Below are 72,089 nucleotides of genomic sequence, written 5' to 3'. Positions count from 1 at the left end.
TTTCGAAAATGCCTTGCTTTCTCTTATGCCTTGTTATAACCGTATACTAGTTATGGGGGATATGAACACCGACTTGAACATGACAAATCGTAACTTTGACTACTTTCAACTGACTACAATTTTCCAATGCCTAAACATGACTATTTTACCTCTCGATCCAACTCATCATACTAATGAATCAGACACACTCATTGACCTTCTCATTGTTAGTGATCCCAATGAGGTTGTTCAAGCAGGCCAAATCTCAGTCCCAGCTATTTCTAGACATGATTTGATCTACTGTGTACTTTCCCATAAGATACCCAAGCCAGAACAGAAAATTATCACTTATAGAGACTTCAAAAACTTTGATGAAGCCGCCTTCCTGACTGATGTGGCTCAGACTCCATGGCATCAAATTGAAGCATTACCCTCAGTTGATGACATGGTCAAGACTTTCGAGAATTGGACTTTGACTTTGTATGACAAACATGCACCTTATGTGACAAGGAGGATTAATAGAAAACGACGAGTACCGTGGATGACTGAAGACATACTTAAGATGATGGGACGTAGAGACAAAGCACATAGAAAATTTAAAAAGACATTTGACTTGGACAGTTTGATAGAGTATAGGAGCCTTAGAAATAGGGTTAAACAGGAATTACGGAACTCAAAGATTAGGTACTTGAATTCGTTTATGACAAACAATAGACAAGACTCTAAATCACTTTGGCAGGGAATAAAAGAATTCGGGCTTGGCAAACAGAAATCGAATCCACAAATTGACTTACCATTGAATAATATAAATGACCATTTCGTTTCACACTCTAACCAACGCGACGAAGTTGTCATTGCTAATCATATAGATGATCTTGAAGAGCAGGTTACAAACTTAGATTTACCAATCACTGATCAATTCATTTCCATCCAATCTCAGAAGAAGACACTTTCAGAGCAATTCAACGTATTCATAGTAATGCTACGGGTGTAGACAAAATTCCTATTAAATTTATCAAGAAGATGTTATTTGCTGTTTTACCAACCATTACATACATTTTCAACAAGTCACTTGAAGAAGGCATTTTCCCTGAAAACTGGAAGTTTGCTCTGGTTCGCCCTCTAAATAAAGTTCCATCACCAATAAAGTTGAGGATTTTAGACCAATCAGTATTTTACCTGCATTGTCCAAAGTGCTAGAAAGACTCATTCATGCTCAAGTTGTAAAATTTCTAGACAACAATAGTAAGCTTCATAACTTTCAATCAGGCTTTAGAAAATTCCATTCAACTGAGACAGCTCTGCTTCGTGTCACTGATGATATAAGGTTAGCTATGGACCAAAGAAAATGCACCATCCTCACCCTATTTGATTTTCTAAAGCATTCGATACTGTTGATCATACAGTCCTTCTGAATAAGTTGGCTATTCTTGGTTTCAGTCGCAACTCGTTAGTTTGGTTTAAATCCTATCTATTAGGTAGGAAACAATGTGTATCTGTCGGTGACAAAAAGTCAACTTGGAAAAACGTTATGCATGGAGTACCACAAGGTTCAATTTTAGGCCCTCTCCTCTTCACTTTGTATGCTAATGACCTTTCTTCCATTATCAAATTCTCCAGTTTCCATACTTATGCAGACGACCTTCAAATCTATTTAAGCTGTCCCATAACAAAAATTAATGAAACAGTTGGAATAATGAATCAGGATATCAATTCGATAGTGGAATGGACAAAGAAAAATGGCCTTAAGCTTAATCCCATCAAAACACAACCCATTATAATTGGATATTCTCGTCTTATAAACAATATTGACCTTGAATCGATTCACAAAATTAGTGTAGACGGTAATGACATTCCTTACTGTAGCTCAGTTAAAAATTTAGGCATTATTATGAATAATACTCTTGACTGGTCAGAACAAGTGAACAAAACTTGTAAAAAGGTATTCTCAGCCATGCATGCATTGAAGAAAATGCACGATATCCTCCCTAGAAACATTAAATTATTATTGGTTCAATCTCTCATCTTCCCACATTTAATGTATTGTAATTCTGTTCTTAACGATATGCAAGTCACTCTGAATGATAAACTACAGCGTTGCCAAAATTATTGTCTACGTTTCGTCTACTCTCTCCAACGCCATGATCATATCACCCCAGCCCACATTGCTAGTTCAACATTGAAGCTTCCCGATCAGAGGCTTTTTCGAATAGTCAAGCTTGTTAGAGATATCTTGAAATACGGTAATCCGAACTATTTTAAAGATGATTTCAAATTTGTCTCTGAAGGTAGGAGGATAGATGCTTCACATACTAGAACCGGAGAAAGTACTTTAAGGATACCCAATCATCGAACTACTATTTTCACAAAATCCTTCTTAGTCAGTGCCTGTCGTGCATGGAATACACTTCCTGTTTCTATCAGGTCCATCGAGAGCCGAGCGAGCTTCAACCTGACTTTAAAAAAACATATTTTGGAACAAATGACTGAAACTGTCCGGCCCTAGAACGATCACATGACAACCATCCCTCACCCATTCCACCAATATAAACCTTTAAACCATGTTATAGAACGAATTGTATATATATATATATATTATATAAACTCATGTTATTTCAATTATCCACTGCATACTGCTGTATATTACTGAAAGTTGATAACCCTGATCTACTTTCAGCCTACTTCATTTTATTAATCAATTATTGATCTTATCTACCTATATAATTATTTTACTTTATCAATTTTCTGTTTTTTTTCTCTTCAATATTCATATTGATTAAAACTTTTACAATATTTCCATTAATAAATAAATCCTTAGTTTAAATAACGAAATTAACGTTTTGGTAGAGAGTTAGTGGGGAGGATATTTTTAATATTCTTCCCAAAGAATGGACATTGATATGTCCAAAGCTCCGCCAATTTATGTAGATGCATAACAATATGATTATTATCTATAGTTATTATATTACAAATTGCTTTTTCATATCATATACAGTTCAATAATTATTTTCTTAGTCTATATTATGTAAATTCATCTATAATTTGGCTGTATTGTAAGCTATTGTATATAAGTGTATAAGCCAGTATATATTGTAATACACACACACACACACACACACACACACACACACACACACACACACACACACACACACACACACACACATACAGACCAATACCCAAAAACCAGTTTTTTGAACTCAGGGGACCTTGAAACGTATAGAAATTTAGAAATTGGGGTACCTTAATTTTTTTCGGAAAGCAATACTTTCCTTACCTATGGTAATAGGGCAAGGAAAGTAAAAACATCAAAATCACACACCTACTCAAGATTTTTTTATAGAGTTCTCCACCCAAGATTAAGAGCATCGTTTAATCGGGCTGTGATAATCGATTTTGACGGACATGGAACCTGTAAGCTTGATAAAGTAGTACAAGTATATGGATGCTTTTCCATACGAGGATAACAGTGAACATTTGAACATAGCTTACAATGACATATCCATGTGACATGTATTTGATATCCTTCAAAGCGAATACGATGTGGCACCAGTGATATATATGCATGGGACCATCAATATTGAAATTTGGAGAATTTCAGTGGCGGCAATCCAATCGGAAGTGGTTGTCTATTAAAGTGTGAGAGGAGGGGACGCGACTAATAATCGCGTGTTGGTCAACTGTTTGGAATATGCATGACTTGAGCGAATGCAATAATAAGGCCGGGAATACGGACATGGTCCCACAGGAGGAGCCTAGTCGCGAAGCCATTATCGCTGGTCACTTCTGACTGCTGACTGATGACTGATCGATGCTTGATGCTGATCTGGTCCGGTGTCGCACCCCCGCTGATCCGGTCATCTGCTGATCCGCCGTTAATCTTGCATCGCGCGATGAAACTCCTCCCAACAATCGCTGCTTCACACCTTCAAACGCCTCTACTGTTCGTTGCTCTCCTGGGTCCTGCTTCTGTCGTTATCAATGGTTACATGCATGGTGTTCAATTGTGTTTCGGCTTATTTTTTCATGCATTCAATAATACGAGTGATTTAGAGTACGAATATTTTACAGCATGAAGAAGGGTCATCAGGCTCAGCAAAGTTTTTTTTTCTTATTTTTCCACTGTTTTTGAGTTAATTTGTATTGAAACAGCAAGTTAGAGTAATCTTTTTCACCAAACACTCAAAAAAAAAATCAAATCAATTCAATCAATAGCTTTGTCAAGCTTTACTGTTAGCTCATTAAGTTCCAATGAAACCTCTATAACACTATTGCACTATTCCACGAGTAGGAATTTTGAGTGAGTTCATTCAACTCACAACAGATCATTTGCATGATAAGTAAGATTGATATGGAACAGATTCTTCATCTGTTATCTGTGATTAAAAGTCTAAGGCCCGGTTGCATTAAAGCATGTTACATTATAAACATGGTTAGATTGTCACGAGAACTAATCAGAGATTAGTTTTCTGAGACGAAGGCCTCTCTGTTTGTTTCTCGTGGTATTTAATCGGGATTAAAAGTTAACATACTTTTTTGCAACCTGGTGTAACGCTCATTATAGTTGCACTATACTCAGTAGGGGATTGACTGATTTTCCGGAATGCTGTTTGTACTGTACTCTAAATTCAAATTTCCCAAAAATTATTAAACTGTAGCTCTGTCAGTCATGGTAAAAAAGTGATTGATTTGTGAATTGGGATCTGTTTGTTTATACACTGATTAGTAGAGAGATCGATTGAACTTTATAGAAAGTGATAACTTAGCTCTTTATAGAACTATAGTAACTATGCTACTACTTATCTTCATGACTCTATTTGAAATTCTCAGTGATATGGAATCTGTTCATTTCAATATATCAATACAGAAAACAACAAACAGCTCTTGTATTACCAGAAAAAGAATTTGGGAATTTTGAAGATGAGGTGGATTCAATAAGCATGAAGGCGGAAGAACTCCACTCTTCAAATAGTCTGGAACTTTGGATGGAGTATCAAATTTGACAAGTCAGTTGCAATTCTCCTGATTGAAGTCCTCCATTTCAGTGTGATTGAACTCAACCGAGATTTTTTCAAATTTGGAGCCTAATTGCCTCACGCGATTTCAATAGATAAAAAAGTAATCTCATCTTCTTTCAATGAGATTCCGGACTAATCAAGATGATTAAAAAACTAATAACCAAATACCTTTGAATGAAATGAACATACTATCATTATTTGAATATCCGTGAATATTCAAGTTGATTTTGGACAAGTAAAAAATCAAACACAATAAGTGATTCTAAGATACTGAAGGTACTTTCTGAAAATGAGTCTGAGAGGGATAAGTTTTGTTGTTGATATTGTGAAAGAGTCTCATGAGAGAGAGAGAAAGAGAGAAGAGAGAGAGAGAGAGAGAGAGAGAAAGAGAGAGAGAGAGAGAGAGAGAGAGAGAGAGTGAGTGAGAGGGAGGGAGTGTGAGAGAGTCCTCTCCATTGCAGCTGTTGAGAACAGTTACACCGACACTTGTAATAATTATTCGGCGGTGAGCAAAGTTGCTTAGTTGAGCCAGTCATTAACAAATATGAGACAGCAAGATGTGTTTATCGGGCTGAAACTAAGTTATGGGCGCAATGCAAACGCGTTACCTAACTGAGTATGTACTTGGATGCTTAGTATATTTAAATATGCATGCATACGTGAGCATTCAACGTTGTGAGCGAGTTTATGTCATTCACTTGAACCTGAGTAGAGGGTAGAAGAGAAAGAATGAGAGAGAAAGAAAGAGAGAAAGAGAGATAGAGTGTGTGAGAAAGGGAGATAAATTTGGAATGAGGAGAGGGTGATATCGTGAGAGAAGTTGTGAATGTTTGTTGAAGAATGATTGCAGAGGGGTGTACTCAAAGCTGGAGGAAAATAATTAATACCTAGTGATATAATAATATTGGAGTGAGATATTTCATTTCTTGATAAAGAAAATCAAGTGATAAAGAATACTGAGAAAATACAAAACAGGCGAAAAAATGAACCATGATCACAATTTGAAGAGGAGAATAGTTTCCAATGCCATAGAAATAGAATCTTGACAATTTCATTTCAAATTATAATGAAGTTTGTCCGTTATGATTATATCAAACTATTCAATTATGACGTAAAAAGAGCTATCCTATAGTTGGTCACATTTGAATATATTAATTGATCTAGTCTTATCAGAATTCAAATATAAAAATGTCATAATAAGTTATCAGTTTTAGTATGATCTTATGAAATAAATTGAGAATGGATGATGAATACACACATTGATACTCATGCTGAAAGCTGAATATCATTCTAATGTATTGTATGGAATATAATCAATATTGCTCGTCAATTATTATTTTCATCAGTGTACAATACTGGTATTATGTTGAAATTGAGTTGTTGTTGATAAAGCGAGAAGAATTAAAAGGCAAATGGAAGGAAATTGAAATTAATATAATTGAATGTGCGAGAACAGTTTGACTGAGGTAAAAAATACTAGGAGATAGTAAGATGAATGAGATGAATGGAAACAGATTCAGAGAGAGATAGTGTGATCGAGGAAGAGATAGTGAGTGCGATATGAGTTAGAGCAAAACTTTGGAGAGAGAAGTGATGAGTGAGATAATATTTGAGAGAGAGTCTGCATGAGAGTATTCGCCTGTGTAGTTCATGTGCGTAGCTCCTGCCTACACAGCCCACCCTCTCCAATTAACCAGCTTCTATGTTGTCCTTGTTTAGGTTTCGGTAACAGCTTTCTGACAAAGTTACTGCATAAGGTTTGCTCACAGCTCACTGTTGCCGGTGTATCAAACTCTCAGCCAAGTTGGCTCAACATTTAATCTTACTCTGCAGTCGTCGCGCTTTGATCTCGAATCATCTCACTTCAATTCACCACCTCACCGTGAGAAAATACCTCTGCAACAGCTATTCCGCGTCCTAGAGATTTCATAATGACTCGCAAGTTCTCTTCCACTTGCCTAATAGATACTATCAAATTATTCATAGTCATTTTTTATTGACAAGATCTTTTTCTTTCTCTTTCCAGAGTTAACGTACTGAGTGACGCCATGTAACTAATCTAAGGAAATTTATTTTAATAGGAATTCTTCATGTTTCTATGTGGACTATAAGTTAAAACTATCATAAATCAATGGAATATTGACAGAATATATATATATATATATATATATATAGACTCTATATATATATATATATATATATATATATATATATATATATATATATATATTGTGATGTGGTAAATTGTAAATCCTTTATAGATGATATGGTGTTCTTGATGTTTATAAGGGCGGTTGCTAAAGTCCCTATTTTGCGAATAAATTCACAAAAAATTAAGGCCGTCCGGCTCGCAAAATTGCTGGGTTCAAACCGTAGCTCTAGCTCAGTGGTAGATACATGAATGTTCAATGACTGGTGATTAATAATTCTTACCGCTGCTTCTATGAAGTTCTTGAAGAATACCAATAAGGAAATCGAAAGGACAGTTGATGACTGATTATCAGTAGCCATGTACACAATAGAGAATAATAAAGACCAACTATGGTTTTTTCTAGTTGATCCCTAAAACGCTTGTCATGAATACAGGTATTCACCAATTTATCCTTCTGAAATTCCTTAGAACTTACAACGCCAGTTCTTGAAGCTCTCTGGATCCTTATATGATATAACTGGAACCTTATTAATATAATTATCAATATATTTTTTCTGGCGGACTAGTATGACTATCATCAAAGGATGATAAGTACTGAATGCTCTTAATAAGATCGATATTAATTGATTCAATAATTCTATATGCTGCCGAATATTTTTCTTGGTACTAAGACAGCTCAAACTGTATATCACGAGATGAATTAGGATAAAATAAACTTCTATGATTTTGTATGCTGACATAAAACACAAAATATATTCCCATAAAACAATATATATAAAATATTCTTATATCTATAATTTTCAATATATATACATTCTTCAATAGTTAAACAATTATCACAGGGTTTACTAGCATTCACTGTTGTGAGCTTTGAAATTTATAAATTTGTATTTAATACTAATACATGGACTTCAAGTCAATTCCGAATTCTACAATTTAAAACCTGTTCGGTCTGCAGATTCAATGGGATATGCTTTGACCAATTTTATTAGCAAATAATAATTATTAAATTAATATTCAAAAAATAAAATCTCAGGGTTTTTAATGAGTCCGTGCCGTGCATGGAAGTAAGCTTCCTACATATATCAAATAAATTCATAAAACGTTCTTATAAACTATATGATAATACTCAACACGTTGAGAATTTTTCTTGACTTAAATTAATTTATATAGCGCTTTGACTAATTCCCCAACTCTAATAAAAAGGCCTTTATAAAACGAGCTCGTTTGATCTAATACTCACATTAATGATGTTCTTGACGGTCTCGTAGAATGAATTAATTATTTCCAATAATCATTTATGCAGGTCCTTTTCGTCTCGGCTGGGCTCGCGCGTGGTCCAGATTTCTTATAGTTTTCTTTCTGTATTACAGATATATTTATGGGAATTGATTACAATTACGAACTCTTCAACAACACTGAGTTCACAGATAAATAAACATTAATTACGAATAGTTCACATTTAAAAAAGGGATTGGCTTGATAATTTTTAAAATTTAAAGGAAGAAAGAACCCTAATTTCCATGTGCATCCTTTCAGAACGGGATCACAAGCCAGAAGAAAGTGGTTTCCAGAAAAATTTTATCACTTCCTTGAACGATTTGTAAGCTTCTTTCTGATTGGCTTTTAATTTAACAATACAATTGGTTGCTTCAGATTCAGGGTTTCTTCAACTTTATAATAGAAAAATAAATAAATTTTTTTATATAAATATATGGAGTGATTGTCTTAAACTATTCTGATAAATGAATCGCGATATACAATGCTATCATGTAACATATATTTAATTTTTTATACGAGTTTTGTATACTCTTGATTTTTGTACTTTTTTAGATTGTAATAAATATTTATGCAGCAATAATAGTAGTCCCTATTTATTTACATAAATCTTCCTCGGTATTTATAATACATCTTTTGTGAGTGAACTTTATAATTCAACTTGTACTGGTTGATCGAACAATCAGCTAATTCGTTAGGTATTGATTCAAATAACTATCGATTTATTCTAGATCGATTGATTCATTTAAAAGTGTAAACAAATAATTCTAACCTCAAAATTACATGCAAACTTTTATTTTTTATGATCTGCCAATAATAAATAAGCCGCTTTATAATTTTTAATTCTGCCAATGGATCCTCATTATTGTTGAATAACAATTATGCATGTTTTTTCTTATCATTTTAGATAATACGATTACTCTTTTATCACTAACAACATTCGATTTTACTTGAGTGGTTCTTTGACTAGGTTATCTTTCCTTTCCATTTTATAATTCTATTAAAGTTCAATAGTTCATTTCAAAATATTTTGTGGTGCTAAAATACCACGTGACAAGATATTTTTTTACAATCTTTCAATCTATTATAACTATAATTATGAGAATAATTGAAATATCATGAATATGGAATGTCGAACATTATAAGATTCCATGCTTCCACAAGATTTGAATGTGACCGGCTTCAGACTTGACTATGTGTCGGTAGATTAATGTCTTTGAGACATACGTGCTGCACATGTGACCTTCCTCCTCAAACCCCCTCCCCCCCACCATAACATACAGAGCCCTCCAAATGGTCCCCGAGTAATAACAGTAGCTGGAGTTTTTGGTGGAGCAATAACAGAAACAAATTGCTAATAAAAACGTTTTGGATAAGGCTGTTTGTTAAACGACGAGGCCGGTGTACAAGGCAGGTATTAAATCTGTGAGCTATGTCCGGCTGCATTATGAAATGCAGCCTGTTCGCTAATGTTCACTGTGTTCTGCTCAGGTCTCGCTACAGCCCAACAAAACGGCCATAAACAACTCACTGATTCAATTTCTATTTCTTCTTTGCCGGCTGAAAACTGATCGTGATCGGCATAGACATCAAATTATTATTGAAATATATATGATCAGTTTTCATTAGCTCCCAATCTCATTTGACACCGCATGATTCATGAATATGTTAATTATTCTCCCACATGCCGTTTTGATGAATAGATACTGTTTTCAATTTCACAGTTTTGAGCCAATTGTTTCTGGAAACGTGGTACTGTAATACCATGCAATATCAAAACGAATATTCTTCTATCATCTAGTTCTCACCTGGATACTAGTATCTGGAGACTTCAATTTATGTTTTGAATGTGAACATGCAGTCCAATAAATACTTTTCACATAAATTCAAGCGGAATATTGTTCGTTCTATAAGACACAATCATAATTCACTTATAGCAATCAGTGTACAGTACTCATGTTTCTAAACAGTCAAGTGTCTAGTGGAAACTCTGTAGAAAATAAGGTGAGCGGGAACGAGGCTTAGAGGAATAAACTCGGATTTCATAAAATTATTTGAAATGGGGAAGGCTTTCTCGTCAATTCAAATCTTACCATAAGACATGAGAGATTGAATCTTGTATAATCATAAATTCTTGAAAATTCACATTATGGAAATTTTAAATATATGATATCTGTCTTAAAGAGTGAAGAAGAAAATTGGATCTTTTAAAGATTATGATTCATAGTCTGGAAATATAACTTATAAATTTATTCTTCTACTTATTACGGTACAATCACTTGCGGAAATGATCAAGAAGCTCAAGCCCAAAACTAGACTAATATAGAAAATGACAAGAGGTTTTTCCGGTATAATTGGAAAATAATTGTACATTTTTACCGGAACTTCTTGGCACTCGAATACTTTTAAGTAAATCCATCTAGATGCAAGAAATTTTGATTGAACGGAATAAAAGTATAAACAGTATAAATAGTATCCACTGCATAGATAAAAAATACATCCAGATGCGACTGAAGAGCATGATTGGGATATTTACTGGATTATTTACCAGTCACTCATTTTTGTTTTTCATAGAATTTCTATGCAGTTCAAATCAATTTTGAAAAAGGTTCAGCAATTGAATAATTTTTCCATAGAACTAAGGCGAAATGAGTCTATAAACATCCCCTGAAAATATGTGAGCCAATCAACTCTGCCGTATTTTTAGCTTTAGTTATTCTATTTGGCAAGATTTAGTGATTTTTCTCTCATTTTGGAATTCACACCCAGCTTCATACAATGCTTGCACGAGCGAGTCGTTAAATGTATTTCACCCGCGGGGGAAATTCAGTCTCACAGGTATTTTATCGGCTAATAGAATAGATTTTATCAGCTTTTGCAGATTTTCCTGCAACATAACAATAGAAGAGTGCCTTTTTGATTCTACATCCACTGATTTTTGTTATAATTCTGCAGTAAAGAGACAACACGTTTTTTGGATGGAGCTTTTTCCGTGAATCAAATTTGGAAATAAAAAAAATCAGGTTGCTGTTTGTGGTTTTTGATGTTGTACTCCAACTTTATATTGTTGAACACAGTGGAAAATATATTTCAGAAAAACTCTATTATAGGCTTACTTTTACTATTGAAAAAATATTCGAAATCACTCGGCCTGTCATTAAGTGTATGCAAGACTGCTTCTGTGAAAAGACATTATAATACAGGATTCGTAGAGAATGCAAATTTCAAAGCGCAGGTTAGTTAGAAAAAATTCAGGCATATATAAGTAGAAATTTGGTTACATTGTTGAAAATTCAGAAACACACTTGGGTGTTTCAAGTCATTCTAACAGTGTTTTACATACTGTATTGCAGAAATATAATCTACCTCTTAAGCATAGGTTGTCATGATAATGTATAGTTCCAAGAAGAGATTGATTTGTTATGCTCACGTACTTTTCCAATACCGAAAAAGTATTGATCTTCCTGTTGATTCTGTGCTGTCTACTGTCTGCGTTCTATCTTCCTGTTTATTTGATTAACGTCGAACAAAACGCCAATTTGAAGCGGACGAGTTAGATCGATCGCCATACACTGCCTTCTGGATGTGAACAAACAGAGTCCTCCTAGATGCTCATATTATTGAATCGTCGATGGGTCAGGGCCCAATGAAAATTGAATTTATTATACGGCCTATTCGCCTCATTCTTCTCCTGCCTTCCCTGCTGCAAACTCACATCTCAACCCTTTCCAAGAGTAGAGTCTCCACTTTTCAGTATCGTTCGTTTATCAATTCTGCCCCGACCATCTTTCGATGGACTTAATCTTGCTACCGAATCTATACAGACGCAGCCAGACCGACAAGAGATATCAAACATCCAGATGAAATATTTTCTCCCCCTTTCATGATCTGTTCTATTCATGAAAAGAGTCTCATCTTGTCCAGTTTCAACGTGGAAGCTGCAACTTGTATGTATCTTCAAGTAAGCCTGACTGCGTCGATTAATTACACCTAGCTGAATCAAGTTCGATATTCCATATTTCTTTTAAATTTATTCAAATAACAGATATTTTTGAAATGAATCTAGGGAAAAATTATCTTGGAAGCTTGGTTCACTGGTTCACTTTATAAAAATGAGATAGATAGATTACACAAAATCTATGACTTCTTAGAACATATAACACAGATTTTATAACTATGTAGGCTTATTTTCATGAAATTGTAAATTATTTTTTAGTTGTTACACTGTAATCATTGGGTATGATATAGACTAGTACTATAGAATATCTCATCAATTATATTTTTTGTATATCTTATATTTCAATTATTAAGTACTGTAACATTTGAAAATATTGGAACAAGAGTGGAATTATTCGAAGGATTTTTTTCAAAATTAGATTCTTAGATTCATGGGAATTCTTTTCGAAAATTATATCTTCGATTTGTTACATAAAACTGATACATCCCGTATACAATGTAATTTTGTTTTAAAACACAATATATGAATTAATATCAGAATAATTATAAAATCTAATACCAGATCTTGTAAGCCTACAACAGGGAGTCTTTGAACTCCAGTCGGGCTAATAACAGCACGCTCCATTGGTTTGACATGGTTCTAACTGCATTACACCTACTTTTGAGAAAATCGACTTTGAAGTTTTGATTTTATATAACTCATGAAATTGTTGACTAATTTGACTAGAACTTTTTCTTCCAATTTATATATATATATACACTAACTTTCATATGTTTAATTTGATAAATACCTTTTCATTTTTTTTTATAAATTCACTACATTGCAGTTAGAACCTTGTCATAGTCAACTTGTCAAACTATGAAGATGACAAAGTTCTAACTGCACATACAACCATTTCAAATCAACCCATACTGGAATGAAGGAGATTAAAAAAACTATTAAGGTTCTAATCAAATGAAAAATTTTATTTTGCAAACAGAGTATGTTCAAAATAATGTGAATAATATGCAAATAATGACATATTATTGAGCAGTAGAGTTCATAGTTATTTTCACAGTACAGTAGAGTTCACAGTACATTAGAACTGTAAAAATATTGTCACTTATACACTAATAAATAACACTAATACTAACACTAATACACTGAATACACTAATATAATTGTGACTGTAAAAAATTATTATGGTTCTAATCAAATGAGTTTTTTTACAAACACACTTTGTTCAAAATAATGTGTTCGGTGTAGACAATGTTAACAATAATCTAAAGATATTAAATGAAAATAATATTATGTAAATTATGATGTATTTAGCAGTAAAGTTTATGGTTTATGCTCACAACATTAGAACTGTAAAAATATTGTCACAAATACAGTAAGCGACTTTAATAGATTATTATGGTTCTAATCAAATGAATTTTTTTACAAACACATTTTGTCCAAAATAATGAGTACATTGTAGACTATGTTAACAATAATGTAAAGAATATTAAATGGAAAGAATATATGTAAATAATGATGTATTCAGCAGTGAAGTTTATGGTTATGCTCACAACATTTGAACTGTAAAAATATTGTCACTGGTCAGCCTAAGAAGTTATACGTAAGTTACACATCAATATTCTTACTATCAGGTGAATAGGACCTAGTCCATCTAGTTCAAATGAAGAACTGTCATGTAAAATGCCCTGTCTTGCAGTGGCATAAAAGGAAATGCCGCTTTCAAATCCTTCTTTTTTGCGTCAGAGATTTCTTCTGGACATTTTTGAACTTTTGGTTTAATTTGAACTGCTTGTAAACCGGGTGAACTCTTTGGAACCTTTTTCGATGCCCTTCTAGGCACCTCGTTGAACTTTATGTTGCCACAGTTGATTGGTTCATAAGAGTCATGACTAGTTTTGAAGAAAACTTCATGCAAAACCCGTGAAAATTCAAGATATGCAACTTTACTGTAAGGTATTACCTTATAGTTCAAAAGTTTTGCTGTAGTTGAATAATCCTTGAAATCATCTGGTCTAAGTTGAATGACTCGATAAGGGTTCTGTAGGTTAACTTGCTTTAATATCCGGATTAACCCGATTGGTGAATAAAACTCTGTTTTGGACATGGCTCTTTCAATACAACTGTGAGAATTATCAACCTCCTGTACGCAGGAATGACCCGGTAAGGAATATTTCATTTTAATTGAATTTATATCAGGGTTGTCTCGAAGGAAATGTAATACAGCATTAGATATAATAGAATTCCTATTCTGTGGAACACAAGAATCGGACCACACCGTTAGTTCAGAAACCTCGTTTTCTTCAACAACACAATCTAATATTTTTCGAAATGCACTTGCTATGTCATTCCCAGCGCGACCAGCAAAACTTTCATTCCATAATGCACAATACACCTTTTTGGTAATAGTATAGTATGCAGTTAGGTTATACACATTTAATTTTCTTAGGTAAAATAGAGAGCTTATGTCTGCATGAGGTGTTGAAATAACATTTTGTAGTTCAAATAACAGGACTGGAAGATCTTTCATTTCCTTCTCAATTTTTCGAGCATTTCTCATTGTAGTCTTCAAAACCTGGTCATAATCTGCCTTTAGCTCGTCGGTAAGTGTTCCAGTCTGGCCAGCAACTTTATATTTCTCACATGTATCACACCTATCCGATTTTGGAACATGGAAACCCAAATTAAACTCGGTTGTAAAAATTTTATAATAGTAAGACTTTTTGATTGGAGTAGTACCCTCTTCAGTACACTTTTCCTTATATAAGAAGTACATTTTCGAAACACTGAGATGGCTTCCAAGATGAAGCCTTTTGGTATTGGCCCTACAATAGTGTGACTACTGTATGAAATGATTTGATATGTTCTCTGGCAGAGTTAGCATCACCTTCGGGTTGACGTCTGCTGCCAATACTTTTCCCCCTAAGGTCTGAAGTTGGTGTGTTTGAAACAAGGTTTTTCTTGCCGTGTGCTGTATAAATTGGCTTTTGAGAAATTCCCAATGTGGAAAGATAAAAAGGTTTACAAACTTGGATTTTTTCACCTTTTACAATAAAGAAATATTTAAATGAGTATTTTCTTCTTGATGAGACTTGTTTTGTGCTATTTCCAGAATCAGGAGACTCTGTATCATTTAAATTTTCATTTTGAACTGAGGTTTGAACTCTTCTCATAGGTCTACCTGTCAAACAACGCTCAGTTGTACTGATGAGAAAGTGTCTTTTTTCGGTTGAGGTTGGCAAATCATAATATGCTAGATGGATTGATGTTCGTTCGTCCTCTGATATTTGGTTTTGGCATTTATATTTACAGTTTTTCTGACAATCTTTGATTGTTTTTACAGATTTTTTTTCGACTACCTTACCTCTGCGGCTCACATACTTTTTCCCTGATTGATGTGCATTTTTCCTCATATTTGATTTCCAAGTTGATGGGTTTGGGAGTCGCTTCCGGACGTTTTTCTTGGTTGTGATTGGTTCTGTAGCTACCCTAAAAATAAAAATAAAACAATAGTAACACTGATAGTAAATAGTTTTCTTTTACTCTCCAAACTTATTGGGCATGGTGCTAATGTTTTCATAGCTTGATAATCAATTCCAGTAACCAAGTGTTTGATGAAAATATTTTTATATCTGTGCATTTAAGAAGTAGTAGGGGTCCGCAAAAATATAATAAATTGATGAGGGGGTCCTTGAGAAAATTTTGTTGGGAACCACTGGCTTAAGGTTTTCTGGAAAGAGCCTCATTAGCCTCATCACAAACTAATTTCTATTCCTTTTTTATATAACAAGGCATATTATTCCCCAAGGCCTATACTAAGTGTGAAATACTTACAAGTGATTCTCTTGACGATTCATTCCAATATTCCGAATTTCCTCTCCTCCAGTTGTTGTACCGGGATTTAAGTTATCTTGACTTGCACTAGGTAAATCAATGATCTCTGTTCCTTCCAAATTGACATTGGAAGTATTTCAAAGAGCAGCTGGGCTAGAACACAATCTTCTCCTACAAATTGGTTTTGCAAGATTCTCTCTTTTCTTCCTGAAAACAAATTAAAAGTAATTAGGCTTGCATTTCAAAACTCAATAAATATTCAGAAAACCCCCAATTTTGAGAAAATATTACAGTACCTAAGTTATGTTTATTTGAAATATTCTAGACTTAGGCTATAATAAATTGATAATTTTTATCAGTCAAAAAAAGAAAATTCCATTCCTTACATAGGCTACTAAAAAAAATCGTGATTAACAAAGAGGATTACATCTCAAAAGGGATGATATACATGAAACTATAATGATGAAAAGTATAAATTATTCAAAATTTAAATATAGTTATTATAATTATAAGTTATTACTTCAACAACCTGAGCTTGCTTGAAACCTGAGGTTCCTTCAACCTGTTACAACCTGAGATTGTAAGCCTAGGCTCTTTATACCCTGGGTAATATTAGGAGAAAATAACAAAATATGAACATAAATACTTAAGAATAAGCGAAATTTTCGTAAACTTACCTCTTGTTAGTAAAAATACTAAAGCATTCTTCATCAGAAGATGATGTTGGTGGAATAAATTCATCAGAATCATCGCAAGAGAATAGGTCGGATGAGCTTTTATCACTTCCAATTTCATCTTCATCCATTATGGAAGAAACGACTAAAATATCTAACTTGGATTTAATAAAATGAGCAATAAATCATAAAATACTTTGAAACATACAAGGATAACCTCAAAACTTCACTTCTTAGATAGCTGCTGCATGGTGACAGGAAAAACAGGGCTGCAAGAACAAATTAATATCAAACAGCTGATTTTCAGCAGTTGGAACCTTGTCAACCTGAAACACTATCTTCATTTGTCAGTTACAACCTTGTCACTCTTATTAATTCCATTATTTGTCAACAGATCGTATTCAAAGTGAGTTCTCTGTATAGATATGGTTTGATACATTTCAGAAACAACATAACCTCAATTTGACCACCAGAAATGTCAGTTAGAACCATGTCAAACCAATGGAGCGAGCAGACTATCGATAAGAATTGCTTAGATGAGAAATATATAAGGCTAGAAATGACGAGTGTAAATCACTATTATATCAGAAACCAAAATTAAATTGACAGTAGCTTATTCCGCTATTTCAATATTTTTTTTTATTCGTTTGTGGTTAATTTTTTAAAGTTTTGTTTCCATCAGCCTAGCAGGTTTTGCACAGAATTCTATAAAAGTTCTGATTTATATGTGCTTGATTTTTACATTAATTTGCTACAGCAAATTTAATAATGTGAATTACTTTCAGTAATCAGCTAAAAATAAAATAGTATAACTACTGATAAAGGAGCAGTAGAAAAAGCATCTGAACTGAAACTCTTTTCTAAGAATTTCCAATACATCATTGGATGATGGAATAATAATATTGAAGCCGTTTTGATAACGTGGTTCTTACTGAAAGAGTTTTCAACTGATTGAGAGCATAAGGCCTGCATGATATGATGGATTTTATCAGAAGACAAGTTTCTAATGACGGCGAAGAACATAGCCTGCTTCCAGAAAAGAGCGTCGTGATCAACAAAATGTAGGTACGGACTGAAAAGTTTCTAACTGACAAATTAGGACTAAAACGACGCCGAGTAGCCTGCGTCACGTATACGCATTGTGGAGAGGACCGCAGTTTAAATTATTCAAAGGCAGCCTCTGTGAGAGAAGCAGGGAAGAGCTTGAATGGTTGTAGAGGGGGGAATTGAAGGGGGCATGTACCCTTCGCCATCAATCGAGACAGCTTCCCAGCTTTTTCCAGCAAAGTGAGACGGCTGCATGTCTGGAAGCTGGTAGTCGTGAATTGACAACAACATTTCTAATCGGATGTAGAAAGAGAAGCTCGCAATTGAACAGAGGTGGATGATCAATGTAGAGAGATAATAATTAATTGGGAAAAGAAAGTCCAAAGCACGCATCTCTCGGTACAGCATCACTTCTAACAGATGAACATTTGTCTTCTGTTCGAAAACAAAAACAAGAACAAATCTTGCTCACCATCCTGAATCCTCATTGTGTTTTTAATACCTTCACCCCATCCTTGGAAAACTTCCTCAAGAAAAGAGCCAACTGGACCTTCTGCGTCCCCCTTCTTCAAAGGCCTATCCAACACCCAACACACAACTAAGCAGATAAAGGAGACCCCAAGCGAAAATAATTCATCAAGCAGTGAGAATAACACAGCTCCTATGGAGGAAAAAGGACAAACAATTCGCTTTTCTGCCTCTTCTAAGAATGCGAATCTTTAAAAACTCCAACTATTTACATTTTTATGATTCCCAAGGGCTGTGACACGAAGTATTGCCTTATTTCTCGGCTGTGCTTCCTTTTATCTCTCTATCTTTATTTTCCTCATTTTTCGAACTTATTTATTGAGTCCAACAGGTCATTCGAAACTTTTATTGCTTTGTTCGATGTTCATAGGCTTAATGAACCAAGTTCATTGACACCATCCGGTTTGCAAATAGATATTTAAATGATAATTCAACAGCTATTCGTAATAATTACGAATAATTAGTGAGCATGGTTATTATGCTCTTATGATTATCCTCAAACTATCTGTGATAGAAAAGCAGATTATTTTATATTATCATCATTATCGTCATCATGGATTAGGCTCTTTAACGTTTTTCAGGAGCACGTTTTTTCCTATCACCTATTTTTCACGAAATAGAAAATTTGGATGAGAGTGGTCATGAGACAGTTTCACACATTACATGACTATTTCCTCAAGTTCTCATTCTATTCATACTATTTAAATTCAACATTTCATCTACATTTTTCCATTAATTTCTGATCAATGATTCTATTCACACCAATAAATTTCTAGTCAATAACCTGTATATCATTCCACCCATCTCAACAATCGTAATCCAGAGATTAGAAATTTGATTACTGATCAAAAAATTTTTTAAGAACTATTTTCTACTTTATCATTGGCAAGCTTCATAATAAAGCCGCCTCGAAACAGGACTGAACTAACAGACTCCTAATTAGATTCGAATGCCTACAAATATCAGAGAGCATTACCTGTATATCCGTCGTCATAACTATGTGCTATTGGTCTGAATATTTGAAACTCTTTCTCACTGACGATACAAGGTTTACAAGTTAGATCGCATCATTTCCATGTATCATTGGATACAATAAAATTATTAATGTAAGTGAATACGAGAATCATACCGAAGAAAATAGAATTCAGCCTATTTCTATTTTCCCTGATTATACTTGGAATGCTTTCCTGGAATAATTATTCTTGTTTTACACCTTACACTGTAACCTGTAGCGTACACAACACACATTTAGAATTTCAAGACTCTATAATCATGTCTGATCAAAATAGTCTCTTCAGAATACTTCAACATGCTATAATTTGAAGAGAAGATTTTATTCAGATATATTTTAATATCTTCTTGATTGTAACGATCATTGAAGGAATAGGTTCCAGTTCTATATTTATATTTTGCCGATAGATTATCTAGATGTCACAAATAAATGTCAGAATTATAAGTATAGAGACGGATAGAGAAGAAAGCTGATGTATCATAATATAAAGCTGTACAATGTATCCAGCATCGCAAGATTTATGGCTGTATCGTATGTGTGGAAAGGAATAATGTGTGTGAAGAAGGCGCATTTCGTTACCGCGAAGATAACAAGAAGGCGTTGCTAGAAAAGTGTATCTTGACTGTGACAAACAAAAAAGAACAAAGCCCCCTCCCCTCACACATTGCAGTAGCCTCGTTTGTTTTTTAGCAAGACTTTTTTTCTAAACTGAGTTTCCGTACTCTGAACAACGAGGCACGCTTAACAAAAGCCTATTGTTCGCATTTTTATTTGCCGCGCAAATCACTCTTTCTCTTCTACGTAATACAGTTTCAAGCCTCACCCCCATCAGAAAGACTAAGCTGTGGGTCATCGGTGGCAAGATGAAAAGGGCGAAAAATAATTACGGGTTAATTTAAGCGAGACTCGGGCTTCACACCCCACGACGTCCGTGCACAATCAAGAACAATGCCTTGGCGTCCGGCGTCCATGGTCCGTGTTGGCTGAAGACTGGCGAGTGGACACGGACAGGTCGGCAGCCTGACGCAGATGAATGCGATTATTCGCGCTCGCAGCTCTCAGACTGCATCTATTCGCCTTTCTCCAAGACCTATACAACATGAGTCAAGGAATAACGTTGAGTTTTCAAACTCAAACAGAATGGTTTAGTTTATTTCGAATATATATGGTATAAAAAAACTAGTATAAATTAACGTGGAAAATCCTTAGAAAAACAACAATCTTAATAAACTGTATTATATTCCACTCTCAATGGAGATCAAATTCTGAATAATGCTATCAGTAATCATGATCTTTGAAAGGCTGAATAGAATATATATATATATATATATATATATATATATATATATATATATATATATATATATAATATATATATATATATTATAATAACAATTTGTATTCACATTAGATTAAATAATTCAAGAGCTTCTACTCAATGATGATGAGATTGAGTGTAATATGATGGGACAAAAAAAAATTTAGGCTGTACACCTGTACTGTGTACCTTACTATTCTGTTCATAGTTTTGGATTCACACACGTAGAATGGACAGTCGAATTCAAGTTGCAGAATTGAGGTTTATAAGGAGTGTATTCGGCTGCACTAGAGTTGATAGAATGATAGAATCACAAATACTAATATAAGGCAGGTTTTATTGGTTGCTCCTCTACATGGAATGATTATTCAAAATAAACGCAACTGATGCAGTCATTTGGATACAATGCCACCTGGAAGAATTCCCGTTGTAGTCCAAAAATATAGATCTACAGGAAAAAGAGATGTAGGGAAGCCAATAAAGATATGTGTACCGGAACAGGTTAATTAATAAACCTAATCCCTGAAGTGAAGATGATGATGAGTTCTTGATGCAGGCTAAATACAATAGAATCATTGAGCCATGTAGTATGTGATAGCTTAAACCTGTAACAATATTTTTTTATAATTTCCAAATATTTTACCCTTCTTATTAAAGTTATGAAAAAAATGTCAAAGGACTTTTCTTATACTGCAGTCAAGATACATAATATTCATATATTTTTTAATGATATTTAAAAAAAAAAAATTATTTAGATGGAATTTTTTCAGTCTTATAATGTGGGTCAGTTTTTCTCAATTATCTCGTGAATTATGATAGATATTGAAATATTTTAAATGTATTTCTTATTCTCTCTATCAAAATACATTGATTGCAATAGAAAAATTTTTTTTTTATAATTTTCAAATATTTATCCATTAACACCATTATTATCAGAGTTATCAAAAAATGTCAAAGGACTTTTCTCATTCTGCAGTCAAGATACATAATATCCATATATTTTTACTTTCCTTGCCCTATTTACCATAGGTAAGGAAAGTATTGCTTTCTGAAAAAAAACTAAGGTACCCCAATTTCTAAATTGCTATACGTTTCAAGGTCCCCTGACTCCAAAAAAGTGGTTTTTGGGTATTGGTCTGTATGTGTATGTGTGTGTGTATGTGTGTGTGTGTGTGGTGTGTGTGTGTGTGTGTGTGTGTGTGTGTGTGTGTGTGTGTGTGTGTGTGTGTGTGTGTGTGTGTGTGTGTGTGTGTGTGTGTGTGTGTTGTGTGTGTGTGTGTGTGTGTGTGTGTGTGTGTGTGTGTGTGTGTGTGTGTGTGTGTGTGTGTGTGGTGTGTGTGTGTGTGTGTGTGTGGTGTGTGTGTGTGTGTGTTGTGTGTGTGTGTGTGGTGTGTGTGTGTGTGTGTGTGTGTGTGTGTGTGTGTGTGTATGAGTGTATGTGCGTCTGTGTATATGATATCTTGTCTCATAATCAATGGAATGATTCGAAATTTGGAACCTGAGGTCCTTACACTATAAGTATCCGACACGAACAATTTCAATCAAATGCAATCCAAGATGGTGACTAAAATGGTGAAAATGTTGTAAAATGGCAAAAAACAGGGTTTTCCGTGATTTTCTTCTTTTGGAGAAAACGGCTCTAACTATTTTCATCAAATTCATACCTTAAATATTCAATTCAATTCAATTTCCATCAAAAAAATACATCAATAAAACATTTACATCACAATTCAATAATAAATATTTTCAGGAAATAAAAAATATTCCCCCAGAGAGAATATTGGTCCGTGTGTAGGGGAAGAATTCTATAATAACTGTAAAATAAAATATTCTGCAGCATTCTACCTTAATATTATTCTCACTTAACTATTACAATATTGGAAATATGTTAAAAAAAGGAAAATAAATATAAATTATCAATAGTTTTTTTTAATAAACAGAGCATGATGTTGTGGGTTCCTTTTATTAAAGACTTAGTATTATGTTGAAGTACCTATCTCCTAAAGTTTTTACATCACTTATTATAATGTTCAGAGTGCTGCATCACAGTACCAGAGTTAAGAGAGTTTGAATCAGAATCTACATATAGGGCAAGTTTATGAGGGATTCTGATGCCTCCCGACCAATACCAAGCAACCATGTGACTATCTTCTTTTTGTAGTTAACAACACTGCATCCCTCAGCCTCTCTTATTGTGATTGGAAGATTCCGATGAAGTAGGTGAGCAATACGAAATGGGTTGTTATCGACCGATTTTAAGGTAGCTGGTGTATAGGTGTATTAAATCCAAAATTCAGCATATGTCTAGTGGGGTAGTTATGGTTTAGCTGTGTAAAAATTTCTTTTCTGTACGATTTGATAAAAATAAGAAGAGTTTTGATGTAGATTTGTCTTATGTCAAATGAGTAACAGGAAACACGGTGTAGAGTTGTTCAGTAGGAAATCGGATATTTTGATGAGTGATCTCTGTGTGACAGCTAGTGGATGCAGTGCGGTGGCCGAGACTCCCCCCCCTACCATGACAGGACACCATACTGGAGCAACGACTGCATGTAGGCAAAGTAAACCATCCTACACTGACCCACAGTTAGCACCCCTCCAAGCTGCAAAAAGGCGTAAATGAGTTTTCTAAGCCTGTTTTTAACTCCCTGAATGTGTGGAAACCAGGATAATTTATGATCAATTATAACACCTAAATATTTGTATTGTTCACACGCTCTATGACATTGCAGCCACAGTCCACCAACTGCAGGTCACCACAGGAGTCGAGGGCCAGCCGTCTCTGAGCAGGGTCACTATCACTTCTGAAAAATATTGGCAGATGCTTGGTTTTTTCTACATTTTAATGTTAAGGTATTCTGCTCCAACCAGAGTTTTGTTTTGACCAAGTCTGCCCCCGCCTGTTCGTAAACTTTGACCCATGTGCAGCCAGATGACACCACCGCCGTGTCATCAGCGAAGAGGAACACCCTGCCACCTGTGGAAACCTTCTCTAAATTATTGATATACATCAGGAACAAAAGCAGCCCCAGTGTACTTCCCTGAACCACTCCATAGTCGATTCTAGCTTTGGATGCGGTTCTCCAGGAAGCTTATGAACCACTTCAATGATTTAACACCTATGTAATGCAATTTTGAAATTAACTTATGTCGATCTATGGAGTTGAATGCTTTAGCTAGGTCCAGGAAAGTAACCAGGACATGTCTCCTATCTCCAATCTCCTTAGTTATGTTCTTAGAAAACTCAAAAAATGCATGAGACGTGCTCCTATCCTTTCTAAAATAGTCGTTGATAAGCTCTATCAACTGCCACAATTCCTATATCTGTAAAGATTTCAGGAGCTTTGCCCCATCTATGCAAAGTTTGATTTTAGATTCTCAATTATCAGTCTTCAGATACGATTTGAAGAAAAGAATTTAAGTGGGAAGGATTGAGCATGGAAATCTCTACAATTAATGTACAGTAACATTTTCACCTAAAAATGAAAATAAGCTCGAAATTCGAGAAAATGTGATTATTCAATAGCAAACTGTTGCCAACTGTTGATTCTTTTATAACATTCCTTATGGAGAAATAGCAGACCTCGTGTGTCTCCAGCGTTATTGTTCTGTCACCAGCTGGCTCACATCTTAGAATAGTGAACTTGAGATGGGCATGAATACTAGCATCAGGTGATCAATTTTCATAACAGCAAGGAAAGTTGTGTGAGTGCGCCACACCAGATTTTTTGAAGATATTTAAAAAAAAATTTTTAGATGGAATTTTCTTAGAGGGGGGGGGTGTGGGTGGGGGAATTGGGTAAGGCTAGGCTTGGTCAGTTTACTTCTGTTTTGGTTAGGTTTGGTGACCTTGAATGTCTTAAATGGCTGAAGAGTTGCGCCAAAATTGGCAAAATCTAACTACTATTGATTTCGATGCAGGCTACAAACAATAGCTTCTAACAGTATCATTGAGCCATTTAGTATGTGATAGCTTAAACCTGTAACAATACTTGTTTAACTGTCTGCATTCATCGATAAGGGGGTATCATATGACGTGAATTCAGCATTTTCTTTTAGCAAGCAATTTCCTAGGATCATTATTTCACTTATCGGAAAAGATACTAATGTCTCATCAAAAGTTTCATGTACCTTTCAAACCACTCCAATAAGCAGGATATAGAGTTGTAGAAATCGACTACACAGCCAGTAGCTCAAATATCTTGTTTCTGGTGGGAGAAAATTTATAATATTTGTCTACCCAAAATACATATCTATTACTGGCTGCATTCTAGGAATAGACTCAAACATATTTTGGAAGGAGACCGGTCTAAATGTGTTTCAAGAGAGAGTGCGCTGGAAAATGATATTGTTAGATGTTATAGTGAAAATTTTTGGTATAGAGAACCAGAAAATTGTGTTTGCAGTCTTGAGAGTTGGAGATGAACCCCCAAATCTAATACTAGTCATGCGGCTACCTTACTCACTCGATATCTTACCAGCCTCCTCCTCCTCCTCATTCTTATTCACTTTCTGTATGTCTGTTCATTCTCTCTACATCACACGGAGGAGATTCCCCAAAACAAAGAAGCTATCAGTTCATTAGAGAACTCCAACCAAATAACCGTACATCTCCTTCTCGATGCCTTGTGAGGAAACAAGCTTCTTCAGTGATCATAGATTCTTTCCTAGGAACACACATCGAAGTCTAAATCAAATCCTAGTAGAATTTAGAGTTCCAATATCAAAATTGTGATTGAAGCTTTAGAATAAGAACTAGTTTGTGAGCTACTGTGAAAAATAAAGTATATTTTCAGAGGTTGATGTCCACATAGCGTTGGGGTTGTGCGTGGGATATTTGGTAATGAGACCAATGATAATGATGATGATTATAATAATAATGTATTGCTATGTTACAGGATGACAGTATCTTAATGTCTTGCATTAGCCTTTGAACACAGGATTTAAACATCCTAAAATAAGATTTTGATTTTGAACAAGAAGTGAGTTGGTATACGAAATATACTTCTCTTGTGAAAAATTAGGCTCCAGTAGATTCCAATGAAACAAAGGAAGTGTTTCTAATTTCAATCAACAATCTAAAAATGAATATCATAACAACGATCGGAGTAAAACTAGTATAAATTTGGCTTACTCCCTTACACTGGAATAGAAGATCGATTTGACAAGCACGCCAATGCTCTATTTGCATCATACTCTTTTTTCATCCAATCGTAGTTAGTTGCATGTGCAATCCAGAGAAAAAATTGAATTCATGTTATCAGAATTTTATAGTGACAGTATCAAAATTTGTTCATAATTTCTTCAGTATCAATAAAGTTCAATTCACCTTATTCATTATAACTCGGACTTGTTCGCTCAATTCATTTTTTTCAATAACTGTTAATACTCACAAAATCTGATTTCCATTTTATGATATTTTCCAGTTATTTTTCTCCAATACCTGTGGTCTTCCAATAGTGTGTCATGCCTTCAACCAAATCTGGTGCTTGTTCAACTTTGATGCTTGTGATTCATCCATCTTGGGATCGATGCTGGAGTTTTGAGTACAACACTAGCTGTTGAGCTCTTGGTGATTATGCAGTCAGTAAATATTATGTACTTCAATATAAATTTTCAGGTGTTATTCATATTTTGCAGCACATTAGCAAGAGATTTGTTAAAGTTTGTAGGAATTTTTAAAGTGTAATTGTTGGAATGTTTCTCCAATATAGTATCATGCTTACATGGGGTATCGTCTGACTTGTTGGATGACTAGTATTGTGCAATGTGCAGATGTTGCAAACGAAAGATATTCCACTTGGATTAGAAGACGGTCCCACGAAGTGTCAGAGGATTATTGATTTCGAATTTAGTAAAAGGTAAGAAGACATTTTGGCTCTCCAAACATACACTCATACAAGCACACACACGCACGTGCCATCGGCCACATTAACAGACAGACGCACGCGCAGTTTCTCGCAGGAGCGCATTCCTCCTACCTTTCCACCACTGTACCTTATCAAAGTTTCCACGGGATGGTTTTATGCGACAGAGAACCTCTTCCATCTGATAAGGTTTTTACGATGCAGTTAAGGAAGATATTATACTCACAGACATATACAACAACCGTGTGGAATATCGTAAAAACCTTCTTCGATACATTTTTATGGGGAAATTCTATAATAATCCATTTGCCGACAACTTATGGTGTATTACCGGGTTTAATAACATCCAGTCAAAGTTGCTGCTCATGTAATAATTCATCTGGACACCTCACATAAATTATGTCCCTCTGTGGCCACTACTATCTTCAAGTGGTCATGTCATGTTCCGCTTGGCTCTCCAGAAAAGTGGATGATATGCAAGATGAATTCATCACTTCATGGATGAAGTTCAATCACCATATTCAAAATAACTTCAAAAAAAAACAAGTAGCTGCTTTTTCAAGTGGAAGGAAACACAGTGAAGTCTATTGGAGTCTTATGTCTTCGGGAAATATTTTTGTTCATTTCAATTTCAGAATACTTTTCCATTAACATTGTCAATTCAATAATATTCCAATAGTATCACACAATGGCCACTTTCCATAAATCAGCTCAGCTGCATCAATTTGTAACTAAGTGCACCGAATCTTGAGGTATATGTATTCCACTCCATTCCCAACATGTGAAAGAAATGAATCAAATCAAGAGTAGGACGAGCGCTGGTGATGCAATAAATTTACTTTCCACCCGTCTCGTCAACTTGGTCCAAATACTGTGAGAGGCTTGCTTTCCGTATTGGCTTCCCTCAACCTATTCCGCTGTAGATATGCTCCATACTGGCGGACAATGTTCTCTAGCTCCAATGTAGAAGAAGCATTCCCTTTTCTGTCCCTTTCTGAATTCTACCCATCTCATTCTTCTTGTTCTGCAGTACTTTGTCATACCTGAACAGGAAGAGACGAATCTAATCAAATCCAGTGAGACTTGGGAAGTCTTCTTGTAGTAAACAATATTCTACCTTACGACACACACAGGCACACACAAACGCAATAACGTAAATTTGTTGAGGCAAACAACAAATAAAAGAGGATTGTACTCGTAAACATGCGTTTACACAGTCTGTAGTTCTACGCTTCCATGTGCCGTACAACAAGACGGATTGCTGCGATCAAAGTTGTCTAGACCTCACGTGAAACAGTATTTCCAAGTTTATCCACAATCTCAGTGTATGGATACAGTCAGAAAATTTCAAATCCTAGATTATTTTTAAAATAATTGTTTCATAGAGCAACTATAGTTCGAAACATTACGTGGAGCCACGTCTGACGACAGACATCGACTTTATTAGAATCGAAGCGCAATAATTTTCTATTACGATTCAATCTTCATTGATTTTGATTTCAATGAGAAAAAATATCATGATTTGAGAGCCACAGTCAATTTTTTATCGATTATTTTTGAAAGGATATGATTAATGATTCATTGATTTTCCACGTATCTTCAACCTAATCCTGCAGACTGCAGATACTATGCTGAGTATTTATTTCATAGTGACAGTACTGCAGACTAGAAGTGCCATAGATCATAGTGAACATCTCCTTGTAGTTAGTTATTATTATTTACCAGAATTTTCTCGTTACTGATCACAGAGATACAGTCCCCGTATGAATTCAAATACTACATTTGAATGTCGGTTGTTTTCAGTGATTATTGCAGTCATTCAAGGTGTTCAGTCTCGAGATAAAAATCGAGTGATAAACGAGAGGGAAAGCCTGTGTTGATGAGTGAATCATGTAATAGAGATGAAATAAGCCGACGTGGTTGCTGCTTTTTTGTCTGTAATGGACTACTACTACTTTCCTCAATCTTCCATCCACAAACAATAATTCATTTCTGATTGGTAATTATCACTTTGCTACCAACTTATCATCGAAATGTAATTAAACTGAAGGCAGTAGATAGTCTTTTATTTGGAATATATGGATTGGAAGAATATTTCATTGAAAAGATTTGACGGAAGAATCTGTGATGTTACAGATTGTGCTACTCTTTAATTCTTTTCATAACGACTGGAAATTCTCTTTTGAGGTCATTGCCGAAATGAGTTGATAATTAACTAATAATTACCACACAGATATTTTTAGAAAATTGAGCTTCATCAGCTTGAAGGTCAGCAATGACAAATCTTATAATTTACAATTATGAATGAATAATGAATTAAGACACATCAATTGACAAAGGTTGTCTACTCGTTATTTAGAGTTGTACTATGTTCTGTCTCAAAAAATGTTCTCGCTCTTCATGCTCTCAATGATATTAGATTCCAGGTTATTTCAATTTTAGCATACCCTAACTGGTAGCTATAGAATATTGAATGAAAAAGACTAAGAAATTGTCAAAAAAACACTGTTTTCAAACAAAACAGTGGTTTTTTGACAATTTCTTAGTCTTTTTCATTCTTTTCAGTCTTTTTCAATATGAATAATTACCACACTATCAACTTCTCAACTACACAAAAAGCTATAGAATAGATGAAGCATTCATAATTTTTAATTTATTTTTAGTTGAATTTAAAAATTTGTTTCATGAATTCTCAGAAACGTAGAACTTAAGAATTTAAGAAAAAATAAAGTTGTATGTTGGACTATCATCAGATTTTATTGAATTCAGTCAATCAATTTTAGTATTTCCAACAAAACGCAATTCTAATTTTTCTTCTAATCATTACAATTTCTCAAGAAAGTAAAAAATTATAGACAAAGCTTTTCATTCCTTATTTCAATTTTTAAGTGAGAGGATTACATGGCACTTAAAATATGATAATTACAATAATTCAACTGTTCCAAAAGTAGTATTTATTGCCGAAAAATAATTATTGTTTCACTTCCTACTAGCTACCGCGGCCGGGAAAGAAGAATATTATAGTTATAAGTCATTATTTCCAGCGTATTTCAATAGTAGTTTGTCAAGTTCAGTGAGTTGATGTTCATCTTAATCACGATCTTCACTTGTCTACCTTGTTCATCATTATTATGTCCTCTCATGACCTTTTGTACGCTAGTTGTAGTTGATGAGTACTGCTGTAAACCACCGTTTGGCCATGATGTAGTCTACCTGATGACGTCACTCAGCTCTCAGATAGTGTTGAGAAGATGCTCTGCACGGTATTATGATAATAACAAAAATGATAGTTGGATTATGCAATGATCACAGTAGACGTTTCATTCTGTTTGTAACTATTTCCAGCTTGCAAATTAAAACTCCGTTCACTCATTCTTCAGCTACGGACGTGTAAACATTGACGTCTTCCCATAGAATGTGGTTCTGTATTGTGGTAAGAATGATTGAATGTTATTCAGTGTTTTAGTAAAACATTTTACGATGGTGTTGTATTCATTTCCACATTTGGTTTTTTACTTTTATTACCGGTTCATTTTATCAGTGATTAAAAATATGATTCATTATTGATTCACTAGCAACTCCCTGTATTCAAACTTGGAATACGTAGTGATTTGTTATCTTCCTGGAAAGGCTGTGAGTAGTCACTTCCTGCTATGGGAGCCCATTTCTTCATCGATATCCCCTCAAATTTTGTCTGAATTTTTTCCCTTGGAGGAATTGAATTTGACTAACAAGGATGTGAGTATATCGTCTGGAAATTCTTGGATTTTGAATTAAAATATTCCAGGCCTTGATAAAAACGGAAATATAGCTACTGTAGCTATTTCTCTCCTAATTGACAAATTAATTATCTTCAACTTGTGAGTCTTATGTTACTCTGTATTCCAATTTCAATGAATGAGAAACAATTGATTATCATGTCGTTGCATTCATTAGTAGGCAAGACTATTGATTGACAGAACCGTTGGTAATAAGTTCACTATCTCATGTCTATTCCGGCTCATATTCCTATCATGATGTTATCTATTTTGTATGCAGGCTTCTGTATTATTAGCAGTGCTGCCCTCACGATGTCAGTCTCAATCTTCAGCTGATGAAAGCAATCGAATAATATCTTACGTCAATGAGGTCAATTTGGATGGTTACAAGTTTGCGTGAGTAACTTCTTTTTTTAAATTGTACTCATTTATCCACTTTTCCTTATAAAAAATGTATTCAATAATTTACATGTATTATGATGTACTAGTGCCCCCCTGGGTTGGAGACCTCGCTCATGAACTGCTGTATTGTAGTCTTCTAAACCCGAAACTTTTGATCATAAAGAGTTGGTGAAAATTATGGAAACAGCTGGTTATTTCTTTTACAAGAAGAATTTGAAAGTAGGTTTCCTTGGTAATCCAAATTTGAAATGAGAAATTACTCTGTCGATTCAACATCTTTGAACCATTGACCGAGCGTTAGCGAGTTCTCACTTTTGACTTACTGAAGGCCAAAGTCGTTGTCCGTCTGTTAGTATGTTCTACAATATGTGTAGGAAGAATTGATCAACCAGCTTCAAATTTTTAACACATATTCTTCGAACATTTTCACAGATCAAGTTCGTTGGCCAAAAAAATTGACTCATGATCGCTCTAACAATGATCTCTTTTTCCTCATGAACATGATAAACATAGTTTTACATGATAAATTTTCATTGTATATATATATATATATATAATATATATATATATATATATATATATATATATATATATATAGTATTTCCACGATTCAAATTCAACGAGCTCCAGAATAAACATGCATGATTCTTACATATCCTTGAATATAAATATATTGGGTCTCGTATTTATCACGAAATTGTCCTATCAGCATGAATGTTTCTCTTCCACCATTCAAGTGATTCACATTGTCTTTCAATCATATGTGCTCTCCTCATGAAACCAGAAATCTCATTGTTGTGGTAACTGAGAGTAGTGATTGGAGCTTAATGGAAATTTCTCCTCATTTTTGACCAGATATGAATCGGGAGATGGAACCCTGAGAGAGGAGTCTGGTGGATTTGAGAATGGAATGTGGACAGTGCGAGGGAGAGTTTCCTGGACATCACCAGAGGGCAGCCTCTTCTCATACTCCTATATAGCTGACGCCAACGGATATCGACAGTCAGGTAGGCCTATAGACTGAGACTTATCGCTCATAATATATCAGAGAGAAATCATTGAAAATATGTATCATGAAGATAAGGGATGATCGAACATATTTCTTTATCGCAGTATTCTCGTATTATTGGGAATACAGTTCCATGAATAAGAAGAATGTAGCTATTGAGAGTATATTATTTCTATAAATTTGCAAGAAAAATAGCACAAGGACTATCTTATTATTTTATCTTTCAATGTTATTACATTGTCATTTGCATTGTAAATAAATGAAAAATAAATATTTTACAATCCCAATCATACAGTATCTTTGAAGAATATTGAGATTATCGTTTATCAATTCATCTCCTAAATGAATATTAATAATTGAATAAGAAGGTTAATGAAATAGTTATTGAAATCCAATATTCAATAGTTGTTAATTATTAATTAATTTTTATACGTAATAATTATTTGGATAAATGCAATTTATCATTAATTTCAAACTGCTAATTAGTTATAATGAACAATGTTTCATTCTTTTAATATTATAATGAGTGCGATAATTCCTATGATACGTGTCAAATGGTGTTGGTACCTCAATATGGTCATGTTTCTTAAGCCGTGTCCACACTGAAATACATTGTCGGCAAACATGTTTGTTGAGGGGCTCAGATACAAATATTTTGGGAAGTTTGGACAATCATTGTTTGTCAAACAAAAAATTATTGTTCTTCCAACAATTTTCAGTGTTTGCTGTAAAACATCAGCTGTTCTCTCCACTTACAAATATATTTTGTTTGGTGACGCGTCCACACTGGCCACGGGCAAACATTGTTTGTCAAACATAATAAAATTTGCACAAACAAAAATATTTGTCAAACATTTGTTAAGTGTGGACACGGTTTTAGGAAGGGACAATTTTGAATCTTCAGTTCACTAAGAAGCAAACTTGATGAAGCTGGAGAAGTGAGCTTTATATAATGAAAATAATTAATAATATTCCTAGAGTTTCAAGTTGAAAAACATTGTATTTTTATGCTGAGCAAGAGATTCATGCTATTATATTAACTGGCAGTGGTCTCCAGTCGTTCATTAGTGGCAATACTCGGAGGTGGGTTAGTAAAAATATGATTGATTCGCAATGAAACTTTTTAATCTCCACTTGTTTTATAGTATAAGAAAGCTCAATGTTTTCCTCATTCATCGAGAAGAGATGACTATCTTGGTGGAGTGACCTCTGCATTAGACGAATCTGATGAGATCACTTTCTTGTAGGCCCACATAATCTCCTCTTGATTCTTCCGTAAATGGAAAATGAAACAAGTAATACATGTCTGCGCACACCACTCAGCCAGGGGCAGCCGGTTATTTAGCAAAGCACACATATTGGGCCGTGACCCAGCTTTGCTGCAAATCTTTATTTGTTGAGAATGCAAATCCTCAACGAAATAAGTTTCTGTGCTTAAATTGGGCTCGGTTCCAATGTTTGTGTGGCCAGAGCAGAATTTTCTCAGATTTTATTGAACAGTATATTATATGAGAATTAGAGTGAGTATATCAATGTTAGTCAGAATGAGTGATTCACAGTATATCCGTTAAGTATTATTCTTCCAATAATTTATCATTGCTGTATGAACATGATAGACATGAGCAATGAACCTTTAAAATGAGCATCTCTCCCAATAGCCTCTATTAAGAGTATTTCATTACGCATTGTATCAGTTCCATATAATTATATAGTATTCTTTTAATATGTTGGACAAATATTCAATTATTATGTGTATTCTCAACGAAAAAAACAACTGCGATCACTTGTAAATTTCCACTGGAAACAAATTCGATTTTTTTCTCGAAACATAGATCTTTGAATACAGAATATATTTAAGTTATGGAGAGCAGAGTTCAATCAGACAATGTTTTTTCGCTATCTACTACCAATCATTCAATGAAGTTTTAGGACAAAGAACGTTGCACCATAGATTACTTCTAATCTACTGACTACTCCTGATCTAGAGACATTACTCCTGAAATTGATTTTCTTTTTCATGTATCATTGAACATTTGATGTAACAGCCGCTGTCGGTACGCAGTTCAGAGATCCCGAACTAACTCCAGCAGATGAAGATGACGATGGATTTGTATCGTATGCCCTACCTGCAAAATCACTCAAAGGATTGCTTGGAGGAGCGAATAGATGATCAGGTGAAAATATAGTCGCAAATTCACACTCTAGTATATATTATACATATAAAATAAAAGGTGCACCAATATGAATGATACATAGAATAGAATTGTCATCTAAATGAACATGTCCCCTATCCTAGCCACAGAAGTGGAATGAGTGATCCGATTCAGAAAACTTACATGCAAGAGATTCAAATCAATAACATTGAAAAGTCATTTTTCTAATACACGTGGCTAATCTAGTCTTCGAGATTCTCAGTCTTCCTGATCATCAAACAATAGAAAAACAATGTTCCAGAAAACTATTGAAAATTCAATGCCAGTGCTTGATTAATTTCAAATTATGATTTAATAATACACATTGACACTGGAAAATTATTGGAGATTTGAAAATTGATATCAATGTTTGGATTCTATGGATGCTCATGATTAAATTCTCATATTGATGGAATATGAAAGAAATTCATTTGAAATTTTGAGTTTTATCCATGCTGCTCAGAACTCTTCAAGTCTATTCTAGTGTGAGCTACTGTGAATACTTTTGTGTGTAGGGTGCACAGATCACAGTGCAGTGCCCATGTAGGCTTATTCCGTAATTAGGCTAATTTATAATATACAATTTCATTCGAGTACATTGTTGATTGTATTATTATGACTATATCATTCATCTTCATCATTCACTCCTCAGAGTAGAAGAGAATTACATTACAATTGATTGAGAACAGAACTTCTGATGATGAGGAATCTGTGATCTGTTTCAGAATTCTCAAACATCAAAAAATGTTGAGGTGAAATTATTTCCTCTTGTATGGTGCTCTGCGGTCTCGAACGTTCTGGAAAAGTTGTCTACGAAGGGATCATGGAAAATGATCAGAATGTTTGTGATTGTAACAGGTACTGATATTGGCAGAGTTCAACAGATCTATGGAATTGTAACTGGTTATGAGAAGGAACTTGATCCTGTGAAGGATTTATCAGTTAATTCTAATAAAAATTGTACAAAAGTTATTAGTCTCAGAATAACTATTGTAAATTAAATGTGAATTAAAATAGGAATGTTATTTGTCAGTTCGGAAACTCCTCACTAGATTTATGTTTTGAACTCTCTTCGAATTTCCAGACTGGAAGTGAATATTTTAATTAATATATATTGTATGAAGTCTATCAACTCAATTTGTAGAATAGAATTGGGACAGTTTTTATATGTACTTGAGTCACGTTTTCACCAGAGTTGTTAACAAAGAACTTTTTCGTCCTTACAGAACGACCGTTCTATGAGGAAAGAAACATTTATTGATATAACTCTGGTGTGAACGTGCTTTTAGATTTTGAGTGGAAGTTCGTATTAAAGCTATTTTGTTATTTAAAATGATTTTGTAGTAGATTCTATTGTACAGAAAGCCAATCTTGTTAGTGATAAGTATGATTTTCTAATAATTTGTATCAATCTGTATTTCTTTTCAGAATGCTAAAGTTGAAATACCAAAGAAGAATCACTCAACTAGATACCAATGAATAGTGGAGACTTCTTTTAACAAGTAGTAGTTTCTTTCAAGGCGACATAAGATGAGACAGACAGTAAATCCTTAAGTGATTTACTTCAGATCGTCTCTGTTGCCAATAAGGGAATTTGACCGTTCTAAGTTTAAATCCTAGGTCTGGATGTGGGCATTGAAGGGGTATGGGCATTCAAGCTTCCACACAGAGTTAGTGAAGAGTGAAGGAAAGCTTAAGGCAGGGGCTCTGGCTTTTTACTCGTTCTAAGCCGAAGGCAAAGGACTTCCACTTGGGCAAGTGCCCTTAGCTGGTGGCTTGAGCGGTACTCTTCAAATCTGACTTGCCTTAAATGGACTGCTATACTAACACCCGCATTCATTGCAGACATTTGCTTCATTTTTCTTCTCCTGCAACAGAGGATTACGTAAACTCAATGAGCAAACACGTTGATGACAAACAGCATTTTAAAAAGCTGTTTTTTTGGTTCAATGGTTCAAAAAATAAATATTTTGGCTTTGATTTCCCAAATAAGCTGGTGAATCCTGAACACTGTTTTGAATAAGAACGAGCTACCCCACATGAACTTGCTAATTGACGCGACGCGACGCGACTTGACATGACGTAATGTCAGTATCCTAGATGTGTTAATATTGTCACGTTCCGCTCCTGGGAGGGGCATGGACATGCACTAAAAATGAATAATTGTAGGGTTGTAGTCATTAAATCATGCACTAAATAAACAGTTGGAAACTTTGAGGTTATGTAACTGTACTTTGTAATTCTAGGTTATGTTGATATTCGCTCAACCTAGCAAATGCATAAACGGTGACGAAGTTCTGTGATCTAGAAAGATTGAACGGTATATAGAAAAGATTGATTTGATAGAATAGTTTGTTGAATTGGTAGGTTGACGGTCTACAAAGGTAGCCGAAATTTGAGTTGTAGATTTCTGAACTAACGCTGTAATTGGAAATATGATGAAATAGAATTAAATTCAATTCAATAATAAGATGCAGTTCAGTTTGAATCTGCCTATTGTAATAAATAATGCTGTCGCTAGGATTAATCAGAGATTTTAACTTCTTGATGGATTCACTCTCCACATAATAACCAGAATACTTTGATTCTGATACCTGTTTTACAGTTGGAAGAGATATTAGACCGCACAAGACAACAAACAAAATGGCAAATCCATGCAAACCGGGTCTCTGACAAATACTATAGGTTGTAATAATGCAAAGTGCTAAACCAAGATAGTAGATGCTTTGAGTACCGAGTTCAATTTTGATGCTGTCTATGCGATCAATCACCTCCCCTTGTAGCATTAACTGGTTGTTAATGCTGGATCCAATACACTTCGATGTGGTAGGTTGACGGCAGTCGATCTTATTTGATTCGGGAGGATATCTCAATAAAAAGTTTTATTACTTGATATGAATATCGACTACCATCTACCACTAGAAGGAATAACGTTCTAATAATATTTATTTTACTCAACAATATCTGACTACTGCAAAGCAGGTCGTGTCTTGCACGATCGATATGTGTCAGTCGAGAAAGAACGAACTTGGAGGTGTAATGAAATAAATTCAGAGAGATAAATAGATAATATAAGTATATTGTTGAAGAAATACCCAAATAATAGAAAAAAATGAATTCAATAGGGGAAACATCTGTCAGTCATGACTCATGAGCAACCGTTCAGCCACAGAATGCACTCAAAATGGAAGGTATCAATCTAACCAAGATTTGAGTGCACCAAGACCACGACACATGACTGCCTCATCTTGTTAGAAATTAAAACTACTGCTGTATTACAATGCTACACTTTCTTTCAAGATGACTAATTATGGCGTCAAGATACTAGCCGACTTTCCATTCTGTGGTTCATCTGTGATCACTAATCTGTGATCAGGTTTTTTACTGAACGTGAAAAAAAAACCAATGGAAATGATCAGTGGCTTTGAACTCAACCATTTTCAAGATGTTCGCTGTTTTTGAACGGGTAGTATTATAGTCCACTAGACAGCAGCTGATTTATGATGAATAATTCTAAAGTCTGATTTTTACGGTAATATTGGCGTTCAAAGGAGACTCCATTTCCTTTTGTATTATCCTTAAAGTGCACAATTTCAAAAAACCGTATGGATACGTCGACGAGAAATTCAAAAAGGAACATACCTGTCAAATTTCATGTAAATCTATTGCTGCGTTCCGCTGTGAATGCGGAACATAAAAACATAAATATAAACATGAAGAGAAATGCAAAACCGTCGACTTGAATCTTGGACCTCACTTCGCTCGGTAAATTATTATAGAATGCATAGGATTGCCTTAGGCCTTTCCAAGTTCCTTACATGATAAGTGACAAAATAATAGCCTATTTAGATGAATACTGAAAATCGAATTAACCATTTCTCAACGTAATATTATTATTCACAACATGTTGTGGCTATTTTCAAGTGAAATACATGCCGAAACATGTTGTGAATAATGAAAGTAATATAGCAAAAAATATATCTATGTTAAAAAGATACTTTGATTCAATATTCCATGAATACAAGAGTTGTATACAATTAGTAGTAGCCCTGAATAAGAAAGTGAACATAGCCTACCTACTTTAACAAGAGTTGTTGCATGGAATCTTCGAAGATTAATGTCGGTTTAGCTTTTGAAACCTAAATTGGTATTTGAAAACTTCGAGCATTTTTTTGAATAATTGTTTTAGATCTTGTTCCAAATGTGGATGAAGAGAAACATTCTCTCACGTTCAATATTTCGTATTTTGTGATTCCTGGGCTTGTTTCACACTTTTAAGGCTCTATAGTTCGGTTCATTTGTCATTTGTTCATTTGTCTTCGTTGCCGAAATGAATGAGACTTCCATTTATACATACAAGGTTCTCTCATACGGTTCTTATCGGATTCTGCATTTTCTTCTCAAACACATTTCGGTGTATGGATTTTCACAAATTATGTAAAATGGTGGAAAACAGCTGAATGAATTGACCATAATAATTATGATTTGATAAATTTATTCATTGTATTTATCTACAATGCAAATGACACTAATGTAATAACATTGGAAGATAGAATAATAAGGTAGTCCTTGTGTTTCTTTTCTTCCAAATTATAGGTGACAAAGTTCAAGATGAGGTTAGAATTTCACATGTACAATTTTTATAAAATTTTAGTCCAAAATAAACATGAAAACTTTACATTGAATGTAGATGGCTTAAATAGATGGTTTAATTAGAAATATTCCACTTAATTACGACTTGTATTGATTTTATTTATTTTATTAAATTTACAATATGGAGGAGATCATCTCGCTATCAGGTTGAAACAGTAACAGAAACGAGCGTGTGTGAAAGACTTGTGTGTTTGCTGTTACCTGGCAACAAAATCAAACCTGATAATATCTATTTGTGTCGAGGGGCTATTTGGTGTTGTGAATTTTCTATCCGGCACCGAGTTAAAACCGAAAACCGAATAACCGCTTCTCACCTATCGCAGTCGACCGAAAACAAACCAAGCTGATCACAACCGTATGTATGGGAAACTAGGTTTTTATATTCAATCAATCAATGATATTCTCACAAGGAAAAATCATAATCTTAACTCAAAATAACCCTAAAGAGACACACTGGGGTGCTTTACACCCCAGGGGTTTTTTCTGTTCTGCAGTTGACAATATAAAACAGATGGGTATTTATGCCCAGTCTAAATTAGGTTTGTAGTATTTCAACTACTCTCCACCACTTCCAGTCAGTAATAGCATTCTACAAGGTCACAAGCTCATCTTGTTCTTCGTTTGGGGTGTCTAACACCCCAGAGTGTCTTTTACGTGGGACTTTTATCAAACACTTTTATTACAAAGATTTACTTGTATTGTCACTACGAATGTGGTATGGGATGATGGATCAGATTGGAATAAATGCTATGATTCTCTACAACTTGAGATTCAAAGCAATATAATGGAGAAACGTGAGTTTTTCATGAAGTTGTCATTGGCAATGATCAAGCCTTTCGTTCAAACCGGATTAGGAGCTCCAACACTTAGGCGGAGCATACGTACTTCTTGAAATAGTATAAATATTGATGAGCAGTGCTTTACTTTTGATTTCTGTATGCACTTGGAACAAAAATCATCAAGAAATAATGATGAAGTATGGCCCAAGTACTTGTTTAGCAGATTGTTGAATTTTCATATATCTTAATATCTGTGAGACTTGAACCACTATGGGACTTGTGAATTCCACCTCCAGTTGATATCCAGTATTAGTTCGAGTTCATTGTCTTCTGGACAATGAGATCTCATTGAAACTTCTTGCCTTTAATTTTTTATTGGACTCCTGATCAGTTTTGAGTGACTTTGACACAAAAATGCAGTTCATTGATAATCTTTGATTTTAGAGAAAGAAAAAACACATGAAAGACTCAATTATGCAATAAAATTGAATACTGTGGGAATCACAAAAATATTCTCACACATTTGTACCTTCAATCACGCACACAATATTATCCACATTTTTATTCTTCAACTCACCAGTTGTGTTTATAAAAACTCTGTATGGTGATATTGATGATTTATAATAATTATATTGATGACAACTATTGTTCATCAGAATGAATCTAAGTATGTAGAATCTTTCACATCCTAATTTCAGAGGAATCGATCTTGAAAATACTTTTATCAATATAGGTTGTATCAAATATATCAATGTATTATGGAAACAATATTACAGAGATTGATTTACATAAAGAGTTTATTTTTTGATTAGAATATCAAACGCCTCAAATACTGTATATTCAGGGAGAGTGATTAGCGCTGACAAATCAAACGCATGACTGACAGTTTCATATTCATACATATTCATAAATGTCGAAAGCAAAATTATCCAAGATTTGTATCCATCTAGTTAGAGATGAGTCATTGCAAATTGTTGTTGGTAGGTTGGATGGGAGTCAGTCGAACTCATTAAAGTTGCACCAAGACGCGGCTAGGTAGGTGGATAGCTATATACACTTCGGACAACTTATTCCAGCCTTCTGAATAGTTTAAACTCGAAGCTTGAATTCCAGCTTGTTTGGAAGTTGCCAAATTTCCTGCAGCTGTTGCAAGCAGTGTTTCGTCAAATGCAGTTACAGAAAGAGAGAGAAAGTTGGAGTGTGAGAGAGAGCGTGAACAGAAAAAGAGGAAGAATGTTGAGTAAGAAAAGAGAGTGATAAGAGTGGCAGTACGCTGGAGAAAGGAAAGAAAACTGGAAAAATATCAAGTCAGGTAACAATAATTAATCAATGTTTATGCGACCGTCCATGGAATGGGAGAGATTCTTGTGAATGTTGTATTTAAAATATATTTATATATTCACATAAAAATGAAGTTTACATTCACTTTTGAGGATTCCTGTGGATCAGAACATTTTCATATTTCAGACGATCAGTGATAATCGATACTCACAATACGTGGGAATATCATGAGGAAATCGAATTGAATATTGAAGTCAATCTATAGTATCATACTGTAAAGTATGGTGGGAAGGAAAGAAATGGCTATAGTGGTCGTTCAGGGTTTCGATGATTACAAAAATATTATATAATAAAATTATAGGTCTGAAAATAAAAATGTGTACAATTAACTATTATCTTACTTTACCTTTGAAAAATTGTTTCTTGGTCCTCAAGTCCAATTAAACCACTCTTGACTTTAAATAAAAAAACGTCTGTCACCTGATTGAATAAAAAACACCAGCTTTCCCTACAAGATTCAAATCCTGAAAACACAATTATGTAGGTTTAAACTGCCCGAACTTTGACAGCCTATAATACTTGAATTCTCAAGACAGAATCCTTCAGGTAACAAATGCCTTATCTCAACAACTCACTTCACAAACGGTTCAAAGAATACGGGCCTCGAAAGAAAAATTCAAAATCTATTTATGTGAAAAAAAACATGCAGACTTGATTCACAGACCAAAAGTCAATTCACTCTTGTTTGTATAGCATGGAGCTAGAAACCATAATATTGCCTTCACGAAACGTGATAAAACACACGTTTCATCTTTGTACATTGGAGATCTTCTCGCTTTATCAATTATATTTAATAGTTAAATCCGCGACCAGATTCCCAATTCACAAAGTAATATTTCAAAAATTGAATGGGTTTTGATGTCATGTATGACAATACTATTAATCTCATTCTACTTGACTAGACTCTTTTCAACGCATCAAACTATATAGATACAAGTAAGATGATTCTTGATCTTAGTATATTTTGCTCAAACAACCTTGATAATATTTGCGAAATATTTTGACATGAATAAGCTTGCTTTGATGATATGTGCAAACTTTCATCATACCTGACTCGTGACAGGATAATAGAGGTTATATTCGACTCATGCGACCATCGGCAACTTTATTTTGGTGACCTTTCTTGAACTTTGGAGCTCTTATTGGTTTGAGATTCATTCGTTATTCTACTTCAGACTGGTGAACACTGATTCTGGACTCTCGATATGTTGCGATGCACAATATTGGTAAGAAATATTGAATTTTGTCAATTCTATAAAAATTCAAATGAAGTATCGGCAATTAAATTTTTCATGCCAATATTATGAACGTAGGTAGGCTACAATCAATAATTAAAGGCACCAACTCAATTATCTGTAATTTCTACATTAACCTAAATTATTATCCGATTAAACTGAAATTCTCACATCACAGTTGCTATTTAGAATATAATGAATGGATACTGATTTTTCTCCTAAGAATTATAATGTTTCCCAGTTACTTAAAAAATTAAATGTTTCTTGTCAAATGAATAGGAACTATAGACTTCAATAACATTAATAGATTGTATTGAATAGAAAATATTGAGTTCTTCAATACTGAATTGAAGACAAATTGAATAGAATGACAAATTCAAAGTTGGAGAATAGTTACTATTTTTGTTGATGCTTCGTGATTATGCTTATTTTTTTCATGTATAAAAGAATCTGGTTTTATTTTTTCTGATGTTCTGTTGCTAATTTGTCTGCAAAAAGCATATCAACTTTTTATTTTCCAGCTATCGAATTGTATAAATTATCATGTTCCCTACCATGTTGTTGGGAACTATAATAACGTTAATTGGTTTTGTTTCGATATGTATCTCATGTGATTCAATCGATAATCCAATCCCTTGCAATTTTCAGAATGTTGCATTATCATCATTACTGATCCTTCAATGCCAGTCACAATTTCAAACAGATGGCACAAGTGCGACAATATTATATTATACCAACGAAGTCAATGTCGATAGCTACAGATTTGAGTAAGTTATTTGGATCTAATGGTAGATCATTCATATTGACTGTTAGTTGTTCATTTAAGAATCTATATTCGAACAATTATTCGAACGAGAGTATTTTTGAATGTGACAAATTTCAAACATGGTCTTTGAGTATTAGACTTGTTATTTTTAAACTGTAACTGAACAAAAGATGAAAATAAACTGAACAAAGATCTTACCTACTGTTAATGACTATGCACTTGTAAAATTATTATTGGCATTTTGTTTGTTTGACATTTGAAAAAGACATATTGAAAATTCTGTTGAGATGAACTGTAAATCAAGTTTCTGGATCCCTTGTTTGATGAATGATGACACTATTCATTGAAACCTGAGTAACTCAGTCTAGTTTATTTGATGGTTGTCCTTCAGTCCATGAGCCAGATATATATTTTTCTAAGGGTGATGCTGACATGAGCTCCAGGCTAGGAGGCTAGGTAATAATTGAGACGGATAATGATGATTGGGATGAGAGATGAGTGTATCTACAGCTTCGAGTGGGTTCTGGGACCATTGGAAAGCAATTTCAATCTCATAAATGATATTAATTTGGAGGTGTCAGCTTCTATGTGGTCACCCATAAAACAAAATTAGAAGGCTTATAGATAGCTTGTTCTTAGCGATAGCTTATCAGCGCGACCACAGAGCCGCTTGCTTCCCAAATATGTCATTCTAATACGAAGTATACTAGTAGAATCTAACGCCTGGAATCTAGGAATTACTAAATATCTACTCATACAACGCAGTTTTCCCTATCAAGTTTCATTAACATGAACAACAACTCCTTTTTATGAAAACTTTTTCAAATACTAATAGATTATTCAAGTAAAAAAGGTGTCAAACATCACATTCTCATCACATTATTATCAACATTGAGTATTTACTCTGAATAAATCAGTCATTCATTCTTACGATCCATTCACAGACAATCATCGTAGTTCAGTGATTAGTGCGATGAGAACAGCTGAATTTGAAGATTCTAGTTGAAAATTCACTATTCGAAGTAGCATAGTCATATTGATAAGATCTTTTGAATCAATCAATCAATCAATTTCATTAGAAAAACATTTTAACATAGTTGGGTCCTGCTAAACCCGTGGGCTTCCCAGCAGGTGCCAGATCAAAACAAAATTATTCACAACGTTTAATTGAAATTGAGTATAAATAAAATAAATCAGTGTATCTGTCGTGAATCAAGAGTAATATACAAAAAATGAAATGAAAGGATTACAATGATAATGAGAAAATATAAGGAACATAATAATTAGAATAATAGAAAATAGAGTTTTAATAAATAACATTACTATAAGCATGATAAATGAGGAGTTAATTGGAGAAATGAGAGGCGTCAAGGAAGGAATGTAGGAGAAAATATTTTATACAATATTAATTATCACAAAATTATTAGTCGTCCAGGCTAGCGGCTTTCCAAAGTTTTGAAGAGTTATAATATTTTCGAAATATAAATCAGTGATAAGAGGAAATCGATCTTTATCGACATATACTATATTCTACATAGTGTCTTGTTCTTGTACCTATTATTTCAACTATTATTCCTCAACCCGTTACTTTATCGATTCGTCAATTATAGAAATTGATGAATAAATTTTCCTTACTGAATGTTAAAAACTGTCTAGATTTCGAATATGTTTCAAAATGTCAATGCTGGAGTCAGTTCTCTTTCTACCTCCCCCTTTTTAGGTCGCAAAGCTGCTTTCCTAATTTAAGGTATATTTTGAATACTTGCAACTGGAAATTAATCTTATGTTTATGAATATCATGATAATATGACAACTATTATTGATTTTTCAGTTAGATTAATTTTTTCTAGGTCAAATTTGAATGAATATGCAAAATCAATGAAATAATTTGTATAATATTCTTCCCCATCTATCAGATATAGAACTAGTGATGATACAGTGAGGGAAGAATCTGGTGGCTTTGAGAATGGTGTGTGGACGGTGAGGGGAAGCGTGACCTGGACACCATTTCCAGGGGGGCCAGTGTTTCGCCAGTTTTACACGGCCGGTGCGAACGGATATCAAATTACTCTACCTGGTTCGGGTAAGAATATTTTCATTAATACAATTTTTTTTTTTTTGTTCAAACATAAAAGTTTATTCTGGAGGAATTTAGCGAAAACAATGAAAGCCCATGTGCTCATTAATTGAGTTCAATTCGTTTTGGTATCCCTTGTGCTCAAGGGATGAGATGGTTCAAAAGTTACGTTTTTACATTTCTGGCTTACACGAATGTATCTTGGGAACAAGGCATTCCAGCGACATGACTAACATAATGAAAATGGAGCAAGATGAATTTCCTACAAGTTATGTTCAGTAGAGTTTTGTGATATCTTATTTAGTTTTCGAGATATTCATTTTTAAAAGTGTAAAATCTTTGAAAAGACAGTTTTTATTCCAACTTTTTGCACTGTCAGGGCTTATTAATAAACAACAACAATGCATCGGGAAAAGGTACTAAACGTTGGGTTGTAAAGCATTCTGTTCTCTATTAATTTTATTCATTATTTCACCATTTTATGCTTTCCATGAATATTGTTATAGAAGCTTCAGTTTTCACTATCCTTGAAAGAGCTGTGGGTTCAAAAATTGCGTTCCAAACTTCCCCCTCTATAATCTTTCGTTGTCTGGACTATATTAGGGGTTTATATGAAGTGTAAGTTCATAGAACAAATCTTATACTTGAAATGCGAATTTAGAGTTGGTTATGATGGAATCTGTAATCAAAGCTCGCTTATATATTACTGACTTCAATTTTAAATGGAAGATTGATGGGAGACCCGGAAAAATAGTTTTAAATAATTCAAAAATCTTGAGAAATAAGAAAGAAGAGAAATGATTGAATTAGATAAATTACTGCTGATGTCAACCTACAGTATTGAGATCTGAAGTGAAATTCGAACATTGTTGATTGACAAACAGACATGTAAATTTTGTTCTCTTGAGCAGGTGAAAGGCATATTACATAAAATCCATGTTTGCCCCTCGATCAAGCTTACTGCGCTTTTGAACAAATAACCCTATGATTCCCTACATTAAAAGATATAGAACGGCATGCTAAAAAATACACCAGGTTGCAGGCCCTTGATATAAAACATGTTCTCCTTCAGGAAAACAATAGTAATTTACCAGAAGTCTTTCCCAGGACCAATTGATTAGTTTCAAATATTTTTAATGATTCAGCTTTGCTGGCCTTGTTGCCCAGCCGAGGAATCTGAATAATTGGCTAGGACCCCCATTGACATAATTTCCGATAGCTGACGAATGATACAATTAAAAAGAGTTCTTATTTTTTTTACAATACTCAGTAAATGTTTTCTATATATTTTGGTACTAGACTGTATATTGAGATACCATAGTATAGAGTGCTTTGCATCATTGAAAAGTATAGCTCTTTTAATGCCAACAGGAAAATAGGTAGCTACTTGTTCTGAAACACTTGTAAAGTGTTACTCTCATTATGTTTCTAGTGAATAGTTGTATGATTTGAATCCCATATCAGAATCGTAAGTGAATAGAAATAAGAATCTCAGTACCCTTTTTCGAATTATTTTAAAATAATGAGATTTTTTTTATTTCTATTTATATTACAAGTAACCCTATACCTCTTAGACTAATGGGTCTATGTAATGGGTCTACATAGGGTCTATGAAGCTTGTCCCGTCAAATACCAAATAATCAATTCTACCATTGGGATAATATGTCCCAGTACAAAAAACACGATGAAATGAATAAAATTTAGTAAATAGCTTTGCAACTTCAATTTCACATGTTATTATTGACATTATATGAAGTTATTTACTTAATTCCAACTCAAAATGACACTGCAAATCACATTAGGGCAGCTTCGTTCAGCACAAAACCAGCATCTGACACATGCATGCCTGATAGCATATAACCTCAATTCACAATAATATAGCGATCAGATAGTTCTAAACAGCTGATGTATTTTACAGAATAGACCCTAGACTACCGCTGGGATTCATTACTGTGTAGTTTAGATCAAAGACCATAAAGAGATATAGACCCACAATGCCTATGTCTTCACAATGATAGCTCTTACTTGAAATTGAAGGCCGCCATTGGGGTATTTTAGCACGAGATATTATATCTATATATTTGAAATACTATAGATTACAAAGGCATTGGTATATAATAATCTTATAGGTTGCCCCCTCAATGGCTGATTTCAATTCCAACACTAGCGCTGCATGTGAGTCTATGCATCTTCAAGGTCTTTGGTTTAGATCATCTATTTACCCACTGGGATTCGATGAACTTCTCTTGGGACATAGAACATCCCAGTTGTAGTCTGAGGCTGGTCATTTCTGCTGGGACATATTGTAGTCTAAGGGATACAGAAAAGAGACAACAGAGAATCGTAAGTTATTTCCAGATGTGATAATCCAACTATCAGTTACTCTTCCAACTACATCATTGTATGTAGGAAACTACATAACTGGAAGATGTTGCATGGATTCATAATAATTGAAGCTAACAGAATTCACTTCTCTTGAAGATCCGCTTTCAAGTTACAATAATTGAGATATTTTTCATGTCTTTAGGTGCACCTGGAATTTTCTTCCCACCTCCAGCTTTTGATTCAGTTCCAGCAGCGGTCCCAGTTTTTAAAGGCGTTGATAGCTACCGTGGCTTAGTAGGTGGCGCTCTTATATCACCCAAGTAAGCTATAAGTTATCTCTCCTCAAAGTTCTCATTCTAAGTTAGTAGAGAAAACATTTTTCAATTTCTATAGAGTTGAGATGATCATAGATTTAACCTTCCGGTAGTCGCGCCCTACTCAATCACACGAGCAGTCACGTGTTGTATTTTATACAACATCCAATTTTCCAAGTGTTATATACTCTGTTTACTGTCAAAACATATTAATTAATTGTATAATTACGTTCTTCATCTTCTTGGATTATTCAACCCCTATGAACATTTGGATGGTTACCATTTCATGGAACCAATAAGGTACATCAAGCAAAGCCATCAATTCTGTGTTATTGGTTCGTTTACAGTCCCCGTATACAGTCTTTCCCTATCTTATGCACAGTGCGACTTATGCACTGTCGCCACTAAATGGCACCTAAAGACTGAACCATTGCTTGGTTGTTACAGCAACTCAGTGGAGTGGTGGGGGAACGTTTTGAAATGCATAGGTGACTCATTCACTGACACCACCCCAATTTTTTTGTACAGCAAAAAAACTGACACTGTTGTACTTTTTACAACAGCGCGACTGCCGGAAGGTTAATCAAAATTCAACTTCTCATCCCCTTTCTGTCACAAAACATCAACTTTGAATGAGCAAGCCATTGAAGGATTGTAATCTTATATGATAACTTGAGCAGGTTTTTTTTGTGAAGAGATAATATATATTATTCAGTCAAGAATTACAAATGACGTGAGAAATCAGATAGCACAGTTTTTTTAAAATGATGATTACTGGATGCTAAATGGACGTATTCATTAAATAAATAAATATAATTTTATTGCCGCTCAACAGTACAATAGTTATGGACAACGTCAGAAATTATTGTTTAGCAAACATAGTCAACCTATATTATAACATGGAGGGTTAATGTAAGAAACACCAGTCAAAATAACATACACGTAATATATTACATCGAGAAATAACATGAATACTAGAAATAAAAGTATAAAATAGTTCATCTTAAAGAATAATTTTTTGAAATTCGAAAAACTCTTTCACACTATAAAAAGGATTTCTAATTAACCAGCTATGTAGCCTATTTCTGAATAATTGAAATGGAGCTTCTATCCACTCATGTGGTAATTTATTAAACATTCTCATTCCAACAACTTCATAGCTATCCTGAGATTTATTCAGCCTACAGAAAGGTATTTCTATATTTCCGTTACTCCTAGTGTTGTGGGAATGTATATTTCTCCTTAGCAGATTATTAGGCAAGTTATTTTTCGTATATAGGAGACAAGTAAAAATATACCGGTTTATTACTGTCAGTATACCTATTTGAGCGAATAACGGTTAACAATGAGCCAATCTTTCAGAATTTGTGATTATTCTTATAACTTTTTTTGAATTATCAATATATCTTGAACATGTGGACTATTCCCCCAGAGTAAAAAGCCCATACGCGATTATACTCTGGAAAAAAGCAAAGTAAGCTGATCTCTCATAAGACGTGGGGACACAGTCAAATTTCTCAGCAAGTATACCACTCTGGATAATTTGGAAGTAATATATTTAATGTGAGGCTCCCATGGAAGTTTGCTGTCAATAAAAACACCTAGAAAAACTGCGTTCGTGAAACTGCCACAAACAGACTGAAAGTGTGTGAATACTCATTGATAAGCATCAATTATTGCGGTCACATAAACGGAAAAGAACTAAAATTATCTATTCATACCATGAAGATTTGAAAAAGGGAACTAGGAAGATATAGATCAATATTTGACGCACTCATTCTATTGAAATTATCAACTAGCGTATTTTCATAGATACACTATGCATTCATCTTACATCACACATATAGGCTACACCAAAAATGCACAAGACAATAATAAATAAGTAATACAGATAACAACAAGCATCAGTTCATGAACCCATCATCATACAATCCAAAATCCAACTGCATCGGATGAGAAAACGATCCTAAATCGAATTATAGGACAGCTACAATTCTGAATTCTGAATTAATTGGCATCGGACCCCAACGTTAATCAAATACCCAGATCATTGGAGCTCTCAGAAAAAGCTGTTAATTTAGGAGAAGAGACACCATTGGATAATATATTAATGGATTATTCACTTTACTTATAACTGGTTAAATACTTGCTAAACTTGGGTTGAACTTTGCTAAAAGAGTGTTAATGCTTTTTGAACATATCCGGAACTCTTAGAAATAATGCGGAAAATCCGGAAATGGTCTCTTCTAAAAGCGATTCAAATGATTGGACTTCAGATAATTTGGATTATTTGACTCACTTTTAAAACAAACTAGGTGAAATTTTCACTAATTTCCGTGAATTTCAGAGATGTTCGATAATCATTTTTAGCAAAGTTTAACCAGTACGGTACAGGTTTGTACAGTGAACTATAACCAGTTATAATTGAAGTGATTGATATTATCATGTTCAATAGGGTTTTTTTCAACTCCAATAATTATCCGAGTATCTGATTATCCTGATGAGGTCCCGTCCCAATTAATTCGAGTAATTAGAGTTCTACTTTAGCTAGACAAATAGACATTCCATGTATGATAAGAATAGATTTATAAGAGAAGGCGGATGAGAAGATTCAATTTCTAGCCCATTAAATACTTCGCTTTATTTCTCATATTGTAATTTTTTCTGTTTACAGTTGGAAGCCACCAAAGCCCAAGCAACCTGAACGGTCTAAATAGCAATGCTTCCTAATGTCAGACTCAGCGAAACTCGTGATTGAACAATACAATAGATATTTGATCAATAGGTACCAATGAAATTGAAATTATGATCGAGGCTTCTCAACTGTAGCACAGAATCCAATCATTGATGATATTATTTATTCCATTCTTCGTTAATTATCTGTGGTATATTACTTCCTCGGAAGACCCATGAGGTGGTGGGCACCGGAACAGGCTTTACAAGCCTAGTACATGATGGATGATGATGATATTACTTACGGCGACCCAACAGAACATCACACCATGATTATTTATTTTCTATTGTTATTCTATACTTCTTCTACAACTTTCCACATTATATTATGCACTTTTCGGGAAATATTGTATTTTTATATAGTGTGTTTTTACTTCTGCATGATGAACTCTCTGCAAAGCGTTCTTATTAATTGCATCAAAATTTCAATCAAATAAACTTTGTTCAATGTCACTAGATTTATCATTATTCACTCCATACCTTCAACTAAATGAATAGTCATGGTCCTTCGACCTCTGGCTTTCTTGGTATCATCGAGCAAAAAAATTTGAAGAGAGAGAAACACTTCCAATATTGTTCTCTCAAATTCTGAGTCAGATGATGTGGATGCTATCATATTGTAAACTGTAAGTTGGAGATATGCCTATTGATTCGCAGTACAGTAGGTGGATCATTTCTCCAATTCTTTTTATAATATTCTCCATTCATAATTTTCTCATTTTTCATTGATTTGTTGTAATTTTTGTCATTAAGCTAAGTATTGACGCTGAGTTGGTAACTTAAACTTGATTGTATGAAATTCGACAGTCATTTGGTAAAATTTCTGTGGTAATGTTTCGAAACTTTTGATTGGATTCAAATCTATTGGACTTGTCTTAACAGGAGAACTCCTCAGTTTTGTATTTTTCATATGTGTGATAAATCAGTAATCTCTTAAAACCATTCTCAAAAACTGCAAACTGAAGAATGAAGTTGTCAATTTTGAAGATTCTTATGAGTTTGACCTATTCAGGCAAGATAAATCCAAATAGCAATTTTACCTCAATGAAAAGTGCACTTTCTGACATTTTTGAACATCTGACAAAGGAAAGTACAGATTTTGCATTGATGTTGTGAAATTTCTTTATAATTTGAATAATCCAGTTTATATTTTCTTGTCGAATTCTCATTAATTTTGTTTAATTTACTGATAGAACTGCAGTTTGAGTGAAAAGAATCATTAATGATTTAGTAGGCCTACAGCTGTATATTATTAATATTATTGGTTTCAGCACGAAACTGCAACACTGTTAGTGAACTTGATAAAAATGTGGGGTTGACAAGAACGAATCTGTGTCTTTCCAATTGAGAACAGTATTTGTCGATATCATGCATTTTTTCTCAGGAGAAAAGATTAACCAGTTTGAAGCTACTTCCATTCCTTATCTTTTTCAATAGGGCTACTAGAAAGTTTTATTACGTAGAATTACTAGTACCGGTACCTTTTTCACCAGAACAGACCTTTAGTTTCGGAATATGCCCGAGACTAGTCGTGTCTTAGAGAAAATAAGAGAACTAATAATATTTTATTCAATAAAACCTGTGGACTAGTGAATCGCATATCGATAGGGTTTTGTTTCTTGCAAAGTATTACATTTCAAAGTTTTATCCAATATTATTTCCTATTATTCCAGTTCAAGTACTATTTTCAATTATATCTGCATGTATTCTCTCTTTTGTTAACATGTTATGTCTCTTCCTCTAAAACGTGTGTCCGTGAAAATTTCTGAAGAGTCAATAGAGACAGACGTCAGCATCTCACTATTTTGAGATGAAGATTTGCTGGCCAGGCTGGTCTAGTGGTAAGGAGCGTTACAAACCTCGGTCTGCTAGCACCGCCTGGTTCGTGGGTTCGTATCCCGCCGATGGCGTTTGATCATCTCATCAATTCATCAACACTCTTTCCATTACCCAGGCGCAAGCAAAAAGCTCATTAGTAACTATATAGAAATTATCATTAAAGAAACTTTCTCCTTTACCGGCTTCTATGAGAAATCTATTCATTGAACATAAGGATGGTTTTTATTGATAACTGGAAATTATCAGCTTTGACCAATAATGTTTCAATTTATTCAAATTGTGATGAAGAGTTTCTTGGAGCCTATTCTTTCTATGTCTGTAGAGTCAGCGTAGGTGATATAATACGATCCTCATCCTTTACGTTGATGATAAAACAAGAAACTTTAATTGGCTTCTGCCTTTGAGCAATCCATGCCTTAGCTCCGTGCCAACCCAAAGGCGGTGACTTTTTTGCTAGTTGCAAAAGATGTACGTGACGCACTGGTCGAGTGGTGATGATGAGGGGCGTGGATGGTTCAGCAAGCATGTCACGACTGCAAATTCATGCCAAAGATGACGCGACTGAGCAAGTCAAGTCTGAAGTCAAAAACTCAAGAGTCTGAAGGGATCTTGTAATAAGATCTGACATCAACACAGCACCTACTCTCTTCTAATCCTATCTGTCTATGAGTAATTAACAGCCTTGTTCGTCAACGAGGATACACGCGTGTCTTGTGCCATCTTGGACTCTCAAAAATCATGGAACTGGTTCCGAGTGCTGAAAGAAACTGTAACTTCTTTGGGAAGCAGAATATTGAGATTATCATCCAATGACATCGTTTGTTGACCACACTGAAAACTTACCTTTTTCCAGGAATACGACTTTACTTCCACAGCAAAGTATATAACTTACACTATTTTATAAATACAAACCAATTCCCAATCCAATTCATTTGAGTTTCTAATCAAATTTTTCAGCTCTAATATCCTGATTTTTTTCAGAATTAATTGATTACAATAACCGCATAACCCCCCACTCGTTCGAATGGATAATATAATAATAATAATCGTTAATAATAATCGTAATAATAATATAATAATAATCGTTATTGTCAATCTCAAAGCTGTCAAGGCGATAATACATTCATTTATAACTTTTATGAGAATGTTAGGTTGATGATTTACAATCAATTCACTCTAATTTGATCTGATTCAATTCAAATTAGTAATAATCAACAAATTTCCATTGATTCTTCCCCCTGCAATGGGCATCAGTCTTTCATCCCACGTCCAATTCCCAAGATGATGAAAATCCTGTATAAATGAATGAACCAGTCGTCTCACTTGCAACTATATTACGAAGCTCTTGATAGTATTCTCAATAATCAATATCAACCTCGTAACTCAATATCTTTTGAAAATTATTCGTCCCAATAATTCAAGAAATAGGTGAATCGCAGAAAACTTGATAAGCATGACAAACGTACTAGAAATTGCACCTGTGAAATTCCAGAGTTCTTCTCAATTCTATACATCAACATGTGATAAAATATTCTGGCAGCGTGTGTGGGTTAGAAATTGGGATCTGTGAGTAGTGCTTCACTGCTTCTTTGCGCATCATTTCTCTCCTCTCCACAACTCTATCATCTCTTCCCTTTCTTGATATTCTTGTTCCTGTCTCACTTTTACACATTTTGTACAATAAAACATCGAAATCGTAACTCTTTCGCATTATATGACAGTGTCACACAGACATAGATTCAAGTAGTCATTCGTTATGTGAATCGAGCATCTAGTTATTATATGTAGGAATTTTGTTTCATAGAGTTGAATTATTCCATATTTAATAGATTTCCTCAGTGAATGTTTCCTCTTAAGAGAGTGTGAAAATTTTTAAGTAAATTCAATTGTCAATAAACTTATCGGATAAATAATTGACTGCAGGTTTTTCTCAACACAACTAGAATACCTTATAAAGTCGATGTTTTAAAGTAGGACCTTGTAGTCGATGTGTCAGAATCAGAAGAAAAGCAATCTGTTTGTAGCTCTGTTAGCCTTAAACCTCATTCTATCACTCACTGTTTCTTGAAACTTCTTGGCATGAAAGCTACTTAAACAAAAATTACTAGATCCCAATTATTTTGTTTCAGTGGAATCAATATCATTGTTGTTATATTCTCCGTTACTCACAATGGAAAACAGCTGTTTCTTATGTTGAGGGTGAGGTATTTTTCAGTTCTGTTGATCTTGGTTCAATCTATCAGCAATGATGTTTTTTTATGGTGACTGGTGATATTGTAGTTAGAGCTTAACTAGGACATTCAGTCAGTTTTTATGATGTAATAGTGAACCAGATTTGAATAAAACCGGAGCCTTGAAGAAGCTGATGCCATGAGTTCTATCTCGCATGTGAGTAGTGGTTGCCATGGGTACAAGACTGTCGCTATTTCATGGCAGATCGCAGACTGAGTACTGCTGATTGCGGTTAACATCATCAGCGTCTAATTACTGGGATACGAACTCAGGACCTTGGAGAAGTAGGATGGCACGCCGGCCGCTGACAACATACAATCAAAACTTGCTCACAACTATTCACGAAATGAGATGAATTAGAACGGCTCTGGTTGCATCCGAATACCGCTGGATACAACTTTGCTTAAACTTAGTTCTTGAGAACTCATTTCAGACTGCGGAGACACTGCTTGCTCTGGTCAAACCTTTGTCGCTTGTTTCATATCAAGGTTTCCCTCACTAATTTTCAAGTGCACAAGAAATTCGCCAAATTGGTTGAGGTTCAACAACCTCCTCACTTTTAAACCCAGGCCAGTCTCCCAAGCTAATCATCTCAAAATGACTGTAATTTCTATGAGCTCATATAATCGAAGATTTTGATTACATCATGACGAGTAATGGAAACTGAATTAGGTACGAAATCTTCTGAATCAAGAACCGAATTACTGGTGTAATATTTTTACTATTATCAAAGAATTTTGACATCATTACCGTAGATCAAAAATTTTTATGAAAACACCATCACCCCATCAATATTCAGTTCATTTTATATATACTTATATTTCTATGGTTTTGATATCGGCTTTAGAATATTGGAGTATGATCAGTCTACTTCAACACCATTACAATAATTATCATTATGAGAGTATTTTTTCTGTACATTAAAATTATGTATGTCAACTATTATGTAAGTTGTAATCAATCCTTCAACTCTCTCTCGGCACTAAGATCGTATTGAGAGGTGGTTTGTGTGTTTGTAGCTCTTAGGAAAGTGCATTATTATCTTCCGAAGCTTTCATAAAATATGAGACCATAAAAGCTTTCAGAATGGATTAAATTGTTCATATTTTATACAACATCCTCTTGCTTTAATTACACAAGTTGAATTTCCAAGATAAGAGCATTATAATTTGTTAGGCTTGTTTTTCCTAGATCCGTGATGAACAGAACAGTTATAAGGTTACAAGAGGAAACAATTTTTTCCTCTTATTACGTTTAACAGGATCCAGAAAAAATACCACCGTGCTGCTTTTATTTAGTTTCCATTCTTCACAATAACATTCTTTTTCTAAAAGAAATTTTATTCTTGTAACTTATATCCTTATGTACACTAAACATACGATAGCATGGAAATAAGAATACTTGAATATTCCATAATTATCCAGTGGCTTGCGACCAACAGCATACAATTTCAATAACGCTACAAAAAACATGTTTCTCTTTACTTTGTAATAGTTCATAGTACTGAAGCTCGCCTATTAGATTGTATTCAGTGGAGAAGTACACACTAAGATAGACTAGCTCAAATCGTCGTATAAAAATACAACATCTTAAACTAAAAAATAACATGAAATGAAACTTGATTAATTATGAAAGCATAAAATAAAACGTAAAATTTCTCAGGCACCATCAACAAAAGAATAAATCTTGTCCACTGGCGGAAGTATATTCGAAAAACAAGAACAAATTGATGAAATAGTATCAACTAAACAGAATGGACGAGTCAATACAATATACAAAAGTTACTAAGAAGCTATGAGAAACAAAATTGAATTGGAAAAACAAGTGGATTGACACTACCTTTCCGCTCCCAGCGAAAAAAGGGCCTCTCATTAATCCAGGTATTAACTATTCTATCATGAACTTCCGAATGAAAATCAAATGAAACAATATTAATGAATCAAGTGCTTTTAGTCATAATCCGCCATTTTTTTCAAGAATATTACGGAGCTCCTGGAATTTTCCCAGAAATGAGACTCATGCCAGTTGATAGGGCTTATGAATAGCTATCCATGGTATGAATTTGAAAGAAATCGATGGAGCCGTTTTCGAGAAAACCGTGAAAACATGGTTTTTTAATCATTATTCGCAATTTTTCTCAAGAATATTACGGAGCTCCTGAAATTTTCCCTGGAATGAGACTTATGCCAGTTGATAGGGCTTATAAATAGCTATCCATGGTATAAATTTGAAGAAAATCGTTTGAGCCATTTTCGAGAAAAACGTGAAAAACATGGTTTTTTAGTCATTATCCGCCATTTTTCTCAAGAATATTACGGAGCTCCTGAAATTTTCCCTGAAATGAGACTTATGCCAGTTGATAGGGCTTATGAATAGCTATCCATTGTATAAATTTGAAGAAAATCGTTAGAGCCATTTTCGAGAAAAACGTGAAAAACATGGTTTTTTAGTAATTATCCGCCATTTTTTCCGCCATCTTGAATTGAATTTTATTGAATTTCTTATTGTCGGGTCCTCATGGTATAAGGATCTTAAGTTTAAAATTTCAAGTCAATCGGTTAATTAGGAATGAAGTTATCGTGTTCACAGACATACACACACACACACATACACACATACACACACACAGACCAACACCCAAAAATCATGTTTTTGGACTCAGGGGGACCTTGAAACGTATAGAAAACTTGAATTTAAGGTACCTTAATTTTTTTTGGAAAGCAATACTTTCCTTACCTATGGTAGTAGGGCAAGGAAAGTAAAAACGTGTAACAAATATCAGATCACTGGAGAATTCAAGCTATCAAGCTTTTCATAAAATTTATTTGTCTCCTCATGGCAGAAGGTTTGCGCCCAACGTTTTCACTTAAACATTTCTATGATTAAATTGTGATAGAGAACATTATCGTATTGATCTTCTAAATCCAGTTACATGTACATAGATTTTCGTAAAATTGATTTTTTACCGTTCCTATGAATTCTAAGAATTCTATGAATTGTTTATACCGGTTCATCACAGGCCAGGCTGGTCTGAGCTATTCATGACTTTTTTTCACTATGCATTATCAACTCAGCAGTTCTAATACACAGACATCACTACTTGTTCTTCAATTTCTATTCTTTCAATTCCTATTATTACCATAGATCGATTCAGATCAGCACAATGTTTATTCTGTATGTTCATAATAGATTTTTCTGATTGTAAAAAGAAATAGTCAATAATTGCTGGGAATTTAAAGTGATATTCAATGATTTGAACCTGATAAATTGGATTGTTGAATGACAATTGAAATTCAGTGAATTTTACTGTACAACATTCCTTTTCCTCCTATTTTATTGGGTGATGAGTGGAGATGATTTATGATTTCATATTTGGATTCATCTTTTCATAGTTCAATATTTTTTTGGAAAACTAGAACTTTTAAAAATTAAAAATGTTTATGTATAAACTTCTCAGGTGTTCAAAAACTTCTTAAAACCTTTGCCTGTCCCTTTGTGAGGCAGGAGTATTATTTATCTTAGTATGTACTATATAATCATATGATAATGGAAAGCTATATTAAAAACAGCTATAACTCCCTTGTTTTCGGGTATTTTTGAAAATGGGACTTACGCTTTAAAGAATTTGGGGTCGCTAAATCCAAATCCGAAATCAGAAATCTTCTATCTATATTTTTAAGGAAGTTAGACTTTGAGAAAAAGTGATGAGTCATAACTTTGAGCAAACGGCGGCGTAGTTGTTAGATCTGTCGGCTTATTCGTTAGATCCCCATGTGAAAGTACAGGAGAGCTGCAAAATATGAAATATGATCTTCAGTAATATGATATTCCAGGAGCGAGGTCTCTGCCGTGTGAAACTGGCCTTAACGCTACAAAAAACATGTTTCTCTTTACTTTGTAATAGTTCATAGTACTGAAGCTCGCCTATTAGATTGTATTCAGTGGAGAAGTACACACTAAGATAGACTAGCTCAAATCGTCGTATAAAAATACAACATCTTAAACTAAAAAATAACATGAAATGAAACTTGATTAATTATGAAAGCATAAAATAAAACGTAAAATTTCTCAGGCACCATCAACAAAAGAATAAATCTTGTCCACTGGCGGAAGTATATTCGAAAAACAAGAACAAATTGATGAAATAGTATCAACTAAACAGAATGGACGAGTCAATACAATATACAAAAGTTACTAAGAAGCTATGAGAAACAAAATTGAATTGGAAAAACAAGTGGATTGACACTACCTTTCCGCTCCCAGCGAAAAAAGGGCCTCTCATTAATCCAGGTATTAACTATTCTATCATGAACTTCCGAATGAAAATCAAATGAAACAATATTAATGAATCAAGTGCTCATATTCATAATCTCTCTTCCCATAAAGCTCAAATTTGAATCATGTACAATTTATTTTAATGATGTGTCAGGTCTTAAGTTTACAGTCCTTATCTTTGTTTTTAACAATGTGGTTAACAAGTCTCCTAAAATGAAGTTGCCACATCGTCATCACATCAGACTCAACAAAGAGAGATTCACTTGAATATAATCTGAGTTTTTTTTTCAAAAATGTCTTACGTACTATTGAATTAAAAATAAATTAAGAAGGTGGTTGTCATAGGCTACCCCCAAACAACCAAACCATATTGAATTAATGACTGTACAAAGATTTTTTCTTAAAATTTTGAATTGAAATCATGTATCTTAACTCTCCATTTGAAGAAAAAATAGCAAATCCAAAATAGCGGATCCAAAATAGCAAAGCAAATTTTGAAACGACAGAAAACTAGTTCCTCTAATTCGAGTAGGGTTCCTAATCGCACCTATATCTTCAAATTTCCCATGTAAAAGCAATATTAAGCTATTTACATAATTTCCACCAACCGTCCCTCCAAACTCAATAACATTAAACACATTTTTTATATTGTTTATTCAGTTCATGCTACTCAATTCAACTCGCGTTCCAGCAATCACGGTTCATCCTGATGTTCTTATAGTCTTTCTAGATTTGATATATCTCAGACTTTATTGTTAACAGACTTGGAATGCAACGTAGCTGACTGCTAATGGAACGTTTTCCTGTCAACAATCTGGGGTAATGAAATTCACGGGATGAGCACTGGAATAGAAGGAATACGGTAATCCCGGAAACAGGACGCGAGACAATACTGTTTAATGGCTGTCAGCCACGTTGCAATCCGTCTAACCTTTATTTTTACTCCTTTTAATAAAATTTGTCTCTACTCGAATTGTATCTTTTCATGTTCACAGTCGACTGTCAGGAATAGTAGGAATGATTTTTGTGATTCAAAGAATGTGATGCAATTTTGTGAAGAATATCTTATCAAATTTTGATGTTTTAGTTCATTCTTCATACTAAACTTTTCATATTTGAGTTCCCTATCAATAATCGAGCCTTTTCCATGATTTTCAAATTTCATTGCTGGAGGTTGGGAACTCCCATCGCTCAGTACCGTATCATCCTTGATAGTCCCTTGTGGGACTAATACGAGCATCACATTCGGGTGGTTGATCAATTTTTCCTTCCCATTACTGATTTTCAAATTCTTCTGGCTTTAAAAATTTTCGCCATCAATTATTTTCAAATGACCAAACAATTTTTCTGGCTCTACCAATGAGGCCTTAGTAGATCTCAACAATGCAATAAGAAATGAATCCGAACAGTGATTGAAAAGTTAATAAACCTAATGAATCGCGTCAAACCTGTCACTACTCAAATAGATTTTCTCCTTCCTAGCAATCTCTCTCCTCTGAGAAGCTGAGAGCACAGCCCATCTCCGCTTCTAAATAATTCATGAGACGCATGCACTTGTTAGACGAACATCAAATGAAGCATACTCTAAACAAATTCAATTTTCTCTTCAACCGCGACGTTTGGGCTAGAAGCCTGTTGTCTGGTGGTTCATGGTGAAAAGACGTTTCTCAGTCTCTAGATGAGAGAGAGAGAACTGGACTGAGACCTGATGAGAGCGACAGAGAAAGGAAGAAAATGAACGAGAAGTTGCCAGTGGCAAGGTCGAATCTGCCGACCCCGGGAAAAATGTTCTGCTTGGAAAATGCTAAGAAGCTAAGGTCTGCTATGCTATTCATCCATTCATCCACGCAAATAATTGCCAGAGTAAATAAGCTCTTGCCGTTAAAAAGAACTCAGCTTCCATGGATAACTCGTTAAAAATTCACATTATATTGGAACCGATTCCTAGCCCCCTTGGAGTGAATAATGCATTAGAAATATTCATTGGTTTCCATGGAAATGCATTCAAAGTGCATACATTTTTTAAAAATTTCAAATCATTATTCCGGCTAAATATTGTATTCCCTACCCAATTATTCTATCCAATCACTTGTAGAGGATGATCAAGTTCTGGAGAGTAAAGGATTCTCAACAGTTTTCTGGAAATCTATGAAAAATAGACTATGGAGGAGATTTCCCCTTGTTGGACATTGTCCATCCAGCAATCGATTATTATATTGGATGTGACTCAATATATCGGTCCACCATGTAGCATCCTTCATTTTAAATCCAACCAGATTTCTTCAAATGGGAAGGTTGTCATACGGTACATTATTTCAATACCAAATGTTTAGAGAAAATTACGAAAATCACACATCGATATCTTAAACCGTTTCAAAGTTATTCACATTCGAAGATGCAGAAATGGAATGAATGAGAACATTGGAAATCCAAACCATCCAATTTAACTTTTTCAAGTGCTGATGAGCTTCTATAGGAACATCTACTTACATATTGAACACTTTGGACAGGAATGTTAACAATTGAACAGGAATATAATTATATTTCAATTTTCTGTTGTTCATTATAATATTTGTGGATAGAAATGTTGATAAGGTTCCTGACATCTATTCGTTAATAATATTGTAAGAAAATCTGCTACTTTGAAAGTTCCAAATTGGATTGAAGAGCTAATTGCACAATTTCAAAGAATCTCTCACCGGCTCTTGAAGCGAAGGCGTTATAATTTCATGGACCGTGTCATCTTCTCAAGGTGGTAATTGAAAGAAGACGGCTCCTCGTCAAGGAAATTGATAGCGGAGAGATGAGTGAGAAAAGAGAGAGCTTTAAATGATGAAGAGTGAAAGGGACAAAACAAGGAGTTGGCGCATCGCGCATGATTGCTGAGTTCTGAGTGCTGACAGGAACGATGAGACGATCTGTTCAATGAACCATGATCCTCGCTTTGATCACCCCGCAAAGACTTAACAAGACATAGATAGGTCGTTTTCTACCTCTTTTTGCTTCCGAATATCCTCTCTAATCTTGAAAGTTTCATCGCTCGGAAAGGATCAACCGTTTTGTCTCTAGTCATCTAGTTTACCCCAAAAATGATTGTCATTTGTCATGCGAATAATTAAATTCAGTTTGAACAGTAAGCAAATCAAAGTAGTCAATTTGTTAGGGTGATAGGCAGTATGCAGATCGAATGTTAGAAGGCACATTATATACACATGTGTTTTTCTTGAGGTTTCAAGATTCTGAACAAATATTATATTTGAATAGTGACCCCTTGGGTTAGACAACTCGCTCAAGAGCTGCTGTATTGTAATCTTTTGAACCCGCAACTCATAATACTCGTATAATTATAGAGTTGTCGAGAATCATGGAAACAGCTGAATATTCTTCTAACAAGATCAATTTGACAGTAACTCTCATTGATGATCCTATTTGAGATGAAAAATTACTCTTCAAAAATTACTCTGTCGCTTCAACATCTTTGACCCTCATATTTATTTATTTATTTATAACTTTACTAAAAAAAAGCACTGATCGGGAGAAAAAACGAAGGATATGAATCCAAATTCATTTTTTGAATTGAGAAGGTGGTCATTGTGATACATGATTTCGATACAGACTTCCAAGAGAAAATAAATGGCTGAACCGTACATTTATATCTCAACCCGTATCAGTTGGTTGATGTAAAAGTTGTTAATTGTGTTGTATATCAACCAGCTGAAATCATGTGTCAGCATATGAAGGGCTGTCTGTGTGAAAGCTCTGAAATAGCATCAGCTGATGTTATGAATGAAAAAACTGTAGTAATAACATGCAATAAATTCTTCAGCTGACTAAATCACAAGAATTTTTTTTTCTTATGCACTTCCAATGTTATTTTTATATCTTGAAGAAGGACAAAGGAGTGAGTAAGTTCTGTTATCTAACAAACTTCACCTGTGAAGAGGTTCAAAGAATATGTGTTCAAAATTTGAAGCTGATTGATCAATTCTTTCTAAAGTTATAGTAGAACATACAAACAGACGGACAACGACTTTGGCCTTGAGTAAGTCAAAAGTGAGAACTCGTTAAAGCTCCTAACGCTCGTTCAATTAATTGAAAACACACTGATGAATAATTCAGTGATAGCTGAGTATCACTATATCAAAGTGGTCTGATTCTCCAAAATATGGAAATATATTTTGATTTCATGGAACGTTCCAATTCTCATCGCTCCAAAAATAAATTCCTGATATTCTTTATAAATTGAACCTAAGTAGTATCCAGTATTTTCATTGTGAATCTTATTAACCATATCACGTTGTTTTAAAGAACCAATGTACATTTATTTGATCAAAAGTTAAATTTGACAGTGAAGTAATCATGAACATCTCTATAATATGAAGTATTTGGCAGCACCAAAATTTATATAAGAGAAAAATGCGGCAATGTAAATGTCACTCGTTGACATTGAATTGATTGGACGTTTTTGTAGTAGAGAAAATGCTCTATTTGTGTTCATTACATGCTCATCTCTTGAGCATAATATTTTAATACTTCTCACTAGATGGTTCTAGAAACTCTGCAATAGCTGAGCAGAGAAAATTATTCCAAGTCAACAGGATGGAATTAGACCTCCAATAATAATCTGGCGAATGGTGACCGTAGAAATTCACATTTGCAGAGGAGAGTTTGATAAATAATCTGCATGGAAATCGGGTACGATGCAGCTTGTTGGAGACTGCCTAGGGTGTTTGCTATTCCAGCAGCAATTGAATCGGAATTGCGATAGCCCTCATTGGAAACCACTGTCAAGCTCGTATGAATACGAAAACCAACGTACGAGAGTATGAAGCGTAAGTATGAGCATGAGTATGAATATGAGTGCGAGAGTATGAAGCATCATAGTAGTTCGTCGCAGTCATCAACAACGTAGGGATTTTTGAACAAAAGTGCTGCAAACTACAAGAATCAATAGCACCTCTTGGAAGCTACAAACTTGCAATCATTAGGCTACTCTACTCAAATAATAACTGATTTCACCGGAAACTGTTCACGGAGTACAGACTCTTCATTTTAAGCTATCATGTTGACATTTATCTTCTGAATATAGACTTTGTGTGGATGTGGCGCCACATTTATTACATTAACTATCACACATATATGAAGGCACAGATTCGAACGACGAACTCAATATGAGTTTTGAAAATACACTACACTTATCTATAGAATATTAACATGAAAAACTGTCTTTTTTTCATAAAGAGATTAATCAATATTTCTGATGTATGTCTGTAGAATGATATTGGTGTATCCACCAAATCAATCTTCCAATATAATCAATAGAAAATATATCTTACAACTATATGGAAGTCATTTAAAAAATTTTACATGAAACGTAAGAAGGAAGACTTGAAAAATTGTACTCTCCGAATTTTAGAAGAATCTATGATTCCAAAGTCTAAAGTCTAATATTGGGTACCAGTCAACATGATTATTGTTTCATGGTACTTATCACTAAGACTTTTCCAGTCCTCACGTTCGACGATAGTTATTTGTGCAACTAGTGCGCAAAGTGACAGTTTGCTGCACCGAAAGAAACGTTTACGCACGAGCCGTAGGCAAGGGCGGAATGGTTTCTTGAGTGCAGCAGACGAGCTTTGCGCACATATTTCACATTAAATTTTTCCTACAGTTACCATTGAATATGAAAAGTGGTTGATTATGGGTAAAATGATGGCTGAAATCCATCAAAATGTTTGTCTGTATAATTTTGTTATCAATAACAACTTTAATTTATTTCAAACTTGATAATTCAATTGAAAATAATTAATCGATGATCTATTCAAATTACAAATTAAATTAATCCAATTAATTTGATAATTTGGATAATTTTGAGTAAATCTTAATTTCTAAATAATGTTTGAACCAATCGATTTATGAATGAAAATAATATTATTTGGAATAATGAATAATTAATAATATTCAAAATGAATAATCTAATGAGTTCTCATTTTTATTTATTTGAAAATCAGAATAAAATATAGATAGAACAAATTCGCATTCAAAATACACGCCAACAATGTCAACAGCTGATTGGGATGGCTGGAAGATAATATGCAAAGTATTAAGAGTACGCAAAGTAATACTTTGCGCACTAGAGCGGAAAAATGATTCTTTGCGGCCTGCAATCAGTGCAAAAATGGTCACTTTCCAAGGTGCCTGTAGGAAAATAGTATTTGTGCAACTAGTGCGCAAAGTGACAGTTTGCTGCAACGAAAGAATCGTTCACGCACAAGCCTTAGACGAGGGCGGAATGGTTTCTTGAGTGCAGCAGAGGAATTTGCTCACATATTTCACATTAAATGTTTCCTACAGTTACCATTGAATATGATAAGTGGTTGATTATGGGTAAAATGATGGCTGAAATTCATCAAATGTTGGTCTGTATAATTTTGTTATTAATAACAACTTTAATTTATTTCAAACTTGATAATTTAATTGAAAATAATTAATCGATGATTTATTCAAATTAGAAATTAAATTGATCCAATTAATTTGATTTTTTTAGTAAATTTTGAATTCTAAATAATTTTCCAACCAATCAATTTATCAATGAAAAAAATATCATTTAAAATAATGAATGATTAATAATATTCAAAATGTATAATTTAATCAGTTCTCATATTTGAAAATCAGAAAAAATATAGATAGAACAAATTCACATTCAAAATACACGCCAACAATGTCAACAGCTAATTGGGATGGCTGCAAGATAATACGAAAAGTATTAAAAGTACGCAAAGTAATACTCTGCGCACTAGAGCGGAAAAGTGATTCTTTGCGGCTTGCAATCAGAGCAGAAATGGTCACTTTCCAAGGTACCTGTAGGGAGAATATTTCTTGAATGATATTTATAATATAGCATATTCATTGAAGTATCGATCATTTTGATGATCAATATTGTGGTATATTGGAAGCCGACGATTGTGTGCTTGTAGTGTGTGTGTGTGTGGTGTGTGTGTGTGTGTGTGTGTGTGTGTGTGTACCCTATGTAGGTAGTGAGAATGTTTGGCAGTTGATATAAATATGTATTAATTGGTGAGGATGTGTATGCGGTCGAGTACTTTATAAGGCAGGTGCCTCATAAAATCCTCCATGAATACACTCATGCCCACTGAAACCAACTAGAAATATTTGTGCTGCAGCCTACATGCTATTTCCCTCACGAGCCGTGACTGGATGGTCTACCTTTGATTTATGACTCCTGCCAATATTTTAATTTCTTCAGAAATGGCTTTTTGTTCAGAAAACAACATGCACCGTGGACTTTTCCTGAACTCACTTTGATATTATCCTTTGCAGCAATCTGCTATTGGAATATTGACTTAAACTCAATTCAAAACTCAATTATCATGGTCAGGATATTGATGTGATAGCAGAGATAAGGGAAAATCAGTTTCTACATAGTTAGTTTTTCTATGGTGATAGTAACGAAAAAAGAAATAACCTCTTTAACATAATTCAACTTTTTATTAATTATATCCTATTGTTATGACAATCATTATCATCAAATGTTTAGTTGAGTATCTGTTAGGTTTAATCAATCCAACTTCCCGCAAGTGTACTTTTCTCACTTCTTCAACATTATTTACGCGTATTCAACGAGCTTGGCCTCCCCATAGATCCTTAATATCATAGATCTGAAATTTCTGGGTAGTAAATTAACAAAGCCATAAGATGGATCGAAAGAATATTATCCATTTTACATGAATACATATTATTCACATACTGTTCATTATATGGATCGAATACATATTATTACACTTCTGTATCTAACAATTCATGTCATTCATGATCTCATGTTATTCATATATTTATTTTTTCATGAACGCGATTTTTTCCTCATTTCCCATTTCTTATTCCATTGCAATGTTTTTCTCCCCTTAGTAAACATCTTCGTTAACTATCATTCAAAGTTTTCTCAGAAAACTTGAGCTTTGGAGAAAATGTGTCATTCATTCTATACTTTTATATTTATGACTCCGTAACCACTATTTACGCGTGCTCGATCAACCCTGATGCTGATAATCATATTTGCATAATTTTAATAGGTGATAGTAACCAATGTATCATGGATCGCATTGTTGCAATAGCCGTGTTATGAGACTGAATTTTCTTTGTGATAATAATGTAGTAGAGTAGGTTTATTCGGGCGAGCACTCAGTCTCACTTGAAACAAGTTATAAGGCCGTCAGGGAGGAAACACACAGCAGGGAACAGGCAGAGTTCGATGAAAAATGGGATGCCATTTTGTGGTCAGCTTTTTATGATGACGGGGGGCGGTTGGTTTTGGGGGACGGGCAGAATTGTTCACCAGCCATTACCAACTCGCCCTGCCAGTCGATTTTGTACTCGTATTACTTGAGCGGTGGCTTCGCATCACAGGACCTCTGTACTCAGGAGAGGCATAAACAGACCTCACACTTTATCCTCAAGTTTTTAAACTTGTAACGCGATATTTTTCGTCAAAAAAGCGCCCGCGCACCAGCGTATACTTGGCAACGGTTTCGGTTTTCCAAGTAGCGTTCTTGAATCATCTTTTATTCATTCTATTCTCAACCTTATCTTTATTTATAATATACAATGGAAATGTTCGAAAGCTGTGAAAAGTTGAGAAACTAATTTTTCAGGGCTGAATTGAATTTGAATTTATCCTTCATAGTATAATTTTATATTATGGTGTAGTATTTTATATTGTATTCATTAATTATATTTCTTATCAAATCCAGTAACCAATAGTGAGTTATTAAAATCATATACTCTTGCATGATAACCTGTTTTATGTGAAAAAATATATGATAGATGATTGGTTATGATGAGCCATATATCTGAAAGATGAAGAATGTTTTTCAGATTGATTTACACGGACTTTATTGATGAATATTCCACTTGCAGAGTTGATGATGAGAGAGAAATACTGTTGATCACTAAAGTGAGGAACTTTTCAAGTAATCAATTTTCAACTGGAATGAATATCAATAATATTCAGGTGCTATGTCGAAGTCATATGATATCATATCAAAGTAGTCGTCATGAAACAATGAATCCATTATCGATATTATTCCAACATTATTATTCTAGTCACCCTCTGGGTTGGAGAACTCGTTCAAGAGCTGTAGTATTGTAATCTTTGAAATCCACTACTTCCAATTATACAGATTTGGTGAAAATTATGAAATAATTATTTTACAAGAATAATTCGATAGTAGTTTTCATTGGGGATCCTATTTGAAATGAAAAATCACTCTTCAAAAACTACTCTTCGCTTCAACATTTTTGCCCCTCATATTCAAATATTTTTTTTTTAATGAGGAGGTGGTCATGTGATACATGATTTTGATATAAAACTCAAATACAAGAGAAAATGAATGGCGAAAACCACACATTGATATCTCTACCCGTATCAGTTTGTTGATGTAAAAGTTGTAAATTATGTTGTAACCTATATTAACCAGCTGAAATCATGTGTCAGCGCATGAAGGCCTGTCTGTGTGATAGCTTCCAAATAGCTTCAGCTGATGCTATGAATGTATGAATGAATGGAAAACTGTTGTAATTGCATGCAATGAATTCTTCAGCAGACTAAATGATAAATCACAACAATTTTTTTCTCATGCACTTTCAATGTTATTTTTATATCCTGCAAATGGACGAAGGAGTGAGTCAATTCTATTGTCAAACGAACTTGAACTGTGAAAAGGTTCGAAGAATAAGTTACGTGTTCAAAATTTGAAGCTGATTGATTAGCTCTTTCTGAAGTTATTGTGATACATACAAATAGACGGACAACGACTTTGGCCTCCAGTAAATCAAAAGAGAGAACTCGCTAACGCTCGTTCAATAATAATAACAATAAATATCGGCACCTATGATTAACACAACCATTCTTATGGAGTAGCCTGGGTTAAGCCTGCGCAACTCTATTAATAGGTCTTCATATTTTGCCTGTTTTTCCTCCTCCTTCCTGACAATGTTGCCTTCAGCTGGTGCTGAAAACTCAATGACATACATTGTCTTCGAAGTAATGTCAAGGAGGATAACATCAGGCTTTGTGGCTCTTAAAAGCCTGGTGGTGGAGAACGAGTAATTCCAATAGATGCGGCACCTCTCATTGCCCACAACATACTCAATCTCCCCTGGAGCATAAGACAGCAATGGTGTTTTGTCGATACCATATGAGTGTCTAAGATGTTAATAGAACACTCGCAGAGCAGCATTATGTTGATGGATGTAGCCTGCAGTCGCATGCACAGAACAAGAAGACAGGATGTACATGATCGTCTCTGGTGCTCTATGACATACCTTATTATTATGATTATTATTTTTTTCTCCTACTTAAGATTTACAACTATCTTTCTTTTGATATGATTTGAATTGAAAATTATTATTTTGAGATCACTGATTGATTATATCAATTTCTATGTTTTTTCTAAATAATGTAAAACTTGACTCCTCCAATCAAACTTTCTTCAGAAGGTTTTGGAGAATTTATATCTCGTCTGGTTTATAATTTTCAAATTTTTTCACTGAAAAGGAATTTTCTTATCATTTGTCATTCTTGTTTTTTTTATTATTATTCATTTTTTTTGTTTGTAAGATTTCTTTTTATAAGTGTATTTTTCATTTTTGTTTGTTATATTTTCTATAATAAATTCCCTTCTTCTGGGAGTACCAGGACGAAGGAAAAATAATTATTATTATTATTATTATTTTATTATTATAATCATAATTATTATTATTATTTTAATCTTCGATACTCTCACAACTAAGCTGAATATCGCTGATATATCATCAAAAGATGTTAAATCTATCTACAGAGTACCAAATTCAATGAAAAAACCAAAAAACACTAATATAATCATCACAATTAAAAATAAGAAGTGACGAGACACCATTCTACTACAAAAAAGAAAGATTCAACTCACAAATAAGGACATCCTGCAGATCGACAATGAAGAGAGAATTTACCTGGCAGAGAATCAATCCAAAGAATTCAAGAAACTATTCTGGTAAATCAAACAAGAAGCTACTCAACGTGGATTTCAAATTATATGGAGCAGAGAAGGAAAAATATTCATCAAACGATCAACAGACGAAAAGAAAATAAGAGTGCAATCGAACATTATAACATAAACCTGCATACATCATACATTCTCTTACAACCCACATTGATTAGAATATTCAAAGCTTGTTCAGCTCATCAATAAAGATGGAACAGTTTGACATCAAACAAATACACACAATAACCTACAATATTCTATTCAAGACTTCAGAAACTCAATACCCGATACAAAATCATTTGAATGTATTATGCTGAATATTAGAAGTATTAAGAAGCACTGGAATACTCTAATGGCAACCTTGAGCGGAATATTGGATAGAATGAAAATACTTGTTCTAATTGAAACAAACACAAAAGAAGATGAGATAGAGTCCTTCAATTTCCCAGATTTTGACTCAATTATAGCAGAGAGACGAGAGCGGGTGATGGTATAATTATTAGTCTATTACAGAAAAGGGTTGAGCATCAATTCCATACCTCATAGCTTTACAGTTAGTGAATCCATATTATTTGAAATGACAATGAATTAAATAAATTCAATTAATTTGAATTTTTTCTAGTAAATCTTAATTTCTAAACAATTTCCAACCAATCAATTTATCAATGAAAAAAATATCAAATTTCAAATTTCAAATTTCTTTATTCAAAAAAAAAAAAAAAAAAAAAAAAATAATTATACAATCAAATGCATTCAAAAATCAAATAAATTTGTTTCCTAATTTCTAATATGTGTTCCTATAGGCTACCCTGTGTGGGGACACTTGAATATATATAATAAAATATTATATACAAATTTAAATATTATATCATGAAGAACATAATAATTGAATATGGTATTATATTGAAATAAATCAATATGTCAATATTTATAATCATTCTTGCACACATTCATACGCACACACATTCACATATGCGCACTATTCATACGCACACACATTCACACATGCGCACAAACACACACACACACACACACACACAACACACACACACACACACACCACACACACACACAACACACACACACACACACACTTACACAAAACTTAAAACTATGTACGGAGTGGTTGCTGTTTTTTTCATATTTAGTTCAATTTTTCATAGTTAACGTTTCGTTTTTTTTTCAAAGTGCTGATGTAATTATACCATTAATGAATGCGTTTTGAAGATAGATACAGTGATTGAAATTTGATACTGTCTTACTGTTTACGCATACCGGACGGGATTTGTGAGTTCAATGATCTTTGATTGTTGCAGTGTTCATGTCGTGTAATGTGTAAATTATACTAAATTTAGACCTATATTAATTTAGTAAAAAAATCATTCGGGTTGTCTAGTTGTAAAATGAATTTCTTGATTTCTTTTCTAAATAGCTGACGTGACGTTATTTCCTTGTGTTACTGGAAGTGAATTGAATATTTTATAGCTATGTATTTGAAGTGTCGTCTGGAATGTTCTAATCTTGGTTTTGGGAGGTTAATGTCCTGTGAAATGAGTGAAGGAAGAAGTACAGAAGCGGCAATTAAAAATCTCATTTCAAAAATAAATGACAGTTTTAGTGTTAATAATAAGTGTGCAGCTCTGTTTCTTGATATATCTAAAGCATATGATGCAATTGATAAAAACATGCTTCTAAAAAAACTTGATTTATCAGGAGTAAGAGGAATTGCCAATGATTGGTTAAGATGCTACCTATCTAATAGGAGTCAAAGGGTCAGAATTAACGATACGTTGAGTGAACCCGGGGTCATTACCATAGGTATTCCTCAAGGATCAGTGTTATCAAGTACTTTATTCCTGGTCTTTATTAACGATTTGACGGATGGTGACTTACAGGGAAAGATTACATCTTTTGCAGACGATACAGTTATATTTTATTCGGCCAAAACAAATCAAGAACTTAAAAATAAATTAGAAATGGATCTTAAGCACCTTAGGTGGTGGTTTTGCGAAAATAAATTAACTATCAACACAGACAAATCTAATATAATACAATTTAATCTTCAAAAACACGGATCAGGAGTTTACTAGTATTTACTTCCATAAATTAGATTGTGCGCAACAGGTGAATAATATATTGTGTAACTGTGAAACTATAAAACAAGCACGTACAGTTAAATATCTGGGCCTCATATTGGATAGTAGGCTCACTGGTCAGATCATGTACAGAAGATAAAAAATGAGTTATTTGTATACATAAGGAAGTTCTATTACCTCAGACAGTTATGTCCAAAAGAAGTATTGTTACAATTATACCATGCAATTATTGGTTCTAGAATAATTATGGAATAATATGCTATGGGAGTGCATACAATGTTCATATTAAACTGTGATTACTGGTCAGAAACATATATTAAAAATAATTTGTAATAAACCTAAACATATAGTTCAATGATGCT

At 34.1% G+C, this 72,089-nt stretch overlaps 1 protein-coding gene and 1 long non-coding RNA gene across 4 annotated transcripts; one reads left to right on the top strand and one right to left on the bottom strand.

Annotated features, from left to right (window-relative positions):
* Window positions 1-15,726: 15,726 nt before the first annotated feature.
* On the bottom strand, window positions 15,727-17,169 carry LOC120351298. Its single transcript, XR_005571297.1, has 3 exons — window positions 16,894-17,169; window positions 16,217-16,423; window positions 15,727-15,871 (listed from the first exon to the last, which is right to left on the bottom strand). It is a non-coding gene; the product is annotated as an uncharacterized LOC120351298 (long non-coding RNA).
* Window positions 17,170-29,693: 12,524 nt separating this feature from the next.
* Window positions 29,694-50,699, top strand: LOC120351297 (cuticular protein 47Eg-like). Of its 3 annotated transcripts, none has more exons than XM_039428012.1 (5): window positions 29,694-30,095; window positions 30,701-30,816; window positions 31,678-31,829; window positions 33,877-34,005; window positions 34,749-34,762. In XM_039428012.1, exons 1-4 carry the CDS (start codon window positions 30,078-30,080, stop codon window positions 33,999-34,001), a joined length of 411 nt encoding a protein of 136 aa, XP_039283946.1. In that variant the 5' UTR covers window positions 29,694-30,077; the 3' UTR covers window positions 34,002-34,005; window positions 34,749-34,762. The 3 variants fall into 3 exon arrangements, with proteins under 3 accessions (XP_039283946.1, XP_039283945.1, XP_039283944.1); XM_039428011.1 differs by lacking the exons at window positions 33,877-34,005; window positions 34,749-34,762 and adding exons at window positions 47,402-47,519; window positions 50,188-50,699 and having other exon boundaries at window positions 29,704-30,095; XM_039428010.1 differs by lacking the exons at window positions 29,694-30,095; window positions 30,701-30,816; window positions 31,678-31,829; window positions 33,877-34,005; window positions 34,749-34,762 and adding exons at window positions 41,966-42,022; window positions 42,680-42,798; window positions 44,714-44,880; window positions 47,402-47,519; window positions 50,188-50,699.
* Window positions 50,700-72,089: the final 21,390 nt, after the last annotated feature.

This window comes from Nilaparvata lugens, chromosome 5 (assembly GCF_014356525.2).
Source record: "Nilaparvata lugens isolate BPH chromosome 5, ASM1435652v1, whole genome shotgun sequence".
Lineage (NCBI taxonomy): Eukaryota > Metazoa > Arthropoda > Insecta > Hemiptera > Delphacidae > Nilaparvata > Nilaparvata lugens.
This window is presented reverse-complemented; position numbering and strand designations above follow the sequence as displayed.

Coding starts and splice junctions, on each gene's coding strand:
- LOC120351297 (XM_039428010.1), top strand. CDS start 42,002: ATGTTGCGATGCACAATATTG. Junction 42,023..42,679: donor TGTTGCGATGCACAATATTG/GTAAGAAATATT, acceptor TGCAATTTTCAG/AATGTTGCATTATCATCATT. Junction 42,799..44,713: donor GTCGATAGCTACAGATTTGA/GTAAGTTATTTG, acceptor CCCATCTATCAG/ATATAGAACTAGTGATGATA.